At 34.2% G+C, this 58,718-nt stretch overlaps 5 protein-coding genes and 1 pseudogene across 7 annotated transcripts; all 6 read left to right on the top strand.

Moving 5' to 3' along the window:
• The first annotated feature begins 14,822 nt into the window (after positions 1-14,822).
• On the top strand, positions 14,823-16,220 carry LOC21386907 (annotated as a pseudogene).
• Positions 16,221-19,051: 2,831 nt separating this feature from the next.
• Positions 19,052-21,949, top strand: LOC21386906. Its single transcript, XM_010093761.2, has 7 exons — positions 19,052-19,470; positions 19,728-19,785; positions 19,996-20,076; positions 20,201-20,236; positions 20,417-20,656; positions 20,800-20,941; positions 21,204-21,949. The coding sequence occupies exons 1-7, from the start codon at positions 19,292-19,294 to the stop codon at positions 21,692-21,694; spliced, it is 1,227 nt and encodes a 408-aa protein (XP_010092063.1). The 5' UTR covers positions 19,052-19,291; the 3' UTR covers positions 21,695-21,949.
• Positions 21,950-22,121: 172 nt separating this feature from the next.
• LOC21386905 (putative dihydroflavonol 4-reductase) lies at positions 22,122-24,730 on the top strand. Its single transcript, XM_010093760.2, has 5 exons — positions 22,122-22,557; positions 22,665-22,793; positions 22,890-23,054; positions 23,809-24,114; positions 24,366-24,730. The coding sequence occupies exons 1-5, from the start codon at positions 22,270-22,272 to the stop codon at positions 24,504-24,506; spliced, it is 1,029 nt and encodes a 342-aa protein (XP_010092062.1). The 5' UTR covers positions 22,122-22,269; the 3' UTR covers positions 24,507-24,730.
• Positions 24,731-25,042: 312 nt separating this feature from the next.
• Positions 25,043-28,312, top strand: LOC21386904 (B3 domain-containing protein At5g42700). 2 transcript variants are annotated; one of them, XR_002901796.1, is made up of 6 exons: positions 25,043-25,336; positions 25,561-25,659; positions 25,746-25,943; positions 26,593-26,799; positions 27,111-27,198; positions 28,129-28,312. XR_002901796.1 is itself a non-coding variant. In XM_010093759.2 (5 exons), the coding sequence occupies exons 1-5, from the start codon at positions 25,193-25,195 to the stop codon at positions 27,141-27,143; spliced, it is 681 nt and encodes a 226-aa protein (XP_010092061.2). In that variant the 5' UTR covers positions 25,043-25,192; the 3' UTR covers positions 27,144-27,200. The 2 variants fall into 2 exon arrangements, 1 of the variants encoding a protein (XP_010092061.2); XM_010093759.2 differs by lacking the exon at positions 28,129-28,312 and having other exon boundaries at positions 27,111-27,200.
• A 7,686-nt stretch (positions 28,313-35,998) lies between these two features.
• On the top strand, positions 35,999-41,230 carry LOC21386903 (probable protein phosphatase 2C 12). 2 transcript variants are annotated; one of them, XM_024162795.1, is made up of 10 exons: positions 35,999-36,185; positions 36,559-36,861; positions 37,722-37,893; positions 38,026-38,179; positions 38,262-38,325; positions 38,819-38,926; positions 39,404-39,529; positions 39,690-39,925; positions 40,162-40,364; positions 40,453-41,230. In XM_024162795.1, the coding sequence occupies exons 2-10, from the start codon at positions 36,664-36,666 to the stop codon at positions 40,500-40,502; spliced, it is 1,311 nt and encodes a 436-aa protein (XP_024018563.1). In that variant the 5' UTR covers positions 35,999-36,185; positions 36,559-36,663; the 3' UTR covers positions 40,503-41,230. The 2 variants fall into 2 exon arrangements, with proteins under 2 accessions (XP_024018563.1, XP_024018564.1); XM_024162796.1 differs by having other exon boundaries at positions 40,449-41,230.
• A 2,892-nt stretch (positions 41,231-44,122) lies between these two features.
• Positions 44,123-45,876, top strand: LOC21386902 (BRI1 kinase inhibitor 1). Its single transcript, XM_010093757.2, has one exon. It carries the CDS (start codon positions 44,713-44,715, stop codon positions 45,808-45,810), a length of 1,098 nt encoding a protein of 365 aa, XP_010092059.1. The 5' UTR covers positions 44,123-44,712; the 3' UTR covers positions 45,811-45,876.
• The last annotated feature ends 12,842 nt before the right edge of the window (positions 45,877-58,718 follow it).

The following is a 58,718-nucleotide window of genomic DNA, read 5'->3' as shown; positions in this document are numbered from 1 at the left end:
GACCGGTGATAGAGAAGTGCATCACCACCGGTCGGCCGGTGGTGTGCGTCCGGTCGACCGGACCGGTCGGCCGGTGGCCATAACAAGATCCGGTCGACCGGTGGAGAACGCCAGTTCACGAAAACTCACGAAAATCAGTTCAAAAACCTGTAAATCCAGTCCCAATTCAGAAAATCTCAAGGGACAACCACTAGATCCGGGTTCTAGGTACTAAAACAAGTCCAAAGAACCCAAGATCTCCAATTTCTACCCTAGTTTTACTCAAAATCCATCAAAATCCGTTTTGAACCAAAAATAAATTTTGAAATCCGAAAAACATAGATTCAAGAGAGGTTCTTTCAGTAATCTTACCTCGAATCCTTCTCTTGACGTTGAAAACTCTTTGAAATCACTCTTGGTTCGAATCCGGTTTTGATTTGAGACACAAATGGGAGAGAGAGAGGGAGAGAGAGAGCACGGAAGTGTGTGAGAGAGAGAGAGAGAGAAACGCACGGGAAAGAAAAAGAAAAGGAAAGAAAAGAAAGGAAAAAGAAAAAAAGGAAAAGGAAAGAAAAGAAAAGAAAAATAAAAGAAAATGACATGTGTAAAGTATAACAGTCCAGAAATGCGCCCATACACACTTCTGGATTAAATAAATGATTGTGAATAATTTAAATACCTTGGAATTATTTAAACTCAATAAATTAAATCAGATTAGGCACACTAATAATCTAAATTACCTTAATTAATATCAATTAATTCTTCAGGGTGTTACAGGATTACCCCACGGTAGCCCGTTGGGTTACCGGTTTGGAACTTATGATTTCACTGAATATGTTGGAATTTGTGGTAGGTTTTTGCTGGGTTGTGAAGTGAGTGAGATTATGCTTATGAAAGTAAGAACGCACAGAAATTTTATAGTGGTTCACTCTATTAATCAAGAGCTACATCCATTGTATTGTATTTCTCTTGTCTTTGTTCTTACAAGTTACATATGCGTAAGGAAAGAATTCATCATCCCCCTCGCTCTCGGGGGCTCTTCCCTTTTATAGTGGATATTGCATAAGTCTCTGCCCAATGGTAGGCGGTTTGGACCATTTGACCGTGTCCTTCATGGGGTCCGCCCACTCGAGTGTCCTATGGCCTCTTTAGTCCAGACCGTAGCATGCCATTACATTTTGGACTGTTCACTCATCCAATTTATCCCCCCATTACGGCTCTGTAGATCCCTGTAACAGCTAGTGATCCGTTCCATGCGGTTTTAGGGGCTTGTAATCATTTCTTATGCAACTGACCTTTGCCAAATCTAGACGCAACCTTGGGATATTAGGCTGGTCTTCTCAGGGGTCTTCCTTGGGACATGGATCCAGTTGCTTGTGCTCTGCCGTCTGAGCCTATGCTAACATCTGCCGAGGGTAGCCTTTCATACGGCTGACTTTATCGCGTTATTTTGCCCGGGCTGGTCTCGCAGACCTCGACTATGTATAGGGTCGACGGTCTCGGTCTTCTTATACATTCGGCTCTTCTGCCATACAGGAGAGACCATTGAAGCTCGGGCGTCGAGGGCTAAATAGCGTTGCCGGCATGGGGCCACGTGTGTCCTGGTCTTTGTCTGACGTGTCGATTTAAATTTTTCCACACAACAAGTATTATTTATGATTTTTATGTTAAAAAAATTATCTTTTATTAATAAGTGGTGTGGTGTTGAGATGTGAATAATATTATGCTCGTTACGATGTTTATTTAGGCTCCGTTGTTTTCACTGATTCGAGTTTAGAATTCGAGTTTTACTACAGTAAAAAGTTCTCAAAAACAGTCACATTTAACTTTTTGCTACATTAAAAAGTTTTCACATAATATCACATCTCAACTCAAATTAAAAACTCGAATTAACGAACCGAACGGGCCTCATTGCACGGTGGATGTAAATGTGCTGTGAAGTATACACTAGACACGTCACATAGTAAATTTTTTTTGGTTGACACTGACTGAGCACGTCACATAAGATAAAACTTTAAAAAAATTTTTTTTTTTTTTTTTTTTTTTTTTTTTTTTTTAAAGAGACTGAGTTTAATCAAGTACGACCCGGAAAAAAAAAATGAATCAAGTACTGCGAATGGCCTAATTGCTAAATTAGGACGATCGTTATTATTAACTATGGGATAAGCTGTAATTGCTCTTGCTTTTCAAAAAGATCAACAACAACAAAAAAGTGTATTTGCTCTTCTTTTTTTTTTTTAGGTACTTATTGAGATTAAATTCACTCGTTAGTTATTAATCACCTACACTTTAATCCCAGCGTGACAAAAGTCGAAACCAATTTAAAAAAGCCTAGCCTTTTGTGTTGTTGTATTTTTGTATGTACTTTTTTTATTTTATTCTTCATGCCATCTAATGTAATTGCTAGATCACGGTTAAACTCAAAACGTTGTCGTAAACTTTTTGGGAAATGCTACACCATTGCACTCAAAGCTACTTTCTTCAATTGACGTATGTTTTTTTTTTTTTTTAAGGATAATTGATGTCTGTTTACGGGTCTTATTTTTCTGCGAAAACGCTAGTAAAGAGAAAGATAATTTTATTGTAGATTTATCCTACCAAATGTGTCTGTTTTAAATCATTATACCTATAGCACATTTTAACAATTTTACTTAGTTTGATATTAGCACATTTAACAATTTTACTTAGTTTGATATTTTTTTGACTCATTAGTAAAAATTTACTAATATCGTCTTATCTTATTTTATCTTATATAAAAAGCTTGATAGAGATGTCTAAACATAAAAAACTACAAAAAAAAAAAAAAAAAAAAACTTTAAAAAAATTAACCTAAAAAATTTGGACAGGAATCTCCGAGAATAATGACAAACAGAACTGCTTAAGCAATAATGTCAATAAACATAATTTAAAACTATTGGATCGTTGCTTTTGAAAAACAAATCTACATCTATAACAGTGCGAAATTAAGTGACTTTCATGTATGAGAAAACACCTTGTTATTAGAATATAATTTAAAATTAGCATATCTTTTTTTTTTTTTTTTGGAAAACCTCAACGAGAAAGTTTTATTAAAAGAGAGGAAAAAATTGACATCAGAAACAGAGAGGTGAAGAGTACAACAGGATAAAGAAAACAAAACAAAGGCTAAGAGTACAATAGGACCAAAAAAAACAAAACAAAACAAAACATCAAGCCCTGAATCTATATCTTGCAAAACCAAAAGCATCCAAACTAAACTAAACACAAAACTTGGGATGATACCTTATGCCACCAAATGTAACAACTAGAAATTACATCAAAATTAGTCAAACAATCAGTATTAGCCTTTATAAAAGAATGAGAAATAATAAAATCTGTAGAGGTAGTCTTATCAAGAGCATTCATCCAAACATTTCAAAAAGACCACAGAAATGTAGAACTAGCGTTCCGAAAAAAATAAACTGCACAAGCATAATCATTTTGTAACCAAATGCGTCTCCACCCTTTACCCTCAAGCCAATCTAATCGCCGTAATAATAGTTCACATCTTAGCTTCTATAGTCAGACACTTACCAAAGAAAATACTGAAAGCATATCATATTAAAATCATATTAAATAAGTAAAATTGTGATCATTTAAAATAATAAATTTGACGGTTTGTAATTGTGTCATATAAATATAGTAGTTTTTCTCCATTCATCTCAAGAAAGTTAATTATTTATTTATTATTATTATTATCATTTTTTTTTTTTTGGCTGAAAGACATCTCGAGAAAGTTAATACAAATAATAAATTTGACTAGTTTTTTTTTTTTTTTTTTTTTCTCCCGTTTTCGTCGTGTGTTATCGTCGTGTGTCTTAATCTCAAACGCTGCTTTCAACTTTGTTCTTACTGTACTTTCACAAGAATATTGAGTGATGTAGATTCGCATTTTATGACTGTTCATATTCTCACGGATCTATGTCCAAACGCGTCTGTGCATACAAATGTACATTTATGTATAAAAGCGGAGATCACGTACAATAAAAGAAATATCATTGAGCATGTATATATATGGTTAAAAGAGACCTGAATTGTCAATGGATGTGCAATGCTTTAATTAGTTTTATGACGACTTAGAGTGTTTGACAACAACAACATGCCTGTATGTATTGAATCATTGATGTCACAGATAGTGACAGGGCGGGAAAGTTGGAAATGTTCTCTGATAGGATTGGATTTTTCTTTTAATTTTTTCCTTGATAAATGTTAACGACTAAATTGTTGAAACAAAGGATAAATTGATCAGTTATCACAAATCCAATTTGAGAACCCCAGGAAAGTTTTCTTTTTGTGATTTTAAAAAGGGTGTACTATAAAAACCGACCTAGAAATGTGTCGTGTCAAACATCAAATTAAACGGTTCAAAACAAAATATGAATAACAGAAAAATTTAAGAAACAAAAAGATTTAACGTGGTTCGGCTTTTGACCTACATCCACGAACAGAAACGGCAAAGAAATTCTATTATAACCAAAAGAGATTACAAAAGCTTGTCAAATATCTCTCACCATTCAAATCCAGAATACACCCAAAATCTCTCAACCCAAAAGCAAGAATACCAAATACCAAAGAATTAAATTCTCTGATCAAATCTCACTCAAAAGAAACAAAAAGAGAGAAAATTGTATATCAATGAAGAATAAACACTCTGCAGCTGCTATCAATCTTGCGGCTCTATCTTTTCTCTCACGTCCATAAGCAAATTTATATATGCTTCCAAAACTTAGTCGGCAAGCTAAGTTATGAGAGAGGCTTTGTTGTCCCTAGTAAGGCTATCCAAGAGGAGGGTGAATTGAGTTTTAAATATTTTTCAAGAATTTATACAATTATTTGAAGATTAAAACACATATAGACAATCAATTCAACATAGTACTTTTATCAAACATTTGGTAGAGAATTATGTAAGTTAATGCAATAGCACAAACACTTAGTATGCACAAGATGAATCAATCTAATATCATATAACAAGTTCAATAAGCTTATCACCAAGAGTTAATTCAATCAATGTCAACTATCAAATTAAAGTGCGCAAATTAGAGAGATAGGGTTAAGAGAAATGCAAACGAGATTTAGAGTGATTCGACATATAAATTTGCCTACATCTACTATCGCCGAGATATTCTGCCTCTCGACCTCATCCACTATACGATTGACTTTCTGGCACGATCACTCCTCTTACAAGATGACGAATCTTTCTATCCGAGGCTTCGCCTAACCTCTTACACAATGTCAATTTTCTACGGAGATCGACCAACCAAGAAGCCCAATACCAAAGTAAGGATTATTAATAGTGAAGCACTCAGTTATACACTCTTAATAGTGAAGCACTCAGTTATACACTCTTAATAGTGGTTTTACACAATTAAAATGACTAGGAGATGATGAAATCACACTATCAAAATCCAAGGTAGGCTCAAGTATGTGTGAAAGAATGAAGTAAGGATTTAAAGAAGATGATGATTATATTAGCACTTTAGAGAAACCTTTTTGGATTTTAAGAAATTTAGAAGCTCTCAATAAATTCTTTAAGGTCTCAAAGAAAATCCCCCTGAGAGAAAATGATTTTTCTCTATTTAAGCTCACTGTCTAACGTTCTTATTTTTGCACGTTGCCCAAAACCGGTCGACCGGAGCAGTTGACCGGTTGAGACAAATCTTAAATTCTCGATGTTCAACGGTTTTATTAAATATCCGTTGAGCAGAACCGGTCGACCGGAGTGGTTGACCGGTTGAGGCAACACCGGTTGACCGGTGGATTTTGCCTTCTCTGTCACCGTACAATATAGGTCAACCGGTTGACACTGACTTTGCCTCAAACCTTCACAAAATTACATTTTTAGGCCAAATGTGATTATGCACTTAGTTTAGTCACATTTTAAAAAGAATAATGTGAGTGTGTGCATGAGCCAAAACAAGAATTAATCATTGATAGTATGAAGTCAAAATCAAATACAAGACTAAGGAGATATAAAAACCTATTAGAACTTGTCTTGCTTGATTTTGTGTGCTTGCTATTGATCTTTGGTATTTCAACACTTCAAGCCTTGAATTCCTTCTTCAATTTAATTGCATTTCTCAAACTTGAATGTATTGCATTGTATTCTACAATATGTTTCTTGAGTTGATTTATAATATCAATTATCCTAAATACACAACTCAAAATAAAATCATTAATAACATAATAAATGGTATTTGTTATCATCAAAACATGAGAATATTCAACATTTGACCAACATGCTTCACAAAACAAAGCAACGACACCTAATGCCAATGGGAGAGACACGGGCCTTTGGCCCAAACCAAAACAAAGCTTCATGGGCTTAATTAAAGCCACATACCTAACAATCTCCAACTTGGTAAAAATTAAGCCAAGCCCAAATAATGAAACTTCTCCGCCATCTCCTCCAAAACCCCGTATGGCTAATTCTAATTTGCAACACTAAATAAGTCCAAGCGACGTCTGAACTTCCAAACGGCAACTAACTTGATCACCAAACATGTCACAACTAATGCAATATAAACCAAATTGCCAAGCTCTACCTGCTCATGAACACCTGGATCTTAATATGCAATTACTAACTCCTTGTCTTCAAATAGACTGGCAAAATCATCAACTCTGTGAATTATCAAACTTGGTGACTTTAGCTAAACAAATCACAACCAATGGCCGTTCACCCCAAACTCAAATCCTAAGAATATTTTTGTCATTCGCTCAAGCTTACCATCATTCACTCAAGCTTACCATCATTCACATGAGCACAAACATAACAACCAAAAACAAAATCAACAGAGCAACCAAGTCGTACCTCAAACGGAGTCTTCAATCCAAATGCAGTTGATGGAGATCTAACCAAATAGCAGGCTGGAAAACCAAACTTAGAAAGCAAACAACAAGCTTTCCCTACGAGTGTTGAATTCATACTATCTACGACTAACAACTGTTGTGGAAAATCTCAAATAGTGCGGTATCTCACTATCTTCTTCTCGCAGAACCCGTAACCCTCACCAAATTGCACACCATCATAGTCATCAACAAACGTCAAAACTGACATCCCTACATCACTCACATGACCCGAATTCAAATGCCATGAGCGAGTAATCTTAAAATCTAGATCTAAGCAAGATGAGACCGCAGTAGCACCAACAACTGTACTATTCTATAGAAAATAGATGTCATTATACAACTCTTCCTTAATCACCACAAAATTTTCCTTACTAACGCTCAGAACTCCACCTTCAGCAAAATACCTATAACCTTGTGAGTCGAGAGTCCCCAAAGAAACAAGACTTTTCTTCAAATCTGGCACATGTCTAACATTAGTCAAAGTCGTAACTCTGCCATCAAACATCTTAATTTTGACTATTCCAATACCAACAACTCAATAGGACATATCATTCCCCATAAAGATAACACCTACATCAATAAACTAATAGTCAATAAACCAATCTCTATTAGGGCACATATGTTGAGAACATCCAGAATCAATAATCCAAGAATTACCTACACAATCACCAGACACATATAGGATATAATCATCATCTTCAAGATACTCAACAATATTAGATGATGCTTCTTCACCAGTTTCCTTATTTTTCTTGAGCTTTAGGCAATCAACTTTCCCCCCGGTTGGCGACAATAGTTGCAGTTGCCTTTTCTATTTTTAGACTTTTCTCTATTTTTGCTTTTGCCTTTTTCAATTCCTCTACCTCTAACAACCAATGCACTTGATTAATTTTCATCTCAATTTTTAGACACCTTTTTTCTTCAGTTCTTTAGAATTTAAAGACGCCTTAACATCTTTCAAAGAAATAGTGTCTCTAACATATAACATAGTATCAACAAAGTGTTCATACGAATGAGGTAAGAACACAACAAAATTAATGCCTGATCCTCATCATCAATTTTCATATCAATATTCTTCAAATCTAGAATAATTCTATTAAATTTATCAAGATGACTTTGAATAGATGTACCTTCTGAAATGCGAAGAGTGTACAAAGGCTGTTTCAGATAGAGCCGATTGGTGAGAGACTTAGTCATATACAGACTTTCAAGCTTAAGCCACAACCCAACAGCAGTAGTCTCGTCAATAACCTCACGCAACACCTCGTTTGCCAATGACAGCTGAATAACACTGTGTGCCCTTTCTAAGAGGTCTTTTTTCGCATCATCTAACAACGTTGCCAGTAAAGCTTCCTTGCCGTTTAGCGCCTTAAACAAAACTTGCTAAACTATTAGGGCTCGCATCTTGACACGCCAAAGACTTAAATCATTCTTCCCGTCGAATTTTATAATTTCATACTTTGTCGTCATTGTGGAGGTCATAAATCCCAAAATAATTTGACTAATAAACTAAAGCTATGATACCAGTAGTTGTGCCAAACGTCAAATTAAACAGATTCAAAACAAAATATAAATAACAGAAAAATCCAAGAGACAAAAGGATTTAACGTAGTTCAGCTTTTGGCCTACGTCCATGAACAGAAACGGCGAAGAAATTCCACTATAACCAAAAGAGATTACAAAAATTTGTCAAATATCTCTCACCACTCAAATCCCGAATACACCTAAAATCTCTCAACCCAAAAGCAAAAATATCAAATACTAAGGGCTTGTTCTTTTGGAGTTTAACTTGAGTATAATTCTTGAGTTGAATTTGAGTTATAACTTGAGTTGAACTTGTAACTTGAGTTTGTGTTTGGTTGTGTACATTTGAGTTATGGTTTGAGATAAGAATCTTTTTGAGTTTGTGTTTGAGTGAGTCAAAACTTGAATTTGTATTTAGATAGTATTTTAATAAAAACTCAATGTTGATGAAAAATTTTAATAGGGTATATGGGTCGGGTTTTATTCGTCTTTTCGTTGTCAACGCATAAAAAAAATCATCTCAATCAGAATTAAAACGAAAAAGTTATAGCATTTTTAAGAATAGAAAAAATATTGTTCCTTAATTTGAGTTCGAGTTTCTGAACTCGAGTTGAAGAGGAAACTTGAACTCGAGTTTTAATCCTAAACTTGAATTTAAACTCGAGTTTAAATTTAAAAGAACATGAACTCAAATAAAATTATAACTCGAGTTATCTTTTTTAAGTTTTTCACTCAAAAAAATATGACTTAAAAAATTAAATTTTTTGATTAAATCTCACTAAAAACAAAAAAAGAGAAAATTGTATATCAATAGGGAATTAACACTGCGGTTGCGGCTCTATCTTTTCTCTCACGTCCATAAGCATATTTATATGCTTCCAAAACTTAGTCGGTAAGCTAAGTTACGAGAGAAGCTTCAGAAAACAAAGCAACGCACCTAATGCCAATAGGAGAGACTTGGGCCTTGGGCTCAAACCAAAAACAAAGCTTCACATACCCAACAAAATGAAACATTATTACTGAACGATTTTACCAAATTCTTTGAAGAAGGCTACTCCCTAACTTTCTTCTTTCTAGACATAAATACATATATTATTATGGGAAATAGTAGAAAATAGGTCAATATGAAAAATTTAAGAAAGTATATAAGTTAATTTTTAGTTATAGAAATTAATAAGTCATAATTTGTCAAGTTATGGTTCATAACTAGATAAGTTATGGACAAACTTATCAAGTTAGAGTCCATAACCAGATAAGTTATGGACAATAACTTGTCAAGTTATGGTTCATAACCAGACAAGTTATGGACAAAAACAGTAATTTGGCCTGTTTATTAACTTATGTAAACTATTGGCCTATTAATTTTAATTCATCTCAAGTCTTAGCCTATTTCCCTCTTTCTCCCTATTATTATCATGGTAGCACCCATCTCAGTTCCTTTTAAAAAAAAAAAAAAAGAGACAAATACTCTTTTAAATTGTACGAATCTTGATTTTTACTTTTTATTCTTGATTAATATCATTTTAATTAATTATTATATTAATTAAAATAGTATTAATTGAGATCTCATTCGCTCCGTGGATTTGAGTTTTCAATTCGAGCTGAGATATGATATTTTTTTTAGAGTTTTTTACTGCAATAAAAAAAGTTAGATGTAATATTTTTTGAGAGCTTTTAACTGTATAAATCTAAAACTAAAAAGTGAAATCAGTGAAATAAACGAGACATAAAAATAAAGAATAAAAATTTAGACCCACTTTTTTTTTCCCCTTCATCCGTTACCTCAATTCCTACTACTGTCCACTTTTCTTCGGCATGTGTCCGTGATGTGTCTTCTGATTTAAGGTTGAAGGTCAATGATGCTTGAAAATGCAGCAATGGAGATTAGATGGCCTAGGGCGATAATGAAGAGTTTAGACAATATAGTCGGGAAAAAAAAAAGAAAAAAAAAAAAGAAGAGCTAAGCGTTGTCCTTGAGTGAGTACCTTGATTAAATAGTTCCTAATTTTTAGATTTGGCCCATGTTTTTCATTTAAACAGGTAACCTTTCAGCAAAAAAATAAAAATAAAAAATAAAAAAGCACCCGTCACTATGAAATCATAGTTTTTTTTAATTAATATTTTTTATTTATGTTGTTTTGGTTAGCGCTAGTCTGCACACGACATGTCGCTTCAGGATAATACCGTGACACGGTTGAAATTTGAATGATGGCAAATATTCGAAAAAGAACGATATGACGTTTTATATCAAACAATAAAATGATAACGTAATAGCATCTCGTGCTTGACAAATAAACGACAACAAAATTTGAAGACTGTTAGGGACTCTCCACTACAAAATAATAATAATAAAATTAAAAAATTAAAAAACGACATATATATTACCCACATCAAATTTCAAAATCAACAATGTTTTATTCATCAAACGACATGAAATTTTGAGAACAAATGTCTCATAGTTAGAAGGAAAAAACTGCATATTTGACCAATGACACATGGTAAATAAAATTTGCCATAAACGCGCTTAACTTCCAACTAGAGATGCAAAGTTCACAAGTTTAGGGGTAAATTGATGAACTTACTTATAGAGCGTATTAATTTAAATTTTTACACTTTATTCTTGATTAATACTACTTCGACCAATATAGTTATTTGACTAAAATGAATATTGATTAAGAATACGAAATAATAATTTAGACGTATACACTCTAAGTGGTATTTTTCTCATTTCCCACTTTTATATTCATTTGAAAAATACTTTCTAATTATAGTTAAATTGCGTGTATACTCTTTTATTTTTTTGAAAAAATATTCTTTTCATTTATAATTAATGTGGTGGTATGTTAATAGCTTTTAATGTAATTTTAATGCCGGATAAATTTATAATAATTATAAATTATAAATTGTTGGGGGCCTTAATAAATTTGGTAGATGTAAATAGGGAGAAAGAGGAAAATAAGTAAAGATTTGAGATGAATTAAAATTAATAGGCCAATAGTTTACATAAGTTAATAAATAGGCCAAATTACTATTTTTGTCCATAACTTGTCTAGTAACTTGTCTGGTTATGAACCATAACTTGACAAGTTATGGCCTATTTTTATCCATAACTTGTCTAGCTATGAACCATAATTTGACAAGTTTGTCCATAATTTATCTGATTATGAACCATAACTTAACAAGTTATGATCTATTAATTTTTATAACTAAAAATTAACCTATATACTTTCTTAAACTTTTTATATTAACTTATTTTCTACTATTTCCGTAAATATATAATTACTATTAAAATAGGTGATCAAACCGGATAGACTAGGATTTGAAAAGACTTTCGTGTTTATAACCTCTGTCCAACCTGACCCGAGTCTCATGCGGACACAACATGGGCCACACGCCTGCCTATTTAATTTAATCCGACGATTTCATTGCTAAATAAGCAGCGGTATTTTAAGTTTTAACGATTTTATTGTGCGTTTTTCAAAATTTTTTTTTGAACCTCATAAACTACATAATGGTTGTTTTTAGTGTAAATTATAAAAAGCGTTCCATAAAATGATAAAAAGTGATGTAAGATAGATAATAAGGGTTTCCTTACTTTGCATCCCCTTAAAATAGTGCATTGGCGGAACAAGTTTTGTAAGTTGTTTGATTCTAATCTAATGGCGGCAATCGAAGAGATGTTTGGATGGTATGTATTTTTATTAGAGTGCAAGCCCGGCCCGTCTCCTTAGGCCCATGCGGGACATGAGTTGGGCCGGCCCAGTCTACAAATTTTATGGGCTGGACCGGGCCGGCCTATATAAGAATTACTTTAGCTCAGCCCACACCATGGGTTAATTTTACGTGGGCTAAGCTTGGTCATGCCGTGAGTCATGATGGGCCATGCCATGGGCCTTGAATGAGTCATTCATGACCCATCATGAGTTTAGATGTACCAGCTCATCTAAACATATAATTTTTTAACTTTTTATTTTTTATTTTTGAATTTTTAAACAAGTTAACAAATATAAAAGTTTGAATAATCAATGGAAATATGAAAATGAATATTTTATTTATGATTGCCTCATTAAATAAAAATATTTTTAAGGAAAACCCAGTGAGATAAAACCCTGGTAAGAAAAAAAAGTACAATCACAATAATTATACATAAGATGTTTACAAAATTACTAAAAAAAAGAAAAAAAATAAATATATTATGGGCCTAGACGGGGCTGGGCCGGCTCATCATCAGCCTAGACAGGCCGGCCCAGCCCGGCCCAAACCCGACAAAGCTCATGATTTTTCATGGATTGTGCATGGTCGATCCATGGACTGATATATGTTGGTCTAGCCCAACCCACCAATATTTATGAGCTGAGCCGTGTCTTGAACAGTGACGGACTATCACTGTGTCAGGATGGGCCTGGACTAGCCCACAGACCCTAACCCATTGTTGCATCTCTAATTTTTATTGAGGCATTATATTGCATCAAATCAAACTAAAAATTGGATAAATTTTTTATTAATAAAAAAGTACAAGATCTAACTAAAAGAACAAACACAACCATAAATCAAATATAAAAAATTTCAAAAGACAGCAAAAAACGATTTATAAGCCAACATATAAATATTAGTTATAACAAAATGAGTTATAATCATAAAAGATTGGAATCACTAAAAAAAATATTTTGCAGCCATTACAAAAAAGAAATGTCCGACTAATCCATAAATCAAGTTATTTTATTAAATTTTTTATTGAATGAATATATAAAAATAACTTTTTATTTATCAGTAATATTCTTAAAATAAATGCACAAATTTTTTTTTTGAACTTTTTTGACTCAATAAAAAAAATTGTTAATAAAACCAGTTCTTAAAAAAAAAAAAAAGTACTGTGAGAGTAGGAGCATTATAATAATTAATAAGATAGACCTTCAAAGGGCATTTTACTTGCACCGCGACAGGGACGGAGGCAACCAATGCCAGGAGAGCTTAAGCCCCCCTCAACTTTTTTTTATTTTGGTTTTACCCCCCTCAATTTTTTCTCTTTTCGTTTTTAACCTATTTATAAATATAGTTGTGTTATAGAAAATTAGATATAGCCCCCTAAAAGATTAAAAATATAATCTTAAAACCTTCAAAAATTTTAAAAATATTACTTTCTAAAAAAAATACCTTTAAGAATATTACCTTTTTAGAAAATACTACTAATCTTAATTTTAAAATTCTTTTATAACTAAAAATAAACAATACACATCTATTAGTTTATCTACTTGTAATATTAGTATTAACTCTACTTGTTGTTGTTACTACTATAGAGAAGTTTTTTTTTTTGCTATGAATATTTTAAAGAATTGAGATGCAATTGAATCGGAGATCAATTGATCAATGATGCTTTATTTGTGTATATTGAGAAAATTATCTTCAATAACCTGAATAATTTGACTGTTATACAATATATTTAAGATAAAAAATCTCATCTAAGACTATTTGCAGTATCTTAGCGCGGTTAAAATTAGTCTTCCCTCACAAAAATTCTTACCTATCACTGTCCATCAGTGTTCTATTTAACTGCCGCACCATGAAGAAGGCAAATATAATGGGCGCATTTAGAATTCGTTTCAAAATGATTTTATTTTTTGTATGAAAATGAAAATGTTTTCAATCTCAGCCAGAAATCATTTTTTAAAATGCGTTTAGTAGTTTTATCAAGAGATTGTTTTCATTGTAAAAAACCAATTAATGTCTCTCTTTCTCTCTATGTGCTCGAGAGAGGAGAAAATAAAAATGAAAAATGAAAAACAACTAAAAGTCATTTTTCATTTTTATTTTTTTATCTTCATTGCGCCAAATGCCGTTTAAAAAACGTTTTTATTTTTTCTTTCTCGAAAAACGTAAAAAGTAAAAACGAGATCAATTCTAAACATGGTCAATAAATCTATGTTTTTTTAAAATAATCTATGTTTTTTTAATAAACAATAAGGTCTCGTTCGCTTTGTAGATTTGTGTTTTCAATTCGAGTTGAGATATAACATTTTTTAAGAGCTTTTAACTGTAAGAAAAAAAGTAATTATGATATTTTTTTAAGAATTTTTAACTGTAAAACCTAAAACTGAAACCTCAAATCGATAAAATGAACGAGACATAAATCTCTTATTTTATTATTAGTAAATATTCTAATTTTCAAGACGGATGTCTTATTCATTTCACCGATTTAAGTTTTTAATTCTAGTTTTATTATAATAAAAAATTCTCATAAAAAGTCACATCTAATTGGGCGGACAATTGTTGAGTTTCAGAGCTGTTGGGATCCGGCGGCCAAACATCGGACTACGGTACCTGTTAGTGAAGTACACTAGAAACTTCCGGTGGCTGGACTTTTCAAGCTTAATACTGATGCGTCAGTTCGAGAGGGTACGAACTCCATTAGAATAGGCGCTGTCATCAGGTATGGGGAAGGAATAGTCTGTGCTTGTATGGCGAAGAGGATTGCAGGATCTTTCTCACCGTTTTTAGCCCAATGCATGGCCCTTCGGGAAGGCCTTATTTTCGCACAAGAGCGGGGGTTCTCCATCAGTGTGGCTGAAGTTGATGCTGTCCGTGTAGTTCAAGCGGTTAAGAAATGCTCAACGATGGGCGAAGAAGGCGTTATTATAGAGGATATTGTTCGGTTATTATCCTTTATGGGGAGGGGAGAGTGCTTTCGTATAAATAGAAGTGGTAATAAAGTTACTCATGTTTTAGCTTTTTTTGGCTTTAGTTGTACACTGGACTTTGTTGGGGTTCATTCATATGATCCCTTACTTTGTATTCTCTGTTGTGCTTGCCGATTTGGCTGCTTAATTGGTAGCCTTGGCTGAAATTCTCTGTGATCAGTTGAAGAACTAACGGAGGAATACTTCAGGAAACATGCCAAAAGGTCATCAGCCTTTCAATTCTAAATCAGTGGATGATCTTCTTGAATTTTTGGATGGGCCACAGGTGGAGGAGAATGATTGTTTTATATGCATCATTGTTCACAACATCGATGGGCCTGGGTTAAGAGACTCTGAGACTCAACAGATTCTTGCACGCTTAGCTTCCCATATTCGTATTGTTGCCTCTGTTGACCATTGTGAATGCACCTCTTTGTAAGTACACCCTCTAACATTTATCATATTGTAGAAAGTGTTCAAGCTAGCTGCAGAGACATTTGCACTTTAGTTTGCATCTGTTCAATATAAAATGGAAACCATCATCGATTGTTGGTTAAAACCATCAGCTGTTCATAATGTTTCATCATTGGGAATAGCATTAATTCAAAGTATTTTCTGTATCTGATAAGACTGTTCTATATGTCATTAGTGTGGAACAAGAAGATGGTTCACACACAGTTCAATTGGGGATGGTATCATGTTCCTACGTTTGCAGCATACAAGGTTGAAGGAACACATATTCCTTTGATTCTTGCAAATGACAATACCACCCAAAGTGCCAAAAATGCAGCGCTTGTTTTACTGAGTTTGACGCCAAATGCACAGAGTGTTTTCAGAGTTCTTGCAGAATATCAACTGTCTCATCCCGATGAAGAAGGTACGTTATCTGCACATCTTATGCAGCATTTATTCTTCGTATAGTTCATTTCATATCACGGAGTATTATTTTCATGCATTAGAACCTAACAATGTTGCCTAGGAATGCCATTCGATAATTTGTACACCACCTGTCGAGAGTGGTTCCTGGCGAGCAACCAGGTTACGCTCAACTTCCATTTGACGGAATTCAATGATCATGAGCTGGTCAAGACCAGAAGGCATTCTGATGGGCAAGATTGTTTGTACATCCCTCTCACTGCTGAAGCACTCAGAAAACTTTTACTGGAGATTGGTCAATAGTGTTTAGTCCCTCTGTATCTCTTGATACCACTCGCCTCCTGGAAGCATAATTGTAAGTCCACATAACCCCCCCAAGGCCCAGGTTTCTCTGAAGCATAAAAGGACCAAATTCCTTTGTAATTGATGCACCTGTTTGATCGAGTCCTCTGTACACTAGTGTGGAACTAATTAGTAATTTTTTGATAGGATTATCGGCACAAATGGTCCCCAACTTATGTAGTAAGTGACAGTTTAGTCCCTAAAAATTTTTTTTTTTGGTAAATCGATCCCCAACTTTTTAAAACAAGTGCAATATGGTCATTTCCGTCAAGATCCGTCCAAAAGCTAACAGGAGAAGGCACCTGACCCATCACGTGACCATCTTTTTCACTAAAATGACTGAAATGCCCAAAAAGAAAACAAATTCATCACCCACCATCATCTCCACCAAACCACCACCACCATTACGGCCACCGTCACCAAGACCACAACAACCATCATCAACCCAACATCCACCGTTCACCATCTCCACCACCATCCTTTTCCGAACACCACCATAACTCTTCTCATCACCACCATCATTACAGTCACCCATACTCATCAACACACGAATCCAACAAAGCTAACTAAAACAATGAACAAACTTAGATCTACACTCACCAAACAAGCCCGATTTTGGAATTGAGGTCGATACCCCTTGATTTCAAAGCCAAACAGTCCACAGTTGATGCCTATCCTGAAGAGATTCATCAATCTCTCAATCGAACTAACGACAACATTCAAAATTTTGACGAACTCAGATCAATCTTGCCCAATGAACTACCAAAATTGAGCCCACATCACGAACATCGACGAGCAGGGTTGAGGAGGCGAAAGCCAACGTGAAGAAGATAACCAACGCGACAGTGACGACGTTCGCACCAACCACAGTGGCCATCGTAACCCATCCTCATCTCCTCTACTACTATCGGAAATATCTCCATCGTTGTCTGCGTCTAAAGCCGTGCAGCGCCGAAATATGCCCAGCGACGATGGTGCCCGACGAGGAGAAGAAGCTCAAACTCATGACAGCGGCGATGACACTCACCTCTGTTCAGTGCCGTTTTTCCCTCCATTCACGTGTTCAACACCGTTTGTCAGAGAGTGGTGCATCATCCCAAAGTGAGAGCCCTCGCAGGCGGCCCCGAGCTTCACCAGTCCTCTCTAATCTTCTCCGGCACCATCGTCGGCATCGTCTTGAGCCCCAATTTGCCCCAATTCGACTAAGGATGTGTTTTTACACATATACCCCAACTTAATGGGTCACGTAGGCGGTCATGTACCTTCTCCCGTTAACTTTTAGACGGATCTTGACAATGATCACATTGCACCTGTTTTAAAAGGTTAGGGATCGATTTGTCAAAAAAAATGTTAAGAACTAAACTATCACTTACTAAATAGGTTGGTGACTATTTGTGCTAATAACCCTTCTTTAGTAGGACAACAATAAAAAACTGACCTATAAGTACAACATATTTCCATAAGTTAATTAATTTGTCATATTAAAATTTCTTAATTTTGGTGGTTTAGAAATGTGGTTCATAGAAAAGGATTGTTATTACATCTTATAACACAAATTTTCACGAAAAAAAGGGAAAAATGTCGGCTGGCCTCTGGAGTGATTTGGGGTAAGTGGGGGTATTCCATTTACTGTTCAATATTCGTAATATATGGATAAGATATGATGTTTGGTGGATTGAAGGTCAACTTCTGTGCTTTGCTTTCCAATTTGTTTTCCTAGCAAACATATCCATGTCATTGTTAGATAAATTTTAGTACACTATTAATTAGCGTGTCCACATTTTCTTGCATCTTTTTTTCCCCATTTCAATTCAGCATGATGTATGTTTTTAGAGTCTACGCTATGGTCATTAAGCACAAAAATAATTGTAAACTTGTGGTGTTAGACCTACTAGATGGATCTGGGCTGGTCAAGCTAAAGGATAACTACTTAATTAGTTTAAGAAATCTTCGGAGACGTTTGTTTTAAGAGTTTTGTTTGGTTTAAGATCACAGGTCTTAATTCTGTTACAGTATTTTTTTTCATAAAAAATTTAAAATTAAAAAATTAGAATTATGAACTATAATTTTGAACCTATCAATCAAACATCACCTTCATGATTCACCAAAAACAAAAAATAAAATAGAAATTAACAACATAATTACATGGGGTTTCTGATTTTCCGTAGCACGCTTGTATTAGCGCAGTGTTTAACATAATAATTGTTGAGGTGAAGTCAATGCCTCGTTCATTTCACCGATTCGAGTTTTTAGTTTTAGATTTTTACAGTAAAAAATTTTTAAAAAATGTAACATCTCAACTCGAATTGAAAACTCGAATCCGCGAAGTGAACGAGACCCAAAAGTTTCATTTCTTTCTTTTCTTTTTTTTGTCAAAAAGAAAAAGATTTCAAAGGCGGCAAAGTTTACCCAAAATACATAGGATTAGAACAATGATAATCTACTAACGGCCGCATCACATCCAGAGCATGAAAAAATAATTTATTGCGTTTAACTCGCATGTGCTTAAGGTCTTTCGTTTAAGGCAATTGGCTATGAAGCTCATCCAATAATATAGCGACACGATTACTATAATGGTGCTTTGGTGATCTAGATATCATATTAGGGGCGATTTAGTACTTTAAAAATCGAGGGAGAGAACGTGGCACGCACTTTGAGGCGAAAAATGGTATATACGGGATAAGATGCTAGACTTGACTGCAGGGAATCCAAGGCAGGAAATTGACCGGACCACTCCCCAATCCCCATATTGGCATATTCTAACTCGAAAAAAAAAAAGATGAAAAGAAAAAAATGGCTGCAAAAATCACATAAACGGACAGAAAAACATATAATTGCCTCTCTTTCCACCATCTCCATTGACTTAATCCGAAATCTGTCTCTCCACTTTCCGCAAATTCCCAAGATTTCTTGCGGCTAAATCGTTTTCGTCGAAGTAATTTTCGTTTTGATTCTTCCTTTCTGGGATCGGAAGACGCATAATTGGGCAAAATTATTGTTGGAATCGGAAATTGACTTTGGGGAAGAAGGAGATGTGGGGTTTCGGAGGAAGGTATTACTGGGGAAGAAAGGAGAGAGCTGGGAAAGTTGAAGGGATTGTGGTGGTTTTCGCATGGATGTCGAGCCACGAACGGCAGTTGAAGAGCTATGTTCAGCTCTACTCCTCTCTCGGATGGAATTCCCTCGTCTGCCACTCTCAATTTCTCAATATGTCAGTTCCAATTGAAAGATTTCTTCCGTGTTTTCTCTCAAGATTTCCTTTTTCTTTTCACGTTTCTTTTGGTTTTGAGTTTTTTGAGTTTCGGTTCTCAATCTTTTTATCTTTTTGGTATTATTATGGTCAACATTATATCTTAACGATGATATGGTAACCGCAATAACGGCTGATTTTTATAGATGGATTAAAATCAGACAATTAATAGTTGCTTTAGATTATGTCACATTATATCTTAAATATAATATGCGCAGGTTCTTTCCCGAGAAGGCAACAGCACTGGCAGCTGATCTTTTAAATGAGCTCGTTGAGGTCAGTATAAAAAATAATAATAAAAAAATCTGGTTCTTTAACTTACAGTGGATGAATACTTATTCAGATTGGATCAACTAAACTACTAAACTAACGGCAAAGTTGTAAAATCTGTTTGCGCAACAAAATTAGACTAAAATAAACGACTTATTTTGAGATTTAATTCATAACATGGGCTTACTCGCAAATGTGTTATTTTGATTTTGGCAGGAGCTCAAAATTAAGCCGTGCCCAGTAGTCTTTGCATCGTTTTCTGGGGGTCCAAAAGCATGTATGTTCAAGGTTCTTCAGGTAAATTTCTCCGAGCAATGCCCTTCTGTATTCTGAGCGTATTCTTTATTGTTCAGGGTTATGTAGCATACAGCGTTTCAAAAAGGTTTAAATGACTGCGCTTTTTTTTTTCTCCCCTTTGCAGATAATCGAGGGGCATGGTGAAGCACAACTCAATCTGGTAGTGTTTTCTTTTCAAGGGCAGTCAATTATTATGTAATATGCTTAGTTTTTACTTTCCAATAAGTTGTTGGTTCTTATATGGATGTCTCATGAGCAATATACTTTAGAAGTTGCTGCATATTTGCACTAGTTTTTTAGCCTGATCTTCTCTACCTTTTATTTTTGTTTTTGGGTGAAGGATGATTGCCGATTGGTTAAAGACTGTATCTGTGGCCACATATATGATTCAAGTCCAGTGGATTTTACCAGTGATCTGGGGACTAAATTTATTCTTCACCCATCTGTCATGAAAATGTCCCAACCACCAAGAGTAGTATCTTGGTTAGCTCATGGAATATCATCTAGTCTTGATGCCCTTTTCCTTAACAGATTTGAACAACAGCGTGCTGAGTATTGGCAGACTCTTTACTCCTCTGTTGTAAGTAACTGTATATATTCATTGCCATTCAATGATTGTACTTTTATAATGTCTTCCCTTTTCCATTATTCTGTCATTGTTTACCGCTCCTCAATAATTGCACTTTTATAATGTTTTCCATTTTCTACTGCAATTTTGTGCAGGGCATGAAGGCCCCATATCTTATTTTATGTTCAGAAAATGATGATCTTGCTCCGTACCAAGTCATCTGCAATTTTGTTCAACGACTACAAGAACTCGGGGCCGATGTTAAATTGGTAAAATGGAATGGCTCTCCTCACGTAGGTCTGCTCCTTGACTTTAAACGTTCTTCAATTATTTCTTAGACAATTAAGTTGGTGAAGCTTCCTTTTACTTGTTTTAGGCTGGTGGGACTTGTCTAGAACTTGCTCGGAGACAATTTTATTTTACTAGTTTGGCAACTACTCTGAGTTTCAAAAAAAAAAAAAAAAGTACTCTCCGGAGTCTGGATATAAACACGACTACCAAGTTGTCATAATCAAGTTCTTTTTCTTTCTCCTTTTAAGTTGCTTTAATTTTGCCGCAGGCCACTACAGGCATTACCGGATTGACTACGAGGCTGCAGTGACAGAGCTCCTTGGTAAAGCATCAGGAATTTATTCTCAAAGATCACAGAAACTTGAAGGAAATAGACCCAGTGATCTAGAGACGACACATGACGAGATAATCGAGCCAATTCATGCACTAAGAAAAGCTGCAGCGAGCTCAGACGGCTTCCGAGGGATTACTCTAGCACCCAGCGACGAGTTCTTACCCAGCTCAATGCAGTATTATGAAGGCAGAGATGTCGGGTTCGTACAAGGCCAGCAAAGAGAAGGTCTAATCCACCTCCCGAACCCACCGAGCATTAGCGCTCACGGCATTCTTGGCCAGATCCTGTTTGATGTCTGCGTACCCAAGAACGTTGAAGATTGGGATATCAAGGCATCTGATTCTTTAAGTAGGCGCCCATATACTTCTACAAGAAGGCACACCCATTTTAATCCCATCAAATGCATACGCCGCTCCAGATTATAAGCTTAACAACTAATAACCCTAAAAGAAGACGCTGAAACCTTGTTTTCTCTGCAATAAGGCTGATACTGATGAATGGTTGGATTGTGTTGATGACTTCCATGTCTGAGATGAAATGTACAGTGACTTCACTGAAAGGAGTTTGAGTTCTTTTTTGTTGCCGATCGTTGTTGTATTGACTGTTGAGAATAAAGAGGATATTGTAAATTTGGGAAAAAAAAAAAAAAAAAACTCATCTCCCGGGCTTATATTAATTCGTATTCATGACACTATGAAATAAAAGTTTGTCCAACAAAAAATAATGCTGGTTAAAGCTGATGCTTTTCACTTGTACTGTTAAAATCAGGAAGCCCTTTGACTAAAAATTCAATCTCATTGTCGGAATTTTACAAATCTCCTGAAGATTTGATTTGCCGGAAAAAAAGGGATCTATATCCATTTGCAAAGTTGAGATCACTTGAGAAAGAAGTCAAACTACAAAATAACAATAACAAAACTAGAAATTTGGCTCGAATCATATACATTTATAATAGCTCCGACTGAAAAATACCAATTAGCTAGAGAGAGAGAGAGGAGAGATGAAGAAGATACTGGTAACCGGCGCGTCAGGTTACTTGGGTGGTAGGCTTTGTCTCGCCCTCCTGCGAAACGGACACTCCGTTCGCGCCTTGGTTCGGCCGACCAGCGACCTCTCCTTCCTGCCTCCGCGCTCCGCCGACGGATCCGACGACGCCGCCTTAGAGATCGTTTATGGAGATGTCACCGATTACTCGTCTCTTTCACTTGCCTTCTCCGGCTGCCACGTCATCTTCCACGCCGCCGCCCTTGTCGAGACCTGGCTTCCAGACTCTTCCAAGTTCTTCTCCGTAACACCTCAAAAATCTAATTTTTTAACTTTGATTTTGGTTTTTCCTAAGTTGTCGGAGAGCAAGATTGGAATCGCGGTGTTGAATTTCTTGATTCTGTTAACTAGGTCAATGTAGGAGGATTGGAGAACGTGTTGCGAGCGGTTAGAGAAACGAAGACGATAGAGAAGGTCGTCTATACGTCGTCGTTTTTTGCTCTGGGACCAACCGATGGCTCAGTCGCGGACGAGACTCAAGTACATTACAAGTTTTGGATTTGGTTACAACTTCTGCTTTCCGAAATAGAAAAAGATTAGTTGATGAATTTATTTGCTTTGAATTTGTGATCACAGGTCCATCAAGAAGAGTTTTTCTGCACGGAGTACGAGCGATCGAAGGTTGCCGCGGATAAGATTGCGTTACGAGCTGCCACGGAGGGGTTGCCAGTGGTGGTTGTTTATCCCGGAGTTATCTACGGCCCGGGCAAAGTCACGGCGGGGAATATAGTTGCTCGGCTGGTATATATTCTTGTTTCTGTTCTTCATTTTTGGTTGCCTGTTGAACGAAGGGGTCAATTCAATCTAGATGTCTTGATAATTGCTCCTTTTTGGTCTTGAAACGTCAAAAAATCAATTCGTTAATGGAACGAGATCATTAAATTTGTGATATTGCAAATAGACAAGACTAGTACCGAGACTAATGAGGTGGTATCTAGTATGAACCATGGTCTTGATAGGTGGTTTCTAGTATGAACCACGGTCTTCATAAAGACACACGTTCTCTTTAATCCATTATGTTGGGCGATTCTACAGTAAGATCCCCCACTTACATGTTCAATAGCGCAATTGATTGTGGTCGTAAGATTTAAATCGAACGATGCATATTATATGGAGTTGGATACTTTGAGAGAATTCTTACACCTACTTCATAGAGACCATATGACTTAAATTGTATGATGGGAATCGCCCCTAAAGTAGGGGCACCACGTTGTAGAATCTCCCCTTTATGTTTACCATCTGAGGGCTGGTTGATATGTTTTGACTTATATTTTCTGTTTACACAACTCATTAGTGAATGCTGTGACTCCATTACATAACAGCTATGACTATGAAGGGACAAATTTAGATGGTTAGGCGTCCGTCTTGAACAGAATATCTTTCAATATTGGTTTTCTCCAAGTGAGAAGTTCTCGCTATGATTGTAGATATACCAAAATGATCCATGGCCACTAGTTGTCTTACTAATAGATTAAAGGATTTTGTTTTCTTCCAGATTATCGAACGCTTTAATGGGCGGCTACCTGGTTATATAGGCCGCGGACTTGATAAATATTCCTTTTGCCATATAGACGATGTTGTGGAAGGACACATTGCAGCAATGAACAAAGGTCAAGCAGGTGAGAGATATCTACTAACCGGAGAAAATGCGTCGTTCAAGCATGTTTTTGATATAGCTGCTATCATCACCGAAACAAAGAGGCCTGCATTTAACATCCCCCTCTGGTTGATTGAGGCGTACGGATGGGTTTCAGTTATTTTCTCACGGATTTTTGGAAAGCTACCTCTGATCAGCCCCCCGGTATGCTTTGTAGTTTTGCAACTGTGTTCTGCTCTTTACATGGCACAGCATTTTGAGAATTGCCTAGTAGAGTTGTTATTCAATATTGGCATTAGATCAGATATTGATTAAGAGTTACTTACGTCCGCCTTTAGAAGTTCATGCACTGTTTGTTCTTCCTCGGAAAGAAACTGGATTTGCTTTCCTTGTTTTCTTTCTTTTGTTCATATACTGATGGCTTACTATTTCCTTTTGGGTCAATGTTGGAGCAGACGGTGTATGTTTTAAGACATCAGTGGGCATATTCGTGTGAGAAGGCGAAAGTAGAGCTGGATTATAAACCCAGAAGTCTGAAGGAAGGATTAGAAGAGGTCCTACCCTGGCTGAAGAACTTGGGATTGATAAGTTACTGATGAAAAAAGCCAAGCCTTGCTGAATGCGTCCTTGCCGCTCTCACTATTTTTTGTTTTTTGTTTTTTGAGTGATGTTGTTTTATTGTGACATTTCAACAACATTCTGTCTAAATAACATTAACCCTGTGACCGTACTAGTTACTACGGTTATGGCATGAAAAATTATCATTAATTTCCCTAAAGTAGCCTGACAGATAATTTTAGAAGACATTTAGTTGGATGATTCAAACCATGTGATTCGAACTATTTTTATGAGAGAAAATATGTTAGCGAACTACGAATCATGATTCGAATCAGAGAACGAATTCCTTTACCAAACATCCTCTCATTGCCATTTTCTTTTTACGGGGAAAATGTATGTATTTATGTACATATATTTGAAATAAGATGAAAATGTGCACTTTGGTTGGTCTAAAAATGAAAATGTGTGCTTTGGTTGTAGGAGCCGATCGGATTCTAACTACCCATTAAAGTGGCTTTTTATTTATTTATTTTTTTGAGTAAATGCGTCTTTCAGTAAAGTGGGAAGCTAACGGTCGACTTACCCAGCGTTTGAAATTTGAGCTTCTTTTTTCCCTTTAATCCCGTCTCTGCTCTCGCAACTCGCAAGCAAGCAAAACCACAATCACTACCAAGCAAAGAAAGAAATTTCTGTTTGGTTTACAAGAAAAAGAAAAAGAAAAAAAATGGTAGCGGCTAAGCGTAAGGTATCATCATACGAGGAAATCCGTCTGAGAAGATTGGAAGAAAACAAGAACCGACTGGAAGCCTTAAATCTCCCAAATCTCGCTCAAGCTCTTCGAAACTCTTCCCCTTTGAAGCCCTCCCCTGTAAAACCCAATTCCAAAAACTACACATTCTCTCTCTCTCTCTCTCTCTCTCTCTCTCTCTCTCTCACACACACACACACACACACACATTCTCTCTCTCTCTCTCTCTCACACACACACACACACACACACATTCTCTCTCTCTCTCTCTCTCACACACACATTCTCTCTCTCTAACAACACTAAAAGAGCTCACTTTCTTCTTCTTTTTGACAATTCCGCAGATCAAAAGAGTGAAGAAACCTCGTACGCCAGAAAAGGAAGTGGTCGCTGTCAGGAGGTCCGGTCGTGTCGCCAACAAGCCCACCCCTGTTTACAAGGAAGTGAGTCCTAATCTCTCGCGCGCATTGGATTCTCAAATCACGACAACTTTTTCATTTTACGACAATGATATTTCCTCTTTTTGCAGGTCGTATTTGATCGCGTGGTGATACCTAGAAGGTGTATTGGAAAGCCCAGGGATTTGTCAAACCGGGTATATGCTTCGGAGGAAGCTAGGGCCGAAGCAATAGAAAGGGCAGAGAAAGCAGTGTCTGGTTTGGAACCCGAATATCCCAACTTTATCAAAACAATGCTCCAATCCCATGTGAGCGGCGGTTTCTGGCTGGTACGCAATTTTTGTTTTTATGTGCTCACAACGTTAAACTTTTTGTTCCCTCTGTGTTTCGTCATTTTGCTTGGATAATACTGATGATATGAGTTTGATGACGTCTTGGGTAGTTAGAGGGTCTTGTGATGAGGTATGTGTTTGTGTTTTGAGACAAATAATTTATTTCTTGTCTTTCACTGCCATTGAGATAGGGCAAATAATTGCCAGATTATATGTGGTTTTATCAAGTTCTAGTCTGTTAAGAAGTGCTTGAGACTATTGACAAGAGTAGCTACAGCTTGTTGCCCCTTTCCACACTTTTCATTTATTGAAAAAAATTGTGAAAAATATACCAAGTTGGATTTAGTATTTTTTAAATTTGGATACATGTTTAGTAATAATATTAATATTTGAATATGATGAGTACCTGTACATGTAGAATTTGTGAAAATGAAGTTTGGTTGCAAAAAGCCATTGATTGGTTTTATCTTTCACAAAGCATTTTTTACTTGAACTTGATAACTGGAATCAAGAATTTGTAGCTGGTCCACGAAACGTTTTTTCTTTAAGTCCCCTCTGATTAGCACACTGTTTATTTTCTCCATTATAGGTTATTTTTGTCATGGTTTTGGAGAGAGACATTTATCTATTATTTTTGTGAAAACAGGGCCTTCCTGTTCATTTCTGCAAAACGAACCTTCTAAGGCGTGATGAAGTTATGACATTAATAGATGAGGAGGGCGAGGAATATGAAACCATATACTTGGCCCGGAAAACCGGGCTAAGTGGTGGGTGGAAAGGATTTTCAGTTGCTCATAAATTGGGGGATGGTGATGCATTAATTTTCCAATTAATCCGGCCATCTGCATTCAAGGTGATTGAAACATTGTGACTTTGAAAACTTCTTTTGGATTTGGAGTTATTGTTTCTTTTCAAAGTCCTTAAGGGCTCGTTTGGAAGGTATACTCAAACCATGATTCTTAATTCTGACGTTTAAAATTCAAATTTTTTGTAAGAGGAAAACACTGTAATCAATGATTTGAGCTCGAGTATATGCAACAAACGGGCCCTAAATCTTTATCTCCAAATATGCTTGACAGGTTAATCAACCATGATGCAATATTCTGTGTGCATGAATGTGTTATTGTAATTGTTGTCGTGTATTTACTTGTTTTCTCGTGCCAGGTTTTCATTTTTAGGGCGGATACTTCCAAGTAGGGATACAAGCTTCAATGTTTTGCTCTTGGATGTTGAGTCATCTTAATCAATTTAGGTAATTCTCTTTGTTTCTATTAATTGTCGCTCTGAAATTTTTGTTAGCATTGTCATCCAAGGTTATGAAATTTTCCGCCGTGTGATTTTGAATGACTTGATAGAAATGGTGAGCGCACAAAATTTTCTAGACATGATGTTAGACAAACATTGAAATGTGGGTTCCCATGTTTGATGCAAATAGGGAACAAATAGCTCTTGAAGTCTTAGCCACTTGTCCTAGCACTTGTTTTTGCGTATAATCCTCTTTTTTATTTTTCAAGTTTTTAAACTTTCTAGAAATTTTCGAGGAAAATTAAGCCTTGATCTTTAAAGTGCTCAGCGAAGGTTGTTGAACGCTAATGAGAGTAATGAATATACTGTATAGACCACAATATGTGTGTAGTATGAGCTTATGATTATGCACAAATTATTAACCCCTTTAAAAAGGATGTTCACTTTTCAAGTAAAAGCAGAAAAGATCAAAGTATTATTCCATGATCACATACCTCACGGTAGCAAAAGTAGAAGGTAGTCGCTAAACACATCATTGTTTGACGTTACTTTCATAAATACACTGATCACACGCAAGGTTGCGCCACGTACATTCCACTGTTTATATATATATATATATATATATATATGTATGTATGTATATATACACACACGTATGCTTCACTAGCCATGCTGGGATGCAAGTGCGCTATAGCCGCCTCAACAAAAGTTTTCATGCTATAATGTATTGCATTTGTGTAGCCTCCTTAACTATTCCAAAATTCCTGTAGACTTATGAGATTTTTGCACAAATGTGTCTCATTTCTCTTTCAGTATTGATACACTGATTTCACGTTGTTTTACTTCAAACATCAGAGCTTTTTCTCTTTCATTTTCTTTTTTAAATATTATATGTGTTTGAAGTCTCATCACATGCAACGTTTTTCCTGTGATGCAGGTGAAAAAAATGATAGCTTGTCTATTTTGCCATGAGGATTGTCGGTTCCAAGGGAAACACCCCTTTAATTTTAATCCTTTTGTTCTAACGGAATTTCCCAGTCAGGCTTTACTGTAAAGTTGTAGTTTTAAAAGCTTATTTTGCACATGACAATCCTTAATGGATAAACACTGGAGTTCCCTAAAAGACATCCTTTAGTAAATGTGAATTTCAAGGTGATCCATTCACCAATTATACTTGAGTTTTCTTTATTATCTTTTCTTCTTCTCCCTTTATTTATTTATTTATTTCATTGTTTGTATAATTATTTTCTTTTGGTCTTCATCAAGGAAGAAAACTTAGTTCATGCTGTTTAGAATGTAAGGAGGCATTGAATTGAATATGTGTTAGATGGGATGAATCTTTGACGAAAATGCAAGCAGTTAACCTGGTAGCATAGTGGAACAACTCAGAACCCATGTGCGTTTCAGAGCCTCAAACCAGCCACAAATAATCCTCTATTAAATTTTATAGTTGAACGACTAAAATCATATATGTTCTTTCACTTGAAAAATGATATTTAATTTCATCTTATTATTAAAACTATCTCAAATGATATATATTATGGCACAAAAATACACCTGATAACGGGTGTATAAATATTAGAAATTTACGGTATGGAAAGTTGTAAAAGTCAACAATTGTTTTGTATATTATATATAGTAATTATCATAAAGATTGTAACTTTATAATAATGTTCACGGTGATAATTAATGAAATCAAACCATAAAAACTCTCTTGGACTCAGATCTCTGCTTAATTTTGGTGTTCAATTAATGTCTAACTAATCATATCACGTCATGTCGTGTAAGAAATATAAATTGCTTTTAACTAATTCTTTTATGTTTATTATAGGATGATGTAGTGTGATTTCATTGATTAGATACCATTTAAGACACAAAAAATTAAACATAAGATCTGGATCTATATAATAACCAACGAATAGGAACAAAAAAAGTAAGGACTGTCTGGTATACGGGTTCAAACTATGGTTCAAAATATAGTTTTTTATTATAACCTTTTTAATTCAAATATTTTGTGAAAAAAACTGTAATAGGACTAAAACTATGAGTTTATACTGTAGCATAATCCATATATCAAACATAAACTAATTAATTGTCAAACTGGATTTTTAAAATAAAGAATTTAAGTAACTACTCGGTATTTACTCATCTTCTTTTTCCATTATATTGTTTTCTGTTTCTTTTTTTTTTTTGTTAAAGAAAAATAATCTTCAGGTAATTTTAGGCTCCGTTCATTTTACCGATTCGAGTTTTATTACAGTAAAAAACTCTAAAAAACAGTCACATTTAACTTTTTTACTACAGTAAAAAATTTTCATATAACATTACATCTCAACTCGAATTAAAAATTTAAATCAACGAATTAAACGGACCGTTAAAGTTACCAAACTCTTTGGTAAAGTTAAACGGGTGGGATGTTGTTATACTAGTGGTTAGTTAATTGTTAGAGGTGGTAATGGTTTTTTTTATTTATTTCGTTATTTATTTAGTTTATTTTTAATGTTAAATTATTTGTTGAACGAAAATGGGCAACAAGTTGTTGATACTTGACAGGGCATTTCCTTGACTAGCTGGAGATTTTCCAGCTTGCAAGGGCAAAAGTAATGGGAACATGCTTACCACGGAACATGGATGAGCTCTGCTTGTCTACGCAGCGACTAGATTAGACAATACTTTTTTTCTATATTTTAAATCATGATTCATAATTTTTTATAATATTTTTTTTTATAAAAAATACACATAAAATAAAAATAATTTTAAATTATGATTTTGAATACATAAATTAAATATCCTCTAATATATTTTTTAAATAAATTCTCTAATACATATGATATTAATAAATTAAGTTTTTCTAACTGTTAAATTTATATATTTTTTATTTTTATGTGATTTTATATAAATATATAAAAAATATAAAATTTTATACACGGTATTGAAAAATGTCATTTTTTATATAGTTTTATTTTATTTTTCCTTCCTGTGAAAGCTGCCTTTTAAGGCTTTCTGTGATCAGTTTGAAAGAGTTTTGCGGGGCCCACAAAGGCAAGAACACCAGCGGGTGAGCCATTTAGTTAAGCCGATTGAGTTTTCTGACAAAATGAGCCGATGTTTTGTAATGGATGATCTTACAGGCGATTTTATGCGGACATTGATTGATTGACTTAAGTTTACGCGGAGTTTTGCCCGTAACGACTACTCCTCGTGGATTCTTTTCCCACGCGCGTCTACATGAACCGTGTTGGACAGCAAATCAAAAATCACTCTCAAAGATGGTTTGTTGCAGATTCCAATCCCTTTACCCAAATTCTTACCCAAAAAAAATTCTAATGTGGCTACTCCCTCAGTAGCACAATTCTCTTTTTCTTGAAGTGAGGATTGCCTTGAGAATTTTCTAATTAAATTCTCTGTAATGGTTGATATATTAGTTTATATCTAATAAAAGTCTATTCCTCTTTTAAAGGCTTAAAATTTTATAAGAAGCATAAAACTCATGAATGACCATTTGAAATAACATTATTAATTATAATAAAAATTAAATAGATTAAATATGCTATTTTCAAAGGTTTTTTCGTCAACCGTTATATTAATATATACATTTTATTATCTTAAATATGGAAAAAAAAAGAAATTAAAAATTGCAGTGCATTGAAGATGACTTATGTTTCTTGACTTGGAGTGGTTGTCACGCGCTTGAGCCGCGTTTGGATGGGTTGCTCAAGTTACAGATAACTGGCGCCGAGAATTTCGGGACTTCCAAGTGGAAGTCAAAGGATTAGGTTGTACGAAAAAAGTAATGTAATTTTGACAAATATTTTTAAATATTGAGTAAGAATTTTTATTTTTTTATTTTTTATTTATAATTTTTTTAGTTATTTAATTTATTAATAAAATGATATTTATTAAGAATAAAAGATAAAAATCAAGACTCATAAGTAAATCATGTACAAAATATTTAATTTATAAATTTAAAATTATAGTTTATAATTTTAATTTGTTATGAGAGAAAAATAAAAAATTATGATTTAAAATCACATTTAAATCCTATAAACAAACATTAATTTTCTCAAAAAGGTTGTATCGACTGTCCAGGATAAGTGGGCCTAGGCCCATAGGCCTACACATCATCAATCTCCCAACGACGTCACATTAACGAGACTTTGGTATCGTTCACTTCACGGATTAGGCTCCGTTCATTTCGCCGATTCGAATTTAAAATTTGAGTTTTATTACAGTAAAAAGTTCTCAGAAACAGTCACATCTAACTTTTTTACTACAGTAAAAAGCTCTCACACAAAATCACATATCAACTCGAATTATAAACTCGAATCAGCGAAGTGAACGGACCCTAATTTTTAATTCGAGTTGAGATGTAATATTTTTTGAGAGTTTTTCACTGTAACAGAAAATATTATATGTGACATTTTTTTAAAATTTTTTACTATAAAAATTTAAAACTAAAAACTCAAATCGGTGAAATGAATGAGACCTTTATTATTCAGCCTAAAGGAAAAAAAGAAGTATTATCATTTATCATCTTTCCAACAAGTAGAAAAAACGCAAGCTTATTTCACCAAAAAAAAGAAAAGTATAAAAAACGCAAAGGATTATTATTTATTATATTTCTTCTGACCCTTAGCTTGGAGTACATCTCAATCTGATTGTCAGAAGGGCTACAAATTAAATATCTTATAACTATAACTTGAACATATACAGAAGCCAGCTGGCTATCCAAAACAATAACTAGCTAAAAATATTCATTTCATTTACCTCTTTGGCTCTTTCTTATAAATCAGAGAAGTATTTAAGACCGAACTGAAGTAACGGATTTATAATTGAGTATTTTATGCAGCTTTTGGATTACAATTGAAGTTTTTGCTCGTTTAAGTAAATTGTTAAATAAGTCATTTAAAATTAGACACGTTTGATTATAAATTAATATGTAACCGAAGTGTTTCTCATTCTCTTCGTATAAACGCATCATCAACGTATTATTTAAATAGATATGTAATAGATCTTATTGTAACATATAAAAAAATCATATAACACAATAATGACCACATGAACAAAAAGGAAAAGAAATACTACCGTTTAGTTCGATGATTTAAATTTTTAATTAGAGTTGAGATGTGACTTTATGTGATAACTTTTTACTATAATAAAAGAGTTAAATGTGACTGTTTCTGAGAGTTTTTTATTATAACAAAACTCGAATTCTAAACTGAATCTAAGTGCGTTAACACGACTTGTAATACATAACGTAATCCTATTAACAAAAAAAAAAAACATATCACAATCCTTATCCTAAATTTTATAAATAATTACGTAAAATGTTTAGTTTTGAAGCTGTATTTGTAAAAATATTGACTATTATACAATATTATAATTTACCGATTTCAATTTTATAAGGCTTTTTTTTCCCGAGAATTGCCTTTTTTTAGTATTAGTTTCGTATTTTGCACTCTGATTTTTATCATTATAATTTAGATATATCTTTCCTTTTTAAACCAGAATATGATCATTATTTTAGTGAATATGTGTTTTTTTTTGTACATTTTTGTATTTTCTCTTTCAAAAAAATTAGGTTTTGTTTTGTTTGTCAGAGTCGTTTTAAACTTTCTATTTATTCTTTTTTTGTATATCCATATCATTACATTAATGAAACCATTTATCTTATATTTTTATTTTTGTTCTTTTGTATCATTTTTTCTGTGTTATAATTATTAGTTAGACATTCTATATCATAATGATTTTATGATTAAATTAATAAAAATAATTTTTTATTTTGGTATATTTTCGTGTTTCATATGTAATCTATTTTTGTTATTCATTTTTTGTTTTGATATATTGCCGTGTGTCATAATAATTTGTTATATGTTATGTTTGATAACGTTCTCATCGTTAAAACAATGAAAATATATATTCTTTGTAACATTTCCATAATGATGTCCTTTATACATAAAAATCTTTGTGTTTATTTGGCAGGTTATAATTACGTTTTGTTTTGGTGTTTTTTTTTTTTTTTGTCTGAGTCATTCATATTTCATTTTCATTCTTTTTTCATTGCTTTAATGAAATAATTCGCATGTGTTTATGTTTTCGTGTATGTTGATTGTTTGATACATATTGTTTTTTTTTTTTCAGTGTGTTTCCTAATGAATTCACGATTAAACTAATGAAATTTTTTTTCGTGTTCTTTTGTATCATATATTCTGCGTCATATTGATTTGTTATATGTTCAGTTTGATAATGATCTCATCGTTAAAGTAATGAAAATATCTATTCTTTATATCATGTATATTCATGTGTTTGATATGTAATTTGGTATTTATTTTCATAATGATGTCCTTTATACTTAAGAATCTTTTTATTTATTTGTCCGGTTATAATTACATATGTTTTTTTGTCTGATTCATTCATTTTTCATATTCATTATTTTTCGTAATTTTTGGATCATTGCATTAATGAAACAATTTCGCATGTGTTTATGTTTTCATGTATGTCAAATATTGTTTGATACATATTGTATTTTTTCAGTGTGTTTTTTAATGATATCACGATTAAACTAATGAAAAGTTTTTTCATGTTTTTTTTAATCATATATTCTGTCTCATAATGATTTGTTATATATTTTGTTTGATAATGATTTTATTGTAAAAATAGTGATAATGTCTATTCTTGTATCATATATACTCTAATTTAAATTTGTTATTCATTTTCATAATTTTTTTTGTTAATTTGAAAGAGCCATCGGTTTTTAAAAACCTTTCGTGGGTTTTCTATTTTTTTTTTTAATTTTTGCAATAAAGAAAGTTTCCCTTCCCTTAGAACATTTACATTTCCTTAAATGCATATTTTTTGGCTTCTGATTAAATGCATATTAAAATCCTTGTATACGGACGTTGATTCCTGTGTTTTAATTTGTCATTGATTTATTTTAAGATTTTGTTTCTGTTTCTTGCCTATTATTATGATGTTTACTTATTTATTTATTTATTTATTTTTTCATTATAGGAGGATATAAAAGTCTTTGTCTACAGGATAGTAGAGATTTTTGTAAATAAAAAAAGTAGGCATTTTTTAAATCCAAGCGTTCATAATAAACATTTATGTAAATAACCCTAAATATTAAGACACGTAAAATGGAAGTTATGTGTTGTTTATATTTGTTAGGACAAGTAAAAGAGACAATTTTATGAAGAAAGTCTTTGATACTTGCTTCCTTCCACGTCTTGCTGGGGGTTGAATATGACTCAGTCCCTTGACCTGCATTACGCTCCCCGGCCTCGTTACTTTAACCGGTGGCCAGCACGATTTATACACGCTTATTTATGGATATAATATAATTTTATAAGAAGGGTTAATTTAAAAAATAATTCCCAAAATTTATACTCAACCTCCCCCTTAACTTTTAAAACATCCTGAACTTAACTTTTGGCTGTGTTTGACGTTATTTTTATTTTTGTTTTTTTACGTTTTTTGAGAAAGAAAAACATAAAAACGGGAGAGAAATGACGTTTGACATAATTAAATACAAAAAATAGAAATAAAAATGATTTTTTGATTTAGTATAAAATGAGAGAGAAAAAATAATTTTTAGTCATTTTTCATTTTTTGTTTCTATTTTCTCATATCTCGAGTAGAAAGAGACATTAATGGATTTTTTATACTGAAAACAATTTCTTGATAAAACTACCAAACACATTTTCAAAAGTGATTTCTGTCTGAGATTGAAAACATTTTCATTTTCATTTTCATACAAAAATAAAATCATTTTAAAATGAATTCCAAATGCACTATTTATTTTTCAATTTGTTTCAATTTTAACCATTTTCACCAATTAAATGTTAAAGAGAAGATAGAATATGCACATGATGCTGATGGAATACAAAATATGTATGTTATTATGACGCAAAAAACACAAAATAACACTCTACTGAGTACTGACAATAAAATTCAGGGACCATTTACACGATTTTTACCTTTATGAGAACAATGTTCTTTTAACTATGCACCTTACTTAATATGCGTTTATATTTCATTTCACTCCATAAAACTATAAAACTTTTATAAATGCTTCATGAACTATTAAATTTATGTCAAATATTGTCCTTTTGACTTTTTCAAAGTTTATGGTGCAAAAACATAAAATTAATAGTTTTATAGACAAGTTAAATTAAAAATCAATATATTTCAGGAGACATAATGAAATTATAGTTAGTGTAATGTCATCTTCCATTAATAACACATATTGATTTAGATAGAAATGGGTGTTTTACATGATTTTACACTGCTTAGGGGTGAAATGAAATATTTTTAAAGTTCAGGATATGTCGAACTAGAATTCATAGTTTTGAGACATTCATAAAATTAATCACTTATTTGTCTATTCATTTATTTTTAAGTAAGATATTAAGACATTTATTTATTGAAGAAAGAAAAACAAATCCGAAAACCCAGTCCAAGCAAAATTTATTTATTTATTTTTTTGATAATTCCGTCCAAGCAATTTTGTCCCAATCACTGGTCGGCCAATTCGATTCCTTTATTGTATTTGTTTTGCGGGGCCCTCCTTTTTTGGGGCCCGCTCAGATGAGATCTACAAGAAAAAGGCTAATGATGCGTGATCACGGATACGTCTGACAAAGCGCCGCAAGCGGCTAAGCCTCAAAGGAGCGGCTTGGAGCGCCGAACCACAGGAACGGAACGGTGCCACGTCAGCGCATAAGAGAAAGCGTTAAAAAGGGGAAGGAAAAATATAAAAAAGAAAGAGAATGGGGAAGAGGAAAAAAAAATGAACAGAAGTTTACAGCTTTTTTTGCGGTTTCATTTATTTGTTTCTTCCTTTTCTTTTTTCGGTCTCTCTTTATAGTTTTCCTATGAACAATGGAATTTCTGCAGAGCGCCGGGATCCGCGTTTATCGATCATAGCGTAGAATCCAATTCGCATCACTCATTCTTTGCGCGTAATCTCCATTGTTGACATTATCTTTTCCTGTAATTTTTCTCTCCTTTTCCTTTTCGATTATACCTCAGAATTCCTCTGAATTTGGTCTCGTAATCAGAAGTTTTGGACTTGAATTGTATTCACATTGACGTTCATTCTGCAATGGTTTCGAGATTTGGCGATTTCGTTGCGAGATTCTTTCCCAACCATATCAATCTGCGATTGCTAATTTTACTCTAATTCGGAGTTTTTGTTTGTTTGTGGATGCGTAATTTCTGCTTATAGCAATCTCATTGTTCGTATTTGTTGATTGCCATTTTGTTCGAAGATCTTGTTTATTTCGTCCTAATAATGGTCGATTTATCATCAAAACGATTGATTCCTATGTGCCTGTTTACTAATCGAGGGAATGTTGTTTCGTAGTATCGCAGGTTTTCGGGTTCAATTAGCTAATGGAGGCTTAGAGGCCATAGCGTTGTTTCTTGGGAAGCTGCGTTGGAGTTTTTCGGGTGACAAAAGAAGCGAACAATGTCCGCGAGGAGTGAACATCACACGGTCCCACTTTCGGTGCTGCTGAAGCGAGAATTAGCCAATGAGAAGATTGAGAGACCGGAAATTGTTCACGGTCAGGCCAGTCAGAGCAAGAAAGGGGAGGATTTTACTCTGTTAAAGACTGAATGTCAAAGGATGGTTGGAGATGGTGTTTCTACCTATTCGGTTTTCGGGGTATGCTCTTTTTTTTTTTTTTGGGCGAACGATTTACATTTGCCGCATTTCTTATTCCTTATAAAGATAGATCATGGTTTCTGAATACTATGTTTCTTGACATGACAATTGATGCGGTGAGTAGATTCCAATTATATTTTAGATTTTCTACATGGTTGACTTGGTATCTTTTTCCACGATCAAACTAGTTCACTAGTCACCACGTTTGGAGCTTTTAATGATGTTTGGAAATTTGAATAATGTAAAACTCAAGACATTCGTGATGATTCGACATTTCTGGTGCTTCTGTGTTATATGTTGAGTATATCAGGGGTTAATACAGGAAGCGACAACAAATTGTGAAGCGACAACAAATTGTTTTCTTTAGATGTTTAGTTGTGGAAAGTAGTAATTACCGATTAGTCGTAGTTGGGAGATGTAAGGCGCTTATTGCCTAATGACTTGTATGTTTTATATTATTCAGTTGATAGCTGATACGTTAGACTAGTCTAGTGTGGAAAAGGTGAGATTTATGACTGAATTTCAGACACGGGTCAAGTAATTTCCCCAGCTTTGATAGAATCATGCCTGGACCTATTTTACTTCATTTTTAGTGGCTATAATTCTAAAACCAACGGAAGGATTTTTTAGGATTGCACCATATGAGATTTGTCGAAACTGTTTTTAGTCCATTTATTAGTTGACTTCTTTTCTTTTCTTTCTTGTTTTGGCCTTATCTTTTATCTGTTTATACTTTTTTATCAGTTCCAACTTCATTAAGACTATGAAAACTATTGCTGAAGCGTTGTTGTGTATGTCTGTCTGAAACCAGAAGTGGATTTGTTCATACTTTATAGCTTAAAAGCTGTTGTTTGTTACAGTTATTTGATGGACACAATGGATCTGCAGCTGCTATTTACTCGAAGGAGAACCTCCTTAGTAACATATTAAGCGCTATCCCTTCAGATCTTAATAGAGATGAATGGATTGCAGCCTTGCCAAGGGCTTTGGTTGCCGGCTTTGTCAAGACAGACAAAGATTTTCAAGAGAGAGGTATGGTTAATTTCATTTTCTTTCTCAATTTTCAAAAGATTGTTATGTTGTTGTGCACTTAAAACTCTTATTATCTCGATTCCGTTTTTCTGTATGCGTGAAATTTATACATGTTTGTGGTCAAACTTTCAGCACAAATGTCAGGAACGACTGTCACCTTTGTGATTATTGAAGGATGGGTCATTACTGTTGCATCGGTTGGTGATTCCCGGTGTATACTTGAAGCAGCTGAAGGTGGCATATATTACTTATCCGCAGATCATAGGCTTGATAGCAATGAAGAAGAGTAAGTTATAAGCATAATTTATCTGGGGCTTCAGTTAACAATCAGTTTTTGTACTAAGGTTCCCTCTTTTGTATTTTGATAGGAGGTTGCGTATCACAGCAAGCGGAGGCGAGGTGGGTCGACTTAATACTGGTGGAGGTGCCGAGGTATATTCTCCTCTATCTCCCTCCCTCTCTCTCTCTCTCTCCTTTTTAAATTTTCTGTTTTGGTTGTTTCTAAATATTCATCATTCCAATTAATCCATCTTGTTCCAAGCTTGTACTTTTTTCATGTTTGAACCTCATATCTAGTAATATTCTTATGAATGCATGAAACTGTTTCATGCAATCTAGCGTTGGAACTTATGATGCCCATCATTTCACTAGCTGGAAGATGGAATGCAAGTGTGCTCAAGGATCATATCTTTTGGGTTCTGAATGAAGTGTGTTGTAGGATAATGCTGGAGAATAGAATTCAACTAAGGAAACAAATTTTCTCTAAATTTCTGCTTAGGTCACATGTGTTGGTTTCTGATTTTTGATTTCTTGTGGCTTTTTTCTTTTTCTTTTTATTTTTCTTTTTTCTTTTTAAAAATCCAATTAGATTGTCTCTATGTACACGAGTTTTGTAATCATAATTTTTTTTGGGTTTCTTTTGTAGATTGGTCCTTTGAGGTGTTGGCCTGGTGGCTTGTGTCTTTCACGATCTATTGGGGATAGGGATGTTGGCGAGTACATTGTTCCTGTTCCTTATGTTAAGCAAGTGAAGGTTTGTTAACTTCCTTTAATGTGCCTCGAATTACCTGCACTATCGTTTTTCTACCTTTTCCTTTTCCTGGTGTTCCTGTGAGCTATGTAAAGTTATTTTAATAGTTATTATAATCAATATATCATGTTAGAATGTGTTACCTTTTACACTGATTAATGTAGTAAGAAACCAAGATAACTTCTATCCTAGTGGTTTATTCCCTTAACACCTTTGCCACAAATTTGTATTGCACCAGCTTTTTTATTGTGTTTTTCCAACTCTAAGATTGCTCGAGATGCAATTATGCTTTTGTGAAACTGGACACAGTATCCGTATTATATATAAAACAAGAACAGTGTGGTTCAGATTGTTTACTTTCTCCTTTTCAAATTGTCAATTTTTCTTTAGTGGTCTTTTATTTGTCAAGGTATTAGCCATTATGAAATTTTCTGTTATTCTTCCGAAGATTAGAAGCTTACCATTTTCAACTGCACACAGCTGTCTACTGCTGGTGGCAGGCTTATCATCTCAAGTGACGGTGTATGGGATGCTTTAAGTGCAGAAGCTGCTCTTGATTGTTGCCGTGGGATGCCAGCAGAAGCTGCAGCTGCACAAATCGTGAAGGTATATCTAGAAATAAAATTTATCGCTTTTCTTGTGGATGTGTATACTGGAACATTATGCTCTTAGACGTCGCGCCGCCATTGTGGTACTGTGAATTCTTTTACATTTAGCGCGTGGTATTTGTTATGCACTGTCTCTTATTGTTATATTCCTTTTCCAGGAGGCTTTACAGGCAAAGGGACTTCGAGATGACACAACCTGTATTGTTATTGATATATTGCCTCAGGAGAAGCCACCTGCTCCTTTGCCCCCACCTAAGAAGCAGGGTAAAGGAGTATTTAAGTCCATGTTCCGCAAAAAGTCAAATGAATCATCTTCTTATATTGATAAAGAGTACATAGAGCCAGACATGGTGGAGGAACTATTTGAGGAGGGATCTGCTATGCTTTCAGAAAGGTTTGTGCTGAAAAAAATAAAAAAGAAAAAAAGAAAAATCATTTACCAATATAATTTTTTTTTTTGAATTTGATGCGTATGCCATGAAAAAAAGTTAATGGTCTGTTTCCTTTCTTCAGCTTTCCTTTGCCCTTTTGTCTTTTCTTCTTTCTTTGTGTTTCACTTTTGGGGTGTAAATTATGAACAGGGAGTGCAAGTGCAGGTTTAGTATTTTGATATGCTTGTGTTGAATGCAGGTTGGACACGAAATATCCACTTTGCAACATGTTTAGGCTGTTTATGTGTGCTGTTTGTCAAGTAGAAATGAAACCAGGAGAGGGTATTTCGATACATGCTGGCTCATCTCATCCTGGAAAATTGCGCCCTTGGGATGGTCCCTTCCTTTGCTTAAGTTGCCAAGAGAAGAAAGAGGCCATGGAAGGGAAGAGACAATCGGGAGGTATTTAATGATCTCTCTCTTTGTTCAGTTCTTATGTTCCACCTTACAACTCCAAATTAATCGTCGTTGTTCTATTGGTTTCAGATAGGTATAGTAGTGGAAGTGACTAGCCAACCCTCGGCTATTTTTGCGTTTTGAGAGCATTAACAATTATTTGGATGTTGATCACAATTGGGAAGCCAGAGCTTTTTCACCACATAAGTTTCCTTGTGGGGAATGTTCAGTATTTAGGTCCATTATGACATTCCGTATCTTTACTTTGGGCCCCATTTGGATCTGTGTCAACTTTTCATGTTCCAAGTCGGTAGATCCTGGCTAAGGCTGCCACTTGCTTTTAGGAGGATCTCTGGTTCTGACTTCAGAGTGATGAAAAACAGCGCAAAAAATTTTGCTGAGAAAAAGGGTCGTGGAAGGATTGGGTAAAACTTGCCTGTGCATATCGTGTTGGAGGTAATCATTTTTCTTTATGGATCCACACCGTTCCAGTTCATAGAGCTAACACTGAGTGAAAGTAATCTAGGATGTAATGTTACTATATATAGTGAGTTCTTTGAGACCTGATAAAACTTCCATTGCAAATTAGGAAAAAGCTTGTGCCGCTCAACAGTATGAATTTGTTATCCTTAAAGGAATGTTATTTAAAAAAAAAAAAAAGCTTTAAATAGGCAATTAAATCACTTTTTGCCTTTTTTTTTCTTTTTTCTTTTTTCCTTCTCCTTTTTCAGTAAAGACTTTTGATTCACAGTTATCCTTGACTGTGTTGATACAACAGTCGGTTCATTGCGTGGAAGGGCCTAGATTTCTTTGTAAATACTCTTTTTTACCTTTGCTTTAATAACATTTTATATTACACTATTTACATCTCAGGGAATGTTTGAGTTATGATTTAGCTGTTCGTCATCATCATCACTTGATGATTTTCATTAATCTACTAGCCATAAAAATTGTTAATCAGCGGCGATGCCAAGTTAGTGTGATTAGATTTGGCGTGGTAATAGTGGTAATACCCTGCAGCACGGCTGTGCTCATCAATCACATTACTGGGACCAGGCTTTTTGGGGGCAAGACGTAGACACCGCTTGTCTGTAGTTTTGTAATAAGCCGAGTTACATGTGAACCTGCAAGTTTTATTAGTGCGACTTCTCTAATATATGGAATTTTATGTGGATCCATTGATATCTAGGAGAAAAGGATTGATGTGTGTAAAGAAAAAAGGGAAAAAAAAAAAAAAAAAAAAAAAAAAAAAAAAAAACAGCACAGCTCTCTTTCTTGCTATTTTGAACAAAGATTAAGCTCCTTGTGAGAGGGGATGCATGAGTCATGACCATTGATGACTGAAGTTTAGGCCCCACTTTAGACCACTATGTTTCAAAGCTGTGACAAGATTGTTGATAATTTTATCGAGGAATGTTTGTCATCGATGAACTAGCTTGAAAAAAAAAAAGAGAGAGAGCGAGATTATGCTTTAGAGGGGGAAATCAATCAAAGATGAGGAATATAAAGCACAGAAACAGTATGCGTAAAAATGACAAATCGATCGCAAGAGCTTTAGGACGAGGAACGTAAAGTACATTTTATACACAAAAATGACAAATCGGTCACACGAGCCTTTATAAAAAAAAATATAGAGGGAATTCACTTGTACTATTGTCTTGGTTCGTACCTTTTTTTTTTAACAAAAAAAAAGTTATATGTCCAAATATGACCATATGAAATCACAACTATTCTTTTAGGACGAATACAAAGTATTTGGAAAGTATGGTTCTCTATTTTAATTTTTTATTTCATAAAGCTAAGCTTGGCAATTTTCTTAAAGTGGATCAAATTATCGGAGATTATCTTTGCTGACCTAGTGAGGGCCAAGGAACATGGTAACAACTGGATAGATAGTCATAGAACAAGGGTGACAAACACATACATACCCAGAGAAAGAGAGAGAGAGACGCGTTAGCTTTTTTGGCTTGTATTGCCATGACTGGGTATTTTCCATTGAAGAAAGAATAAGATTACAAAGAATTATGAGTGGCCAGTGGCAAAAGCAGAAAAAGAGAGAGCTTTCCGACCTAAAAGGGGATCAGAGGACTTTGAGGACCGAGTGCGAAATCTTTGTTTTATGCACTGTTTGTATGTTTCTCTCTCTTCTTATCTTTTTGGAGATTAAAAGAAAAAAAAACACACAAGTTTTTTAATATAATTTTGAGTGGTTTAAGTGGTGAGGATATGACTCAGTCTACCACAATAATGCCACCATGATTGAGATGTTGACCTCAACCATACGAACAAATTTCCTCTACGCTGGACTGGACCACTCGCTACACGTGTGCGTGGGCCCACCACCTCCCACCTAACTGTAAAAAAACATGTATACCATGAAATGATCTCTTGGGTCTTTTGGCCCCTTTCACCACCGTCTGATTAAAATTTTGAGGAATGTTCAGAGTCCAACTTGAAGTTTTAGTCACATTGTCTGTCGTAGACCTCATTTGAACTCTGTTTTGCTTGCTTGCTTATTATTATTATTATTATTTTCTTTCCTTTATGCTATGTTATGTCTCTTGAATTGATTGATACGTTTGATTGGTGAAGTGTACGCAGCTGCGTATGAATCCCAACGTGTCTTGCATGCCCCGCTTGAGGGCTTATGTTCCTTATTGCCTTTTGTGACAAAAAATCGTGATGGGCCCTTTTTCTCCTACCAATGAATTGGTTCCTTTTAATTATTTCTAAGACGTTACATGACACTAATTGTATTTCTGAATGCTTTTCTATTTAAAAAAAAAAAAAAAAGAAAATTGTATTTCCATATATCCTGTGTACAACTGTACATACTACATGTGTATACATTACATATATTCAAAGTAGTCTCCTCGTCCCTACTTGTATTAGACTGACACTAATTCAAAGTAGTCTCATTTTAGTTAGAAGTTAGAACCAGAGAGTTCAAACGATTGAATGAAAAATATTTGACCAAAATGAAAGAACTATTGTTATTATTATTATTATTATTAAAACTATTTAAGGCGAAACTCGAGTTGTTTGACTTTATGAGCGAAAGAGATGGATACTATCATCTCAACTCACTAGTTTAAGTGGCCTTTTACATCCAATTTGAGATTTGTCAAGAGTGTAGAAAATGGCAGTGCATGACGCGCAAATGTCATTGCAGTTGAAAAAAAAAAAAATTATGGAAAAACGTGCGAAGAATAAGAAGCATAAAATTTTAATGAATCTCTTAATGACTTGGATAATGTGACATTAAATTTTTTTTCAGATGGATATAGTTACGTGTCAACTTGAGTTCATGCCACGTGTAAAAAAAGTTAATGATGAATTTTAAAACCACTATTGATGGGGCCTAAATCTAATGTAGTCTTCTCTCAAGAGAGAAAATTGAGAAAAAAGAACCGCACTTTGAGACCATAATTTCAAGCTGTTGGGCGACTTTTAACGACACATATAAAGCTTATCAATCTTATCTAATTATTTATCTACTAACTCCCGGGACTAAAAAAAAAAAAAAAAACAATATTCTTAACATGTTCAACCTCGTTTAACACACTAAAATTAATACACACACACACATATATATATATATATATATATATATATACTCCACACGAGGACTTATTTAAATAAACACATTTCCCAATGTAGTTGCGTGCAAATGGAAACCATAGTAATAGCGAAAGGAGCTTATAATTACTTTCGTTATAAATTCAAAGATTCCTCCTCTTGAGATATGGGGGGGGTTTGCATTTTTCTATGTGTACGTGAACATGACCTTTTCTATTGGGGACACTTCCCATTTGCCCAAAAGAAACAACTCCAATACAAAGACACATACCCAAAATAAAAAAGCCTTTGCCTCGCCAATCCCATCTGCCCTTTTACAAGTAAATTTGGATCCTTGTGATCCCATTTTCCCAAATCACTCCCTACAATAGCTGTTGGATTTGACAGGGACCCACGAACCTATATAGATACAGCTAAATTTATCGCTTCAATCCAATGGAGTCATTGCCCACCACAACCCTTTTAATTTTTTATTTTCCTCCCCCACTCTTACATAAGAACATAATAATGCATGCAAATTGAGCATTTTTCAACTAATAATTCCTTTTTTTTATTATTAATTTTTTTTTTGGGTGTGTGTTTAGGCGCATTCTTTGCACAAAAGACATTTTCAAGCTCAACTACAGACTGACAAGACCCTCTCCCTCTCTCTCCACTGCTTCACAAATCGCCTTATCTTTACCCCATAGGCTTTTTTTTAGTATCCAAAGAACCAAACTTTTTTTTTTTTTTTCCTTAAAGAAAAGGTGAGAAGAAAATTCAGATCCCTTGAGTTATGGACGCTCATCATCGTCACCACCACCACAACCAAAAGCAAGGCAGAGAGAAATCTGTGGACACCAAAATTGGTCCTCGCGATGCTCATCATCAAGATGATCAGAAATCACCACCACAATCTTCTTCTTCTTCTTCTTCTTCTTCAAAACAACAGGTAACAATTTCCCCTGCCTCGCCACCTTCATCTTCCTCATCTCCTTCACACGAATTCTCCTTCACAATCTCTCTCCACTCTTCCAATCCCACATCAAAAACAACAAAAACAACAACAAACGACAGCAAAATCACCAGCACCAACCAAAAATCCAAAATGACACCTCCTCCTTCATTCGCCATAGATTTGTCCCCTGCAGACGACATCTTCTTCCACGGCCATTTGCTTCCTCTCCACCTCCTCTCTCACCTCCCCGTCTCTCCCCGCTCTTCGACCAACTCTCTCGAGAGCTTCACTCTTCCCATAAAGGACGTATCATCTTCAGACGACGCGCAAAAACCCACCAAAGATAACAAGTCAGATAACAACCACAAAAATTCTCCTACTATTACTACTATTAGCCAAAAAGCAGAGCCCACAACAACAAAAGGGTCGTCAAGAAACAAGCCGAAATCCTCGTCGTTTTCTTTGTTCGGGTTGGGAAAATGGAGAAGAGGATACGAGTTCAGAGAACGAGAAGATAACAGTACCAGAAATAAAGAGAAGCCGAAGAGGAAGCTGAGATTTGAAGTTAGTCACGTCCTCAAAAGGTACATGAGAATGGTACGGCCTTTGTTGTTTTTTGGAGGAAGAAGAGCGAATAGTAATAGCTTTCATTTACGTAGGCAGCCATATTCGTTCTCTGGTATTTTGAGTTCGAGGAACAATAGTAGTAGTTCTAATAAAGATTTGAGAGAATTTAGGAGGAGAGGAGAGTACTCGGCGCCGGCGTCGATGAGGACGTCGCCGTCGAACAGCGGACTGCTTGTCGCGTCGGCGACGCTTCCTTCTTCGGCTAGTGATAGCACCATGGAAGAGTTGCAGGCCGCCATTCAAGCTGCCATTGCTCATTGCAAGAACTCCATTAATGCCGGAGCCGAAGATCACAAACTCAAGTGCTAATATGAGTTTTGGCAAAAAATTTTCATGTAGTACTTTACTACTTTTTTTTTTCCTTTTAATTTTTTATCAATTGCATGATGTTTGTGTTTGTCTTTTTTTTTTTTTTGCTGTGTATAAAATTAATTAATGCATGAGTATCCATGTAAATGCGTCATGAGATGAGTTCAGAAGAAGAGTTAATGGTATATATTATATACAATAGAATACTGCAATATTCAAGAATTAATGTTATTGTGTTGCAATATCTTCCAGTCTTAGGTAAATAAAAGAATCTTTGTATGATTGTTTAATCAATATCACGTGAAGCTTAGAGGCTTTTCCAGAAAATGTAACTATTCCATTGTGCTTTGATTTTATTCAGGAATTCTCTTGAGCTTCTTGCGTTACTTTGTTATTGCTGTAATTGCAAGTAGCATTTAATTCTCACTTTTATCTTTTCTTGTTCTCCTCATGGGCCCTCCCCCAAAACAAAGAAAACAATGGATTTAGATACGTATATATGTGGTGCGTATATATATATGCACGGGGCGTATGTAGTATAAATTAAATCAAAGTCTTGTTAATTGTTATAGTGTTTTTTAACATGTGTGATCCTTGGGCAATGTTTTATTAATTAATTCCAAATCATACCTAACGACATGTTAAATCCAACTATTTTTGATCCTTTAGTGCTTCCAATCCTAACACTTTAAAAATAGAAATCCATCAAAATGATAAGTATATTTGCGAATATTTCAAGTTCCATTTTAAGTAAGTGGGATTAAAGTTTATCACTAATTGATTACTATAAGAAGAGCTAAACTTTCTACTAATCATAATTAACCGTGAGTGGAAATCTCCAATCCTTACTCTCGTACAAAACTGCCACAAATAATACGTAGATATTAGGTTCATTAAAGGAGCCTCCATCACCATTAATAGGTTCATTCGAGGGTATCCAAACCTCTCGAGACACCAAAATATCAAAATTAATCATCCACGCTTCGTAATTTCATCGTAGCTTAGGTTCTTAAATAGGAAAGGATCACAAACTAATCCCTTAAATTAGGGATTAAAGACTACCCACAACCATTGATCTTGTAGTAATTAACGCAAAAACTAATTCAAAATTATAACTAAGAAAATAATTACATGTAAGAAAAAAAAAAAAAAAAAAGACATTCTATATAATCATGATTATAAACTCTAACCAATCTATGCAGACAGAAAATAAAGAAGGTAGACCAAAAGATAAAGAGCAAACGACGATAAAAAGAAGTGAGAATCCTAAATCCAATAAAAGGGGAAAAAAAATCCGATAAAAGGGTTGTGAACACGGTAGCACTGAAAAGATATATTGGGCATCAATGGCACTCAATAGCTGTGGGTCTGACGAGTTGATAGCCGCAGGAAGGAAGAAAAGAAGTACCAAGTACAACAATCATGTGGTCAGATAACAATAATGCAGATCATCGTAGGTATTTGGTCTTTTTCTTGACACATGAAACACTTTTTTATTTTTTATTTTTTTGGTAATTACACATGAAACACTTGGTTCATCACTCTTCGGGTACTATGATTTTATTTTATTTTTTTAAATTTTGCTGAGATCATGATAATGATGAGGAAGATGATATGTTTTGAGGACTGGGCATGCAATTGACTGATCTAGTGGCTGCCCTTTTTCCTCTGTTGAGGACCATCTTTTATGGTCATTGTATACACAAACCCACCAAAAACCAAACCCCACCAGCATGAAAGTCCATCTATTTTTATTGTAAACATTTCCCAAAAAGCTACATAAACTGGAGAAAAAGGGCATATCTATAGTGGGAATGTTACACTTTTACAGGTGATTTTTCCGGTCGAAGTTATTGAATTTGAAGCACTTTTGTTACGTGGGCTGCTAAGACCAGTACTGATGATATCTTTTAGGAGCTCTGAGATTGGAAATGCTCTTTTTTCTTTTCTTTTTTTTTTTTTTCTCAATCATTAAGTAAGACCATAAAAAGGTCACCACCGTGGGGCTCAAGGAGGAGAAGACTACTTTCATGATTAAAGGTGCTCTGATACCTCAGAAAATCACGTTACATATATCCACATTCATCTACAGTTTCTTCTTTTATTCTTTGCGCGTAAATTCCATCCTTTTTAGCATACTTTTAGTTCTCTTACCACTTGCTCTCTTACAAGAATATTATAATTTTGCTGTTTATGTCTGGACTATATATTGTTTTTAGTTCTCTTACCACTTGCTCTCTTACAAGAATATTATAATTTTGCTATTTATGTCTAGACTATATATTGTAGAAACACACATCAAAATTGTTAGTTCGTTAGGCAAAAGAACATGTCGCACATGCAATATTTTTTCCAAGCGATCTCACCCGAAACAGACTTTTCTGTTTCTATTTATTGTAATAAATACTATAAGGTCGTTTAATTCGCTGATTCGAGTTTTTAATTCGAGTTGATATGTGACTTTATGTGAGAGTTTTTTACTATAATAAAAAAGTTAGATATGACTGTTTTTAAAAACTTTTTAATATAGCAAAACTCAAATCGGTGAAATGAACGAGACCTATATACACACACATATGATTGTAAGAATTGTTAAGACCGGCAGCCGGACTAGTTAAGTATGTGTTATTTTTTTATTTTTATCTTTTATTTTTTTGTACACTCAGTGTAACATTATTCATAAGTGTAACACTCTTGTTTGTTTGTGTAATATTTAATAATTACAGTCCAACACATGTAATATTGAGTATTATACGGGTATATAAAAAAAATTATATATATAAACAAACAATGTAACACATTTATATGGAAAAAGTTATATAATACGGGTATATAAAAAGAAAATTAAATATATAAACAAATAATGAACACATTTATACGGAAAAAATTATATTTGCCGAACTGTATGGGCTTAAAGACTTTGCCTATGATTATAAATTAGTTTGATCACCAGCTAGTATATGAATTTTGACTTGTGACTTTTATTACGATATTATGATATGCCCATGTGCGTTAGGATTCATCAAAGCAGATATGTGTGGCTGAAGAAGGCAGCGGTGGGCTCTGGGCTTGCTTGCTTACAAAAAAAAAAAAAAGAAAAAAAAAGTTTGTTTTGCCCAATTCCGGAGTCCCATGACTCCGATCCTTCAACATCATTCTCAGAATATCATCCAAGAGATATACCAACCATGTGCCTAAATCACCTCTCTAACGTTCATAACTCTCGTTACTTTTGTCACTCTCAGTCATGGTTTGATTTTCATGATATTTTGTTTGTGTACTCAAAAGCACATAATGCTTTTCTTGGATTTAATTTTATTGTTACGAAAAGAAAACCAATGTTAAAAAGGCTAGTTTTTTGTGAAACGGGTCGGTTCAAGAGCTGCTACTATATTAAAATATAAAATTTATTGTGGACCCTTATTTTGAAATAATTGGTAAACTAACATTTGAACATAAATATCGATAAACTATAAAATTTATTGTGGGCCCTTATTTTGAAATAATTGGTAAACTAACATTTGAACATAAATATCGATAAACTATAAAATTTATTGTGGGCTCTATTATTGTGTGACAAAAAAAATTTATGCCCCATCTCTTTTTCCTATTTGTATATTAACTTGGGAATGGTGAAATTCTAAGAGATCTAGTTGTTAGATATGAGTTAATTACGTTCAGTTGCACGAGCAAAATAAAGTGCAGAAAGTAAAGGAACACACAATATGATATCGCAGTTCGGTGCGCACACCTACATCTGCGGGGCCACGCCCAGAGAGTAAACAATTTCACTATGTTCCAAAAATTACAGATACCAGACGAACTTATTCACTTAAGGACTCCCTCCTAGACAATGACGCCACTGTGACGAATATCCACAGTGATTGTTTAGCGTGCACCACATGTCTTCTATTCACCTGACAAACTCCCTTCAACTAGCAGAGCTTCCTCCCGAAAGCAACAAATCCCTCTCCTGAAGGACGATCTCAATAGCGTACTAGGCTCACAAAAACTCACAGACTCTTTTTGAAAATATTCTATTAAACCCGTACATCCATATGCTAAGAAACAAAACCTTTAAATAAAGTGAAAAAAATCACATTCAAACAATTCGTCCATCAATCACTTTATCTTCACGTTTCACCACTTCTAAAGGCTTTGAATTATCCATCACCTTTTTTAAATTCAAATTGAGATATATATATATATATATATATATATATATCCAAAGATGATGCCTTTGAATTATATCTCGTAGTGGCCAAATTGAAACAAACCAATGCATATTCGGATTATACATCTACTTTTCAAATTTGAATTACTCCTTTAAAATAGCAACTTAATCTCCACATTATCTTGGTAGAATCCCATTTAAATTCAAATAACCAATGCCTTATCTTCCTTTAACTAAGCCTTTATCCTTATATCTTCAAATCTCAACTCAACAAAATCTGCAACTTTAACTTAAAATCTTATTCTGAATCTTCTTCTCCAATACGAAATTTTCTTAAACCTGTTTTTTTTTTTTTAAATTTTTACAAGATTGCCAATAAATTGCCAACTAATAAAAATACCTAACAATCTCCCCCTTTGGCATTTTTTGGCAAAACTAACAAGAGATCCTAAAAAAATTCAAAAACAATATAAAATTACATTGTTCTCCCCCTTTTTTGACAAAAATAAGCCAAAGACACAAAAAAAATCACACCCTAGACACGTCTTCAACAGCTGATGTCGTAGATTATGTTGGAACATTTGCTGGAACACTCGGTGCAACACTTCGCACTAGATATCTTTGAGGGCATTGAACTCTGTAGCTTACTCCCCCTGAATCTTTTATGTGTCGTACTCCCCTGAATGTAGCATTCTTCCATGTATAATGCTCTTAACACCTGTCAATCGCTTAGTGCAACCGCCATCACTACACCCACAATCATTAGTACATGCTTCTAAAGAAGTATAAGCCTTATGGCATCTCAAATCATATTTCCTTACCCACACACGTCTAGAAAAATTATTTTTCACATCAATCTTCACGTTAGGTGTCTTCTTTGAGTTTGCGGAATTTGGTGGATTAATAAACATACCTCTCTTTAAAGTATTTAAATACTTGTAGCATCTCAGTCTTATGTGGCCAGGTAAACTGCAATAATGGCATGTGGGGACAAACTTTTTATGTCGAGGGAATGAGATAGTAGCCTTCTTACTGGAGAAAGTCGGAGGCTTAGGGACATACATCTTCTTCACAAATACTGTTTTGGACATTAAGCTCTCACCAGTATAGCCAAGGCCATGTCGATCACCACTCATTTTTCCTATCGAGAGAATGTGATCCAATTTCGTAGTGCCGAAATTCATCATCTTCAATGACTTTTGAGCGTGCTCCAATTCAGCTCTTATCTCCTGCAGCTTTTTTTCCTTTTCAACAGCCCAAAATTCGTAGTTACAGCAGTCCTTTTAAGTACATCATTCTCTTTAATAAGCTCATCGACTCATTCCCGCAAAGACTTATTCATTTTAACCACCAAAACTCATTTGTTGAACATGGTTTCATATGCCTCCTGGATTGTCTCCTCAGTCAGTTCTTCACCATCGCTGGAACCGTCAGAATCTGAAAAATCTCCGTTTTCTTTTGGTTTTTCAGAGTGTGTTGCAGATGATGTTGCAACATGAGTTGTGACACGATCTTTAACACTGCAGTTTGGAACATCTTGGTAGACATTGAACGCAACATAGTTGTTCACATGATCATCATCTTCCTGGTTGCCTTTAGAATCCTCATCACTCCATGTGACGTTGAGAGACTTCTTCCTATTCTTCAGAGTGTTAGCATACTCAGATTGAATGTGACTGTAACCGTCGCACTCCCGACATTGAATTCCCCTATTCTTCTTATTATCATTAGAGGAATTTGTAGCTCTCTTATTTTTCTAAAAATTGTTGGAGTTGTTGAAAGTTGGAGTTTTGTTCTTCTCGTTGAACTTTTTCATCACCTTATTGAAATTTTTAGTCAATCGAGTAAGAGACTCCGCTAAGTCTTCATCTTCTTCTTTAACATTATCTTCCACTTCGGCTTGGAAAGTAATCCCCTGAGAAATCTCCGTATCCTTCTTATTTTGACTCAGATTCATTTCAAATGTCCTCAGTGATCCCATCAATTCATCAAGTCTCATAGTCTCAATGTCTTTCGCCTTTTCAATAGCACTGACTTTGTAGGCAAATCTCTGTGGTAATGATCTCAATGTCTTGCTAACAAGTTTTGCCTTGGGAATTTTTTCACTAAGAGTAAAGGATTCATTAGCTATATCACACAACCGTGAATTAAATTCAGAAATAGTTTCAGTTTCATGCATTTGAAGAGTTTCGAACCTGGTTATGAGCATATTTAATTTTGATTGTCTGACCACTGCTGTTCCTTCATGAGCCACCTCCAGAATCTCCCATGCTTCTTTTGCCAATTCACACGTGGATATCATCTTGAACTGATTAACATCAACTCCATTGAATATTGCATTGAGTGCACGTGAGTTGTAGTTGGACAACCTGTCTTCATCAGTGTTCTATGACTCTTCAGGCTTGAGAGTCTCTTTTCCTTCTGCATCCTTAGTTTCAGGATGCTTCCAGCCAGTCAGGACTGCACGCCATGCTTTTTCATCCTAAGCCTTGATGAAAGCCTTCATCCGAGCCTTCCAGTATGAATAATTCGAACCATCGAGCAGAGGGGGCGTACAATTGAACCTCTTTCCTTTAGAAAATTCATTCCAAACATAGCAAATCAACTCTCCAAGATCTCACCAAACTTATGGTCAGTGAACCGCTCTGATACCACTTGATAGATCTGAGTTAATTACCACTTGTTAGATTTGGATTAATTATGTTCAGTTGCTCGAGCAAAATAAAGTGCAGAAAGTAAAGGAACACACAATATGATATCGCAGTTCGGTGTGCACACCTACATCTGTGGGGCCACGCCCAGACAGTAAACAATGTCACTATGTTCCAGAAATTACAAATACCGGACAGACTCATTCACTTAAGGACTCCCTCCTAGACAATGACGCCACTGTGATGAATCTCCATAGTGATTGTTTAGTGTGCATCACACGTCTTCTGTTCACCTAACGAACTCCCTTCGACTGGCAGAGCTTCCTCCCGAAAGTAACAAATCCCTCTCCTGAAGGACGATCTCAATAGCGCACTAGGCTCACAAAAACTCACAGACTCTTTCTGAAAATATTCTATTAAACCCGTACATCCATATGCTAAGAAACAAAACCTTTAAATAAAGTGAAAAAAATCACATCTAAACAATTCGTCCATCAATCACTTTATCTTCACGTTTCACCACTTCTGAAGGCTTTGAATTGTCCAGCACCTTTTTTAAATTCAAATCGATATATATATATATATATATATATATCCAAAGATGATGCCTTTGAAGTATATCTCGTAGTGGTCAAATTGAAACCAACCAATGCATATTCGGATTATACATCTACTTTTTAAATCCGAATTACTCCTTTAAAATAGCAACTTAATCTCCATATTATCTTTCTAGAATCCCATTTAAATTTAAATAACCAATGCCTTATGTTACTTTGACCAAACATTTATCCTTATCTCTTCAAATCTCAACTAATATCTTATCTTCCTTTGACCAAGCCTTTATCCTTATCTCTTTAAATCTCAACTCAACAAAATCTGCAACTTTAACTTAAAATTTTATTCTGAATCTTCTTCTACAATATGAAATTTTCTTAAACCTATTTTTTTGAATTTTTATAAGATTGCTAATAAATTACCAACTAATAAAAATACCTAACAATAGCGACAGAAAACCAAATTGAATGAATCAAGGCACATGTAATTATTATAATTATTGTTATTATTATTAGGCCTAGTGAGGAGAGTGGGGAACCAACAACAACGCCAACATCATCAAAACGGCAGATAACATTAACAAACGACAACATATGAACACAGCATTAGGTATTAACTGAAAGGAAGAAAGAAAGTGACCATGTAAGGAGATATTAACACGTCAAACGACAACAGCATAGGGAAACGACATGAAACGTGGAGCCGAATATCAAAATTTTTTATTGTCCTTTTCATTCTGTGTTCAAAACAATAGAAAGCTGAAAACAACACAAAAGTGGAATTCTTCACAGAATTGGTCTATCAGGGTCCAACGTAACGTTTATTTATTTATTTATTTTAAAGAGTTGAACACAACGTTACGTTAGTCGGGTCCAGCACACTGCGAATTATTTGCTCATTTTCTGTTAACTCTTTTAAATTGGAGTAAGAAAATGAGATTTGATTTCAATGCTATTAATGAAATCTTACAAGCCAAATTCTACTTTTTTATTTTTATTTTTATTTGTTTTTATCATGACCAAAATATCATACCGGGTTATCTTGTTGTAGGCTGTCGGCGATCTCTAGATTGGTGGTAGTTGATCATGCTACGGATGGCAATCTGTAGGGAATTTAAAAGTATTTTACCGTGTTACTGGAAATTCCAGCTACTACTATGTTACCAGTAGTAGTCTATCATATTACCAACGATTTCTTACAGAAATACTGAAGAAAATCACAGGACAAAACAAAACTAATAGAAGGGCTGAAGGGGGTGGTGCTGACGGCAGCACAACTTCGACTATGACCGCAAGAGGGATCCCGTCACATTGATCAGATGGGGTAACGAGAGAGAGGAAATAGGAGAATAGAAAGAGAATCGAATTCGATCAAAAGAAATTTGATTCCTAGAATTTTAGAGTCATAAAATTGTAGGAATCATGGCATTGGAGTGAAAGAGATAACTTTTAAGTGATGGCAGAAGTCAATCCAAAAAGTTGTAGTAGACTACTTCAAAATAAACTATATATCTTAATAAAACCAAATCAATCCAATTTTTTTTTCTTTTTTTTTTCTTTTCAAAATATCGCATTTAGATTAAATTCTATCTTTTTCTTTGTTGTAAAATTTGGCGAGATTGATTGTGATAGGCTACTTAAGTTCATTACTCATGCCCTTCTTTGGAACTTCACCTAAGATCAACAAATTCACTTATTTATGAGGCTTTTCCGAGGTGTCCTCGGAAACGGCAATGTAAACTCCGGTGGAGTCCTCAGTATGATAGACAATGTTCATGCTCTATTAGATGTCAATTGAGTTAGGCCGCTCATCGAGAATAATGACATGACATGAAAAATATTAGATTGAGCATAGCACGACACGACATGATACGAGATTATTATGAGATAGGCTAAGCATGACACAAGGTGGTAAGTTGTGCCGAGTTCATAGTTTTAAGCATGTAATTTTGACACGATATAACACGAGCACAAAACAGGCACGGTCCATCGAGCCCGACGGGCCAACATGACGGATATAACTTTTTTCATTTTTAATTAGTTGAAATATGTAATTTTTATTTTTAATAAAATTTTAAGTGAGTGGTTTGACATGTGGTATTAGATTTGTAACCCCTCTACGTTAATTGTCTCTTGTTCTCAGTAACATTTATAAATTAGTACTTGTTATGACATCAAGTTTTTTGTTTTTTTTTGTTTTTTTTTTAACTCCAGTAATAGCATATGAAATTATATTTTTATTTGAAAAGTATTCAAATATATATTTTTTATAATACAAAAAAGTTAAATGGTCTAATGGGCTAGCCCAATAGTCCATTTGTGCCGAGCATGATAAAAGTACAAGAACAATACGGGCACGAATGTGCTTGGGTCTAGCTGATTGTGCTGTGATGACATGGCAGGGCGCGATTCATATATCTATGTCATAGTTGTCGATCTGGACTCCTCCATGTTTGAATTCATTACAAACAAGGACAAGGCGAACGACCAAGACCTCTAAAAACCACATAACCATTTAAAACAACCAAACGACTAGTCCAAAAGCGATGTGATGCAAGAATAGAAATTTAGGAATTAAATTTTGATTTCGAAAAGCAAGAAAAGAAATTAGAAGAAGAATAGCGGATTATAGCGAATAACACAAAAATTGAGAAAATGACAAAATGACGACCAAACTGGTGAATCGACAACTGATAATAAGTGACATGAATAGAAACGACATAATAAATATTTGGAAAGCACAAAGCGAAAAATAACGTTTACTTTTAATTTTTTTTTTTTTGCAGGGAAAAATAATGTTAAATTTTAAAAATAACTGAACGGCAACAACGGAAAACGACATCAACACAAACATATCAAGAAGAAACGTGATTAACAAAATTAATTAGAGAAACCACGTATATATAAATAAATATTACTAGATAACCGTTGATAAATGATAACAAGTAAACAAAAAGGAAAAAAAATGAACAGAAAACGAATCATCAGAACGACATGAACGTTTGAAAACGACAAGAAAACGTTAAACTACAAGTCTAGAACAACTAATCTTTAGCAATAATAAATAAATAAAAGAAAAAAGAAAAGGAAAACTATAATTACTACAAGCCTACAACATCTAAAAAATTACACTTGTGAAAAAACCACGCAGAAACGCGATTAATTGCGTTAATTTGAGAGACGATGTAAACATCCGTAAGGACAGAAACATTTAAAAAGACAAACATATAAAAGTGTGTTTTAAGCCATCAAACCAAAACGACACTAACTCAAAAAAATTTTAAACTAAGGACTTATTAATTTCACCGATTTGAGTTTTCAATTTTAAATTTTTATAGTTAAATTTTTTTAAAAAATGTCACATTTAACTTAATCTATAAAGCGAACGAAGTCTAATAAAACAACTACAATATCACGACATTGAAATAATCGGCAAAAACGGCATATATAGACGGCTAAAATAGAACGATGACGAAACCGTTGATAACCCACAACTGTGAACGAAAACGACAACATTAAACAGTACGATAATCGGAAAACGGCATAACTAGCGAAACAGCAATCTAAAAGACAATAGCAATGCTGGGAAAAAAAAGGGGGAAAAGTTAGTAAAATTACTACTCGGATTCAATATTATAATTTTTGTCTTTTTTTAATTTTTCCAAAAATTTGGAATTACAACTAGATTATTAATTATGAAGAGCTTGCTTTCCATGACGCATAAAAAGTTATGTTTCGCCATCAGATATAACATCTTCAACAAAAGATGTTATGTTTCGCATAAAAAGTTATGTTTCGCCATCAGATATAACATCTAGGACTTTTTATCGATGTTTTTGTACACGAGTAAATAAAAATCCGAGATCAAATTTATAGGATTATTAACTTTATTAGTCTCTAACTTTGAACATAATGAGAATTTAGTCTCTAAACTTTTAATTTTAACATATTTAGTCTTAAATTTTTGTTTTTTTGACAGTTTTCTAAAATTTAATATAAATAATCATATTATTATCACATAATAACTAAAAATTTTATATAAATAGTTACAATTTGTTAAAGTCTACAGTTTTTAATAGGTTTTAATAGTAAAAAAGAAACTTTTGTATATAAAATAACTGTTTTCGTAAAATTTTAAATTATCACATGATGAACATATGATTATTTTTATTAAATTTCAAAAATCGTAGGTCAAATTTACTCTGAAGAATCAAAATTGTTAGAAAATAAAAATTTAAAAACTAAATGTGTTAAAATTAAAAATTCAGAATTCAAATTGCCGTTATGGACTAACAAAACCTATTATGATCTTGTTTAGTTTGTTAATTTTAATTTTTAATTTGAGTTGATATATAATTTTATATAAAAATTTTTTATATAAAATAAAAAATTAAATATAATTTTTTATAAAAATTTTTAACTGTAATAAAATTAAAATTAAAAACTCCTATATATGTCTTATCTTTATTTTCCTTACATTTTAAGAGGTCTTTTATCCTTAAGTTAATCCTCTTTTATATTTTTGTAGGACAACTGGAAAATGCTTTCAGTTTCATGGGATAACTGGGACCCACCTCACGAAATCTGTCAAGCAACCAACCAACTTTCAGCTCATATTTATTTTCTCTCTCACAAATTTGTGGCTTACGTGTCAATTCCCACAGTTCCAGTCGCCATGCCATGCCATGAAAATCTCTTTTCTTTTCTCTCGATATTTCCAAGGAAACAAACGGCCTGATCTCTCACTCCCCGTGGAGATTTGCGAGACTGTAAAGGCTTATTGGCCTTTTCTCTCGTACATGGCCATCTTCATCTTCTTCCTTCCAGGTCCGTTTCTTATTCTCCCCTATTCAGAATCTTTTTGTTTTTTTGTGTTTTTTTTTTTCCGGTTTTGCTTGATTGTAAATATATAAAGAGTTATATTTTAATTCAAATTAAAAATTTAAATAAGTGAATTAAAAGAATAAAACGCCAGTAATAATAGTAATAGTAATACTAATACCAATATAATAATAATGATAAGAATGAGGTGTCGTTTATCCGCTGGATGGATTTCTAATTATGAATGGTTTGGCACATTCGAATAATTATTATATCCTTGTGGCTTACGTGTCAATTCCCACAGTTCCAGTCGCCATGCCATGCCATGAAAATCTCTTTTCTTTTCTCTCGATATTTCCAAGGAAACAAACGGCCTGATCTCTCACTCCCCGTGGAGATTTGCGAGACTGTAAAGGCTTATTGGCCTTTTCTCTCGTACATGGCCATCTTCATCTTCTTCCTTCCAGGTCCGTTTCTTATTCTCCCCTATTCAGAATCTTTTTGTTTTTTTTGTGTTTTTTTTTTTCCCGGTTTTGCTTGATTGTAAATATATAAGGAGTTATATTTTAATTCAAATTAAAAATTTAAATAAGTAAATTAAAAGAATAAAACGCCAGTAATAGTAATAGTAATACTAATACCAATATAATAATAATGACAAGAATGAGGTGTCGTTTATCCGCTGGATGGATTTCTAATTATGAATGG

Source organism: Morus notabilis, unplaced genomic scaffold, assembly GCF_000414095.1.
Source record: "Morus notabilis unplaced genomic scaffold, ASM41409v2 Scaffold2090, whole genome shotgun sequence".
NCBI lineage: Eukaryota > Viridiplantae > Streptophyta > Magnoliopsida > Rosales > Moraceae > Morus > Morus notabilis.
The sequence above is the reverse complement of the archived record's forward strand: the minus strand, read 5'-3'. Positions and strand labels throughout refer to the sequence as shown.

Excerpts from the sequence above, each read along its gene's own strand:
- LOC21386906 (XM_010093761.2), top strand. The coding sequence starts at position 19,292 with ATGTGGGGTTTCGGAGGAAGGTATTACTGGGGAAGAAAGGAGAGAGCT. Across the intron at positions 19,786-19,995 it reads TTTTAAATGAGCTCGTTGAG|GAGCTCAAAATTAAGCCGTG; the intron begins GTCAGTATAAAA and ends TGATTTTGGCAG. Across the intron at positions 20,237-20,416 it reads GTGAAGCACAACTCAATCTG|GATGATTGCCGATTGGTTAA; the intron begins GTAGTGTTTTCT and ends TTTTGGGTGAAG.
- LOC21386905 (XM_010093760.2), top strand. The coding sequence starts at position 22,270 with ATGAAGAAGATACTGGTAACCGGCGCGTCAGGTTACTTGGGTGGTAGG. Across the intron at positions 23,055-23,808 it reads GGAATATAGTTGCTCGGCTG|ATTATCGAACGCTTTAATGG; the intron begins GTATATATTCTT and ends GTTTTCTTCCAG. Across the intron at positions 24,115-24,365 it reads TACCTCTGATCAGCCCCCCG|ACGGTGTATGTTTTAAGACA; the intron begins GTATGCTTTGTA and ends ATGTTGGAGCAG.
- LOC21386904 (XM_010093759.2), top strand. The coding sequence starts at position 25,193 with ATGGTAGCGGCTAAGCGTAAGGTATCATCATACGAGGAAATCCGTCTG. Across the intron at positions 25,337-25,560 it reads CCCCTTTGAAGCCCTCCCCT|ATCAAAAGAGTGAAGAAACC; the intron begins GTAAAACCCAAT and ends ACAATTCCGCAG. Across the intron at positions 25,944-26,592 it reads TGAGCGGCGGTTTCTGGCTG|GGCCTTCCTGTTCATTTCTG; the intron begins GTACGCAATTTT and ends TTGTGAAAACAG.
- LOC21386903 (XM_024162795.1), top strand. The coding sequence starts at position 36,664 with ATGTCCGCGAGGAGTGAACATCACACGGTCCCACTTTCGGTGCTGCTG. Across the intron at positions 38,180-38,261 it reads CTTGATAGCAATGAAGAAGA|GAGGTTGCGTATCACAGCAA; the intron begins GTAAGTTATAAG and ends GTATTTTGATAG. Across the intron at positions 38,326-38,818 it reads ATACTGGTGGAGGTGCCGAG|ATTGGTCCTTTGAGGTGTTG; the intron begins GTATATTCTCCT and ends TTTCTTTTGTAG.
- LOC21386902 (XM_010093757.2), top strand. The coding sequence starts at position 44,713 with ATGGACGCTCATCATCGTCACCACCACCACAACCAAAAGCAAGGCAGA.